We start from the raw sequence: 72,089 nt of genomic DNA on the forward strand, positions 1-72,089 counted from the left end.
GTCCCTGGTTCTGCTAGGCGCGCCAGTCTTCCGAATTGACTGAGACGCCCACAGAGATCTGTGCTCCCTGATCAATAAAAATCCTCTTACATATTGCAGCCTGTGGACTCGGACTGGTCATTGGGCTTGAGGATCTCCCTCATTAGGGAAGATTCTCTCTGAGAGTCTTACAGAGGAAATCTGTAAAAGCAAGAAAGGAGAATTCAAAAGACTTGCACGGGGAAGGCTAGCGACAGGGAATGGCTCGGAAGACCATCCTCGTTTTGAGAGTTTGGATAATCAAGTAGAAAGGGGGGTTATGATGCCTTTGGCTTATGAGGGAGTGATGGCTGAATGTAAACTTGTTATGCAAATAACCCTGTCCTCTGAGAAATGAAAGAGAGAGAGAGAGAGAGAGAGAGAGAGAGAGAAATAATTAGTCACCCAGTTAACACATGTGCATGCACACACATGTGGAAGCCCAAGATACATTCAGGAAATATCCTTAATGTCTTGTCTGTCTTTTTCACTGTGGCAGCAACCCTCACTCACAGGCAAAGCTCCTTTTGGTGTGGGTCACCTTTCCAACAGCGTGCTCTGGGCATCCTGCCTCTGCCTTCCAAGGTGGACTTATACGATGGTCTCCACATCCACGGGGCATCTATGTAAGTTTCTGGGGAGCGAGGGCTTAACTGCTAGACTATCTTCCAAGCCCCTTCCAGAACTTTGTGTCCCAACTCCCTTTTACCTTCTTTTTGAGATTTATCGAGTATGCTTGACAAATGGAGGCTGTATACATTTGAAGTATGAGGTGTAGTATTCTGATCACATTATACATTGAACAGATATTGTAAGATCAAGCTCATTCCCTCTCTCTCCCTCTCTCTCTCTCTCTCTCTCTCTCTCTCTCTCTCTCTCTCTCTCTCTCTCTCTCTCTCAGATCCACTGCCTTAACATACTCCACATAAACAAAACCTCAGTGACAATCAGTTCACTGTTCCCAGGCTCTGATGTGTTGTTCATCCCGTAACCGAGTGATGTTGTACATTCTGTCCAATCTACGTCTCAATAGGAAAAATGAGCTAACCAGTCACCGGTTAAAACCCTCAAATGGCTCCATGTCACTGAGGGTAAGTTGGAAAGCTCCTCTGTTGAAGTCCCTCTGTTGATAGACAGATGCTGTTCCAGAAAGACCAAAAGCTATGACACACCATCCCGAGCCTGGGATATCATAAGTTTAGTTTCTTGTGTTTGTAAACTGAACAGAATATGGGGTTTACAAGACGAGGAGAATGTAAAATTTCGTGTTGCTATAATACTCAGTCACATATGTTATAGAGCAGCTGAACTCAGGGATCAACAGGGGTGTGGTTGGGGGAGTCATGTGTGTGTATGAGTTGAATGCCTGTTCCCAAGTGCGAGGGCACATACATGTGTACATACGTGCAGAGATGAGTAGAATGTGCATTCTCTTCCTCACTACTCTCCGTCTCTCAGTGAACCACAGCCCACCATTTTGACTAGTGTGGCTGGCCAGGATGCTCTTGGCAATCCACCTGCCTCCACCCTACCATTTTGCAGACATGATTAGCCCTGCCTGGAGTTTTACAAAGGTGCAGAGAGAATTTGAACTCTTTGGGCTTGCAGAGCACAGGCTCTTTCCCACTGAGCTTTCTTCCCAGTCACCATCAGGATATGGACTATCACAACCTTCATGCCCTGCCTTCTGCTGTGTGTGTGTCTCGGTGTCCTAAGGGATATTCTCTCACAGAAACAGTTCCATCCCCACATTGCTCTGTGCTTACACCCAGAACAGAGTGTCTCTTTTATCAGGAGAACTAATTCAGAGGTGGACATGTTCTGATTGCAGCCTGTGATGTACAGAAAAGACTGGCTGCATCTTCAAGACTTGGGCTTTCTTACACTGTGAACTGAAATCTGGTGTCCCTCCCTGGAGGATGGAGAAAAGGAGAGAAGGATGTGGGAAAGAGAAGGAGGCAAAGGTGTAGGGGAGAGGTTGAAGTCACATTGAAAGTTCAAAGTTAGCATCAAACCTGAAGAGTAGGCAGGGAGAAATTGACAGTGTCACTGCTGTCACCACACACGCACACACACACACACACACACACACACATACACAGAGACACACACACAGACAGACACACACACACACACACACACGTGTCTGCTGTGCTTCAGGTGCCATTTCCCCACTAAATAAAATGCTCTATTAGGCTTACCTGTCCCTCTCACGAGTAGCCAGTAATTAAATAACCGCCTTTTAAAATCCTGATAGTCTGAAAGAAAGCCATTTGAGCATTTTCCTTAGCTGATGAATTACACGGACCAGTGGTCCTTGATAAGCAGGCCTGTTCTAAAGCGATGCATGAGAAAAAAAAAACATGTCTAAACAATTGATGGGGGATTAGATCCCACGTCTCGGGACTCACTCAGTAGACTCTGTCCCCAGCAGGGAGCAGAGCCCAACTAGGACCAGCTGCAAGACTGGTCTTCCAGAGGGTGTAAGATCCAGGAGGGCCACTTCACGGACTCTGTCAGACCTCGCTTTTCCCAGAACAAATGCTGTTGCTGCCCATGCTGAGCTACTGAAGCCCAAAGAGTGAGGACAAAACAGCTCCCTTTGGGACCATCTCTCCTAAGGAAGTTCCCCATCAGGGCCAGAGGTTTTTCACTGCTGCTTCAAGGCCTGATCATGGCTGTGATGGCTGTCTGTGGTGCTGAATTTTCCTCATAAAATTCTGTCTAAAGAGTAATTTGTCTCCTCTTCCTCCCCATGGAACCCACCATGCCATTTCCATCACAGATGTCAGCGTATCTTTTTAAAGAGAATGCAACTCAATCCAATTCTACCCTCTGGCATCCAAAATGCTTGTCATTTTCATAGCCAAGTACTTCAGAGTGCTGACTCACTCCTGAATCAAAAATCTCATCTAAATCAGTTCCTGGTGAGACTCGGGTATGATTCACCTTGGGGCACATCTCTGCACTGTTTATGAGTCTACAGAATCAAGAAAGCAAGATGCATGCTGCAGCTAGCAGAAACTGGTTAACTATAACCTCAGATCAATTCAGCATCACTTGAAGAGAGAGAAAGACAGACAGACATACAGATAGACATACATGTGTGGGAGAGCTTAACAAATGTCTTATTGTGTTATTGTGTTGGTCTGTGGACAGGCCTATGAGGAATTGCATTGATTGTTGACTGACTTAGGAGGACCAAGCCCACCGTGGGCAGCACCATTCCCTAGGCAGGTCGTCCTGAGATGTATAAGAAAGCTAGTTGAGCTGGAGCAAGCCATCAGGCAGAGTCCCTTGGTGGCATCAGCCTCAAGACGTTGTGGTTCCTACTCTGACTCCCAACCATGACCTGAAACTTGAGTCAGAACATTTTTGTCCCCTATACTACGTTCCATCCAAGCATTTTATCGCAGCCACAGAAAGGAAAGTAGAACAAACTCCATGGGGCAGCAGGGAGGACTGAGGCCTCACAGATGCCCAGGAGCCTGTGCTTGCAGCTTCTGTCTCTTCTATCACTGTAAGCCACAGTGATCTGGGCAGGCTCAAGAGAAGGAAAGACAGTCGGCATTACCGAGGAGATGACACAGTCACTTCTGTCCTTATTCCACGGACAAGAAATAGTGCTAATGACCCAGCGGTTATAACGTTTAGCAGTGGGAACAGAAAGAGAGGAGGAACTTAACGCTTCCCACAGGGCCAACGAGAGGACCAGAGGCAGAGGTGAAGCTGGACTCTGTAGTACATTTCCTGTGTGGGCTCCCTTCCCCCACCTAGTAACCAAACAGAAGGTTCTAAGTCAAGAAGGAAAGAAGAGAGCCTCAAGACGAAAGAAACACAAGTATCTCAATAATGCTCCTGCCTGAGCTGCACAGCCCAGAGGTTTGTGGGTCTGTGGTCATGTCTATTAGGAACTGCTTTGATTGTCCACTGACTTAGGAGGATCAAGCCCATTGTGGGCAGTACCATTGCCTAGGCTGGTGTGTTCTAAGCTGTATAAAATGACCCAGTCCTGGAGCTTGTCTGCTGCTCATGTGGTGTTTTTTTCGGTTTTTTGTTTTTTAACTGACATGATCACTCTGGCATCCACCTCCTACCAGATCAGAAAGACTGAACACGATCCCTTCTGCCGTCAAGGATGAGACCCCGCTGTGGGCTGGAGAGACGGCTCAGCAGCTAAGAGCACTGGCTGCTCCTGCAGGGGACTCAGGTTTGATGTCTTGCACCCACATGGCAGCCCCCACATATCTCTAACTCCGGTTTCAGGGAAGACTTTCTGCTTGCTTCCCTGAGCTCCAGGCATGCCCCAGGTACTTATACATGCGTTCAAATAAAACACCCCTACCTATAAAGTATATATATATATATATATATGTATATGTAAGCCTTATAAGACATGGAGGAAAAGGAAAAGAAGAATAAAGAGAAGAGTAGGAGGCAGCCCTATGAAAGCCACAAAAACACTACATTCAATTTTTTTTATTTACTTTATTTATGAGCACACTGTAGCCATCTTCAGACATACCAGAAGAGGGCATCAGATCCCATTACAGATGGTTGTGAGCCACAATGTGGTTGCTCGGATTTGAACTCAGGACGTCTAGGAAGAGCAGTCAGTGCTCTTAACTGCTGAGCTATCTCTCCAGTCCCTTGATTATTTTAACTTTGTAGTCCATAAATCCGAGCTCTTACTTTGAAGGAAATGCTGGGAGTGTGTGTGCACACTGTATATTATTAATACGGTGCTGATGTGTAGAGACAGCTGGATACTGGAACTTGGGGGGGCAGCTGATATAGCCTAACTTGTGAGATCCAGGACAATGGGAGACCTTGTTTCCGATGATGTGGGTGGTGTTACCGAGACTGACACCAGTCTTTCAGCCTCCACAAACATGTGCACACGACCGTGAGTACACGTGATGCATACATTACAAAAATGAAAAATGAAATGTGGAAATTCAATAAAGAAAGCTCCTTTCCAGGTGGTGGCGTATAGAGAGGATTGCTTCTCCAGTATAGTTATCTCTGAAGAGGAAGTCAATAAATGACTCAGACAAGAGCCTTTGAGGTATCAGCTGCCAACCCAGGGCCCAGACCTCCTCTCTGGCTGCATTTACCTTCTTAACATGACTCCACATTGTCTCCTGGGACCCAGGTTTCCCCTTCCCCATAGCTCTGCCCTACTTTGAGCCTAAGAACCCAAAGAGCTAGCCAAGAAAGGAGGGGAAAAGGACACAAGGGACTGGAGAGGAGGCTGCCAGTAATCCAGTCATATACACAGACCATTCCTTTGGCACTCACTCCATGAATGCCAGGCAATATCACTGAGCTGGATGCCCAGGAGGAAAGGCAGGGATAATAATCAAATAGGTGGCGGTCTTTACCACAGTAAGTTCAGCCATCTGTGAACACAGTCAGAACACAGAAGAAGATGACACCTGTCTGTGAACTGTGAACTCCTGAGTGCGAGTGCATGCTTGTGTAGAAGGACTGTGTGCTTGTGTGTGTGTGAGCGTGTGCATTGTTATTTAAGCTGGGTTTCTTTCTTTTATTTTCATATATTATTAGTCCCGGGACTACTTCATGACTTAATAAATCTTACCAATATTTCTTCTGCTGTGCCTGTTAGCTCTGAAAACCCCTGCTGGTCACCCGAGGATGTGCTTTACCTTGTCAACTATTTCAGGGGACTTGGGGTGAGAACCTTTCCGTGAACCCAAGAGACAAGAAGAGAACAGAAGCCCCACCTGGGAAAAGAAAGCGGGTACTACCTTGTCTGAAATGATTCGGGGTGGGCGAGCACGCGGATAAGAGAACGTGATGTGAGAACTGAGCTCAAGCTGCACACACAAATGGGGACATTGAACCCCACACAACCCCCCGCACCAAACGATTCCTGCGGGTTTAGGATTAACAGTACCTTCCACGGAGGGCCCAAAGGAATCAGTACTGAGTCTGTGGGGACATTGGGGAGAATAGAAAGCCTTTGCCTCCGCTCTCAGTAGAAGAGACGGCAGTAAAATGTGTTATGTAGGGCTATTGGCAGAAGCAGATTTAAAGAAAATAACTTGACTCATCGGCTTTGATTTGAAATATTTATTATGGCAAATGGTGGTTATTAGATAAAGATGCCTCACACATCCTCCGTTCAGTCACAGGCACTTTCAGCCCATTTCAGCTCGTTATGTGTTCATGGATTAAAACCCTTTTAATAATATCTATTAAAAATTTTTTTTTCTCTCTCCCAGGGCAAGGTAGTAGCAAAACTCTCTGTATGGCCATTATCTGAAGCCTGGACTCGAAAGATAATGGCCCAAGGTTTACAAGGCAGGTGGGAACAATCAATTATACCCCCACGACTACTGCACAGCTCTGTTACGTGATCGGCAGGAGTGCTGGAGTTAACCTGGATTTCGGGACCAGCAGATACCCACTCGGCCCACTTGGGCTTCTCCGGGTGCAGGTCTCTCTCTTGTGGCAACAGGCAGGGAGCGTCCTACCAGCAACTCTGAGGAGCAGCAGGAGGACACGTCATGGAAACCAGGGCAGGAGAGAAGAGAGGAAAGGTGTCCTTCTCTGGGTCATAGACAAGAGTCAGAGACCTGAGTACCTGCTTCTAACTGAGTACAGAGCCTCTCCCACCATGTGTGTATGAACTGTGCTGGGGGCTCCAGTCTATGATCGTATTCACTTTTGGTCCATCATTTCCTACCAGAAGGAGACGACACCCAGCTCCATCTAAAGTGACACTGAGAAGCAGGCCGGTTACGGCGTGGAGGTGGAGGACAAGACTAAGTAGCATCAACACAGACATACACTTTCATGCATACAGACATGCATGACACATATATCTGCATGCATATGCACACCAAGAACATGAGCACACATGCATGCACACATAAGCATATATACATGGAACACACTGATAATTTTATAAATAAACATATACATATTAGCATGTGTGCACTTTGTTTCACACATGTGATATCTTTATACTATATATACAATATTCTCTATATATATACAATACGTACACACACACACACATATATATATATATAAAACACACATACATATATACATATATACATATATACATACATATATATATACATATATACATACATATATATATACATATATATATATATATATATATATATATATATATATAAATCCTAGTTTTTTGGTATCTGATTTCTGTATTCACCCTAGAAAGAGTCAGCCATTTGGTGCCCATTCCTAAAGCTTTTTCCTTTAAAATGCATGACTGCAAATAAGCAGGTCACTAGGTCAGTAAAGTGTCTGCGACACATATTAGTCTGCCTCTCTACAGCTGTGATCAAACACTCTACCCAAAAACAACTTGTAGAAGGAAAACATTTCTTTGGCTTGCACCTTGGCTCACCAGCTTTTGTGGGCAGTCAGACAGGAACTCGAGGAGAGAATTACAAAGGAATACTGCTCACGGCCTTACTCACTAGCCCATATTTAGTTCACGTTCTCATGAAGCCCAGACACCCTGGCCTAGGGATGATGACACCCACAGTGGGTGGGCCCAACTTCATCACCTGTCAGTCGAGACAGTCTCTCACACAGTAGGACACAAGCCAATCTGATGGAGGCAGCTCTTCAGTTGAGGTTCTCTCTTCCAAGGAGACTCTATGTCAAGTCTCTTCTAAGTTATGTCAATAAGTCAGTTAAAACTAACCAGGATACCTCATAAGCATGAAGACCTAGGTTTGATTCCCAGAACCCACATCAAAATGTGAGTGGAGAAAGCTTCTAATGCCAGTTGGGGAAACAAGGACAGGATCCGCAGGATCTGCTGACCACCACAGCTGGCATGATGGGTAAGCTCCTGGCCAATTAGAGACCCCGTCTCGAAAACACAGACCAAGCCTGAGGATGAGGCCTGAGGTTGTTCTCTGACTCTATCTGAATGTGGAGACATATGAACACATCTGCACACATATGCATCTACACACACACATGCACACACCTAAGATAAATATGTGATAGAAATTAGATAAACAAATGGTAGATAGATAGTAAATAGATAAATTATAGATAGACAGATAGACAAATGATAGATAATAGACAGACAGAAAGATAGATAGATAGATAGATAGATAGATAGATAGATAGATAGTATGTAGATGGAGGGATGGATGGATAAATAGATGATAGATGATAGACAAGTGATAGCTTATATAGATAAGATGGACAGCCAAGCAGACAGACAGATAAGATAAATAGACAGCATTGTATTTGAATTCAACTACTACAGAGTAGATTGGAGTCCCCTCCTTCCCTTTCAGAACATAACCTGTATCACAGGGGAACTCACAACTTCCCCGCAGGAAACAAGCATCCTATTCCAGCAGAGAGGTGGAAACAGATGTTAATGTTTTTCCTGTGCATTCGTGGGTCAGCACTGTGTTTCATCAAGATGAAAAACATGCCACCGTAATTAAGTGTTAATTTCGTTGTGGCAGAAAATAAAAGAACAGCACCTCAGTTAGCAAGGAAGGCAGCTCCGACGAATGACTACATTTGACCTGAGCTTTGCTGAGCCCTGAAGCAAGAACTGTGGATCCCAGGAGGCCCGAGCTCTCACACACGGCTCCTGGAGAGTGAAAAGGTCCTCTCCCTACACGAGTGATAGTTCTCCTTTAACTTTAAGCAACTTCTGTACTGGCTGTGTCCTCCCTGCAGCCCGTGAGGTCATTGTAGTGCTGTAGGTTCCTGAAGTTTTGGATCTGGGCGTAAACCAGTGTAGATGTGGAATGTAGGATGGCGTCCTGCCTGGTGGTATCTGGACCAGCACAGAGGTGCAGGGATGAGGGGCTAGGATGAGGAACATCCTTCCTCCCCTGGGTCCTCTAGAACCTGTGCCCAATACCCTGCATTAGCTTTGCTCCCTTAGCTACCTAGTTCTGGTTATGTTAACATAGGGTGACTTCTGCTACTTTTTAACCTACATGAATGTCTAGCAGCTTATGTCACGAGACCTGTCCTGGTTAGACCTGAACAATGTGTGTTCCCTTCATGTAGTCCTCCAACTACAAACGATTCCAGCCAGGTCTACCTTATCATGGCTATTCAGGAGCAGACGAGTGGCTCAGACAACTCTATCAGTGGACAACCCACTCCAGCATCGGTGACACTCAAAATAGCTACATCCTGTAGCTTTCAGCGCAACCAACAGGCAGCTCCACCCAAGAAGCCCCCTTCATCATGGTTGCCCCCGACCCCCAGGGCAATTCTTCTCATCTTATTGCTCTTTGGAACAGGACCTGAGCGTCATAACCTTCTATAATCCTAAGCCTTAAAGGTTTTTAAGCTTCCTGAATATTCTGAGCTTCTTTATTCCCTCCAGAAGGGAATACTTCAATTCCAATGGATTCCCAATACAACCCATGAGTAAATAAACCAGAGGTCCCAAAACAACATTCATTCAGTCAATGTAACTAAAGCCAGAGCTAAGACTTGCTAATGCTTTCCTTTGGATAACAAATGTCTCCCAAGGTCCCCTGCTAAGGGAGGGAGTGCTGTAGAGAATGGCTGTTGTTTCCCCGCAGCACATCCTAAGACCTATGGTGTGCAGGGTGAAAAAGCCAGGATACCTGCCCAACTCCCCGGCCTCAAAGAAGAAGATACAAGAAACCCAGAGAGGAAAATAGTTAACTTGCAACAACCTGGCCCGCTGCTTACAAAGTTGTGATTTAGTTGAACAGAAGATGTCCCGCGCGACCTCTCGCCAGCAAGAATACGCGGGAACACAGGAATCCTTCTGGAGCCAAAATGCTTATTCTTTATTAATAATAGAGAGGGCACCTCGGACGCCAGCATGGCGCGGCTTATATACACCCTAGTGCGGCACATCCACACCTGATTGGTTGCTTACCCATGATCTCATTAGGCACGCCCTGGAATGGGCAAAGTCCTGGCAGGAAGGCACTCTTGCACGTGGGCACACAGTTAACTTCCTTAAAGGAAGTCGGGTGGTACAGCGGAGCCAGCACCATCTTGTAATGCCGAAACTATCTCGGCCTTCCACGTGGGGCGCAGTGGAAGCCAGTGCCATCTTGTGGTGGCGAATGTTATTGCGGGCCTCTACAAGAAGAAACTACATCTCCCAGCTCCACCCCTTTCCAGAGGTTACTTTAGCATTAGCTCAAAATTTCAAACCACAAATAAAGGGGCCCAGAGTGATGCTACCAAAAACTGAGTTGAGCAAACAAAACTGTGTAATGAAGATGCACAGGAATCACAAGGGAGCGCAGAGCAGGCTGAGCTCAGGTCTACCCCTCAGGCTGTTGCCCCCTCCCATCTCCACAGAGTGGACCTACCTTTGCAGGCAGAAATCCACAAGTCCTGCCCCTCTAAGCAGCTCTGACAAGCTCCCAGGGGAGTTAAGAAGGACGTCCTACACCATCAGCCGTGTCTCCTCTGTGCTGACATGAATGAGACATGAAGCTGGGGGAAGTGGAGAGAAAAGAGGCTCACCTGGCAGAGAACACGTCTCAAAGCTCTGCACATAAAGACCCATTCTGAATTCTCAGATGGTGATAAAGAGAAGGGGAGGAAGGAGACCCACATTGAGCAGTCCTGGGGCTGAGCGGATTTACCAGGTGTCTAGCACTAAGAGAGGAATAGTCCCACACATTCAGTGCCACTGTCCCAAGAGAAGCTCCAGCAGTGGCTCCAGCAGCGGACATCCCACTAAGAGTCGGCTGTTCATCCTATCAAGAATAGCACTTGCTTAGGAACAGGGTCCTGACTACGAATGGGCCCTGGGATATACAACCACTCAACCCAGAGAGCTCAGAGCTATGACAGGATCTACAGGGGTTATCTCAGGGCAAGCATCTCCCCTTCTGTGTGCCCATTTCATCCCCACTGGGCTTGGGCCAAGCTGAGAGCAGCAAGGGATTCAGTGTGAGTGCCCTAAAGTGGCTACAACACATGCCCATACATGGGGGATATCACAACAGATGCTCCTTCTCTCAGCATTCTGGAAGGTGAGTGTCTAGAGACTAAGTGTCAGTAGGCCTCACGCGCACACACACACTCACACACAGACACATACATACACACACACACATACACACACAAACACACACATGCACACACACACATACACACACAAACACACACATACACACACACACACAGAGAGAGAGCGAGAGCGAGAGCGAGAGAGAGAGAGAGAGAGAGAGAGAGAGAGAGAGAGAGAGAGAGAAAGAGAGAGAGACGGGATTTAGGGTTCCCGGGCTTGGGTCCACGAGCAAGCAGGACAGAGAGGTCCCCACGCCTTAGGGGAGTGTGGAGGAGGGGAGACAGAGGCTGCCATGGAAGGGAAATAACATGCAGAAGGGCAGAGCTGCCGTAAAAAGGGCTAATAGATCATGGCCCAGAGGGCTGCAACTTGGATTCAAGAAGAGCCAAGATTAAGCATAGAAATTAGTAAATAGTAACTTGGAGTTATTGCTGGGAGGTGGATTCTAACAGCATGGAGGGTAGGCAGCTGCCCAGCTATGGGCTGCTTTAGATATAGAGGCTGGGGGTGTTTCTTTCATTCGAGAACAGAAACCATTGAGGTGAGTAACTCCGCGTCGGGATTTATTAAACATTTTTTTTTTTTTTACCTCAGGGGACCGCAGCTGAGGATTTGCCTCCATTGCATTTGCTTGTGGACAGATCTGTGAGGCATCTTTTGGAATAATGATTGGTGTGTGTGAAGAGGTAAATTTCAAAATGTTAGTCTCAAACAAAGTCCAGACATGCCTGAGAGAATTTGAGATAGGGCTCACCAGCCCGACTATCAGCTCCCAAGGACACTGGCCATCTGGAGCCACCCCCTTCCCTTCCTTCACTCCCTGAGGATGGGTCATCCCCCTGCTGCAGTGAGATGAGTTGTCCTGCCCACATTGCTGAGATGCTAGATTACACGTATGCTTTGTTGATGTAACTCCGTGCCAAAAGTAACTGCACCCTTTGTATTAGCCAATTATGTGTATCCACATGAAACCCCTGGTTTTCCCTATGTAAGCTCCTGCCTAGAGAGGCTCGGGGCTTGACTCAATCTCCTGAGTGGGATACGTGTCAGCCCAAGATCTCTTAAATAAAACTGCCTCTTGTTGATTACATCAAGACCGGCTACTTGTGTTTCCTGGGGGTACCCCAACCTGTGACTGGAGCGAGAGTCTCCCCAAGTTAGGGGTCTTTCATGTGGAGGCCCACTGTGGATGGTGCCACATCTGGGTGGGCGGTCCTGGTTACAGAAAAATCACGTTGACCAAGCAATAAGCAACAAGCCAGTAAGTGGTTGTTCCTCCATGGCCTCTGCTTCAGCTGCTGCCTTCAAGTCTCTGCCTCGAGTTCCTGCCCTGACTTTCTTCCTGATGGGCACTGATCAAGCTGAAGTCAACCCTTTCCTCCCTGAGATAGTTCACACAGTATTTCCTCAGAGCAAAGAGAAGGAACTGAGACAGGTCCACCCTGGCTTGCTTTGTTTTCTTCCAACAAAGTCTCACACTTACACCCCAAACATACCAGTCGGGCTGGTGGACCTGAGAACATCTGGGATGCATCTGTCCACATCTCGGGTACCAGGATTCCAGGCCACCATGTCTGACTTTTATTTTTTAACGTGGGTTCTAGGGACCGAACTCAGACCCTCATACTTTCATGGCAAACACTTTACTGGCTCAGCCAGCTCCTTAGCCTGAGAACCCCACCTCAGGACCTTTGAAAGCCCTTCCTCTGTCAGACCACAGTCTCTCTGTAAGGTGCACTTTCCTTCCATGACAATGCCATGTGGGTTAAATTTCCAATCAAGAGACAAGAGGCCATGTGAGCTATGAAGGGTTGTGCATTGTTTCTCAATAGGGCGGCATTTTGCATTTGTAAAATGTGAAGTTTCTGGAAGAAACCTCATCTCCCTTATGCTGCACAAAGAAAGGAAATACCTTTAGTCCATGAAGTATAACTTAACACCCACAGTAATCATGAAGAAGGCAGGGGTGGATATCATCTGTGTTGTGTGGTCCTGAGAAAGGTCAGATATTTAGCAGATAATTATCAAACATTTAACGGGGAGGGGGGGTGATAAAAATGTAACTTTAAAATTATATTGACTTCACTATTCTTTGGGCAGAAACTTTTTACATAATATTCCATTGTCCTTCCTGGTGAGTGTGTTTTAATTGTTGTATCACATCCACCTCCTGGGACATTGGCCTTTATTTGAGTGTGCGGTTGCTAATTGCTAAGGAGGGCCTGGGGAGGGGCTGGCAAAGTGGGGTTCCGATAGGACAGAAGATGAGTTCAAATGGGGCTGGCAGTAATTCTGGCCGTAGAAGGCAAACACAATAAATATATCTGCTGGGAATGTGTCTGGTCACAGAAATATAAAACCAATCAGTGTCCCTTAATCACAAGGGTGTGGTTGACTTGGGAAAAAACACCAAAGCACACACAGCATCAGTTCACCAGCCCAGCCATCCCACAGGACTCTTGGCTTATCCATCTTTCTCATCTTACTGCCCTCAGCAGATTGGCTATAATGTAGTCACAAGATGGCGGCTGCATCCGCAGAGAACACATCACACTCCTCCACAGCAGAACTCCAACCCTGGATAGGAGGAAGAGGAAAAGAGATGAAACTGTCTTGGATAGCTCCCTATTTGTGACGGGCAGAAAAAATTGTTGCTCAGAAGATGTTTGGTGTGTCTCAGTGAGTCTTCTGATGCACCTGAACACCAGTGACATGCACAGTACAAAGCTAGCATGACTGATTCAAGGTAATCAGGATGCCCTCCATGGATTAAAGGATAGAAAGTCAGTTATACTAATATCCAAATGAAACTGGCTATTTGCAGTGAGAATTTTGGTGTATTTAAAAACATAGAGATATTATAAGAGTATGTTTTTGTTTTAATCCAGTCTGTGGGGCATGGGGTTCCTTCCGATTATCAACAGTGGCTGACTATGATTTGCTTCGTGCTCTGGCAGGGGCGTGATTTTGCAAGCAGCAGATAGATTCTGCAAGTGAGTAACATTTGGGATGCTGGAGACTTTTCAGAGAACATATACATGCTAGAGCCCCAGAGGTGGGCTGCTGTTGGTTGCAGTTTATTAAATAGTCACGCCCAAAGAAGAAACTAAACATCCTGACAATGAAGATCAAACTTGCCCCCCAAGGAACTCGATGCCCCTAATCAACAGGAGGTCGTCTAATATTAATAGAACCCCTTTCCCTCTCTCCTCTTTTCTCTCCTATCTAGTGTTACAAGGTTGAATGTGAAAGAAAGGAGAACCTACAATGTAGGTAAAGGACGGCTAGAGCTATTGAATGAAGGTCCATCATTAGCCACAAAGTATAAGGCGTGAGTATCAGGTAACAACAGAGACAATTTTAGGAAACAGGCCAGTTGGATGCCACTGTGATTTAAATGGAATTTAGCAGCTTGGCAAAGAGGTATCTTCCCTTCCCAGTCATTTGGGGACATGTTACAATTCAAGGGGATATCCTTGTTTGTTCCATATGTCTCAGTCTCTCTCTCCTTCCTCACACTCTGGTGTCTGAAGTGGAAATTTCTGGGTGTCCTGTGATGCAGACTCATGTGGGGTTTCGTTAAGGCGAGTCACGTGATATTGGGAGAGATTACGAGAATGACTCAGTAGACACTGATGAGGTGCTTGCATTGTTTGCCCTGCAATCCCTCCTTGGTCTTGATTCTCACTGACCTTCACTTTATTGAGGTGTGGCAAAGAGCTCCTGGTGTTCCAGCTGGTTCTGGTCACTCCTGCTGACTAGTGCCAGTTTGGTGGAGGCCCGACTGTTTCGGTAGATTGTGCTGCCTGTGCTGATTTATGTTTGGTGACATTTTTTTTCAACTGGACTATTGGTATCCGGACACTACTGGACTGGACTGCCCGTGTCCTGACAGCTCAGATGGGATTTGCCCCAAAGAAGTACTTCTAAACAGGTTCACATCCACTTGTCCTATTTATCATCTTTTCTCCCCTACCTTTGAACAGTAGGCTAGAAGGGGGCTCTAAGAATTTGAGAACCATTATTAAAGTAGGTTTGAAAAACAATCTAAGTCTACATGAAACCCCATATAATGAAGGAGTGTCAGACTCGTTTCCATTACAACTTCCTTTCCCTTGCATCTGTTTTTGCAACTATCTCCTCTTTAAAGAAATTGCTCTGGGGGTTTTCTGAGGAAAATTCGTTACATGCATGGATGTTTAATAACATGTTTTTCCACTTGTGTGTATGCATATATGCATATGTGCTATGCGTGTATGTGCTCATGTGTGTGACATCCAGGCCAGAGGACCAATTTACCTTGTTTTAGACCCAGGGTCTACCTGTGGCCTGAATCTCACCAGTATAGATCAGAAGGGCTGGCAGTAAATCCCAGGAATTCTCCAATTCTGGGTACAAGAACTTATACCCATGCTTAGTTTTTACCTTGTGCCAGTCCCTCAGGCTCCACCCCAAGCTGTCTCGCTCATGCCAAGAGGTATGTTTGAAAAGGAAACATTAAGTAACTATTAGGACCAATGGCCTGACCAGAGTGATTCAAGCACCATAAGGGGATTACACACAAAGAGTGGGAATTCAGAGCATTGAGATGAGAATGTTAAAAGGAAACCCAGAGCCTATTAGGAAAAGCTGAAAACTGTGTCTTCACTCACTCAAGACAAGAATCAACAGAAACCCAAGCTTGTGTCAGCTTATTTCCTATTAAACTGCATAAGCTTGTTTCTTATTTAAGAGGCATAACCACTTTCCCTCTGATGCTGTCCCTACTATGCCAAATGAAGTGGGGAACAGCTCCCTACAGCTGTGGGTTTGTGTGTAGACCAGGACCAGATTGTCTCTCATCCCTGTCCCACCCCAATGTCATATTGGCACTTCCAATTGACCAGGTGACAGCAATGTCTGGCTATCACTTCTGAAGATAAGCAGGAACGTGCAAAGTCACAGAGCAGAATGCATTGATTTTCATCCTGAATTTGGGAACCATAACGTTCCCATTTCCTGTTTCCTTAGATGGGAAACCTTGTGCATATCCGGCCCTATTAGAGATGTGTCTCTCTTTGGACAATAGAACAAGAATTGCCCTAAGACGAGTATTATCTTGAAAAACATCTACATGAGACTGGTCTCCAAGAAAGTGGTGTGTGTGTGTGTGTGTGTGTGTGTGTGTGTGTGTGTGTAGACTCGTGACTTGTGTATGTTCATGCATGTAGAGGTCAGAGGACAATTTTGGGTGTCATTCCTCTTTGAAATAGTTTTACTTAGTCGAGGGAGACACATACATGCTACAACACATATGTAGAGACCAAGAGACATGTTGTAGGATTCAGTCCCATCTTCCACCTGGTGAGTCTTGGGGATTGAACTCAGATCCTCAGGCTTGATGGCAAGTGCACTTGCATGCTGAGCTATCTTGCCAGTGCCTCTCTTGGTTTTTGAGGTAGGCATTTCTCACTGGGATCTGGGAACTGATGCCTGTGATGGTTTGGGTGCGTGCTTGCCTGTGTGCCTGTGTGTGTGTGTGTGTGTGTGTGTGTGTGTGTGTGTGTGTGTGTGTGAGAGTTTGTGTGTGTGTGTGTGTGTGTGTGTGTGTGTGTGTGTGTGTATGTTCAGCCCAGGGAGAGGCAGCTTTAGAGGGTATGGCCCTGTTGGAGTAGATGTGGCCTTGTTGGAGTGAGTGTGTTACTGTGGGTGTGGGCTTTAAGACCCTCATCCAGCTACTTGAAAGCCAGTATTCTCCTAGCAGCCTTCAGATGAAGATGTAGAACTCTCAGCCTTCTGCACTGTGCCTGCCTGGATGCTGCCATGTTCCCACCTTGATGGTAATGGACTGAACCTCTGACCCTGTAAGCCAATTCCAATTAAATGTTGTCTTTATAAGAGTTACCTTGGTTATGGTGTCCGTTCATAGCAGTATAACCCTAAGTAAAACATTGACTCTGGGGTGGCCAGTGAACTTCAGAGGTCCCCAGGTCTCTGTCTCCCTGATTCTGGGGTCAGAGTGCATGCTACCACCTTAGACTTGTAAGTTGGCTCTGGGGATCCAAGCTCAGGTCTCCATGCATGTACAGCAAGCAGTTTACCTGCTGACCCATATCCTTTAGCTAACAAATGGGTTTAAAAGGGGATAGAGGTAGATCCCAGGTTCCTGACATCAGGGAAGCAGCGCTCTGGTGCACATGAGGGCAGCTGTTGCAGGGTGAGGGTCATGGTACAGGGGACATTAGGGCCAAGGAGACATAACAGGGATATTCTTGGGACTTACATTGCCTGTGCTGCCTTCACACAGAAGCCTGATGATGCCGGTGTAAGCTGGAGGAGAGGCATCTCCATCGGTAGAGGTTGCTGTGATCTAAATGTCTCCTCTACCTCACCCCTAGGAAGATGTCACCAAATATGACATCATTGGGAAGCAGCACTTTGGAGGGTGTGACCTCAGTCATAAGGATGGACTCCTCCTCTGTGTTATTGGTGCACTTATGTTTAAAAAGAACCCCCAGAGAGCTTGCTGGACCTTCTCAGCCCAGGAAAATATAGGCAGAACGCACCATCTACAAGCCAGGTAGCAGGCTTCAGTAAATTTGCCAGGCTCTGATCTTGGACTTGAAGCCTCATTATCAGCCATCCAGTCTCTGAGACTGGAGTGACAGCAAGCTGGCTCGTTCCTGGGTGAGGCAGGGATCAGCCAGGAGAGGGGTGAACATACAATGTGCTTCTTGATTTCTAGTGAGAACAGAATGCAGATGAATGCTTCAAGGCTAAGCAATATGAGTGGCATGGCTTGGTCAATCTCGGGCCCAAAATATAAAACAAACAAGAAAAATAAATTGTATGAGAGAGTTGGCAGACGTGATCACTAATCTTGGTTGCTGACTTGAGAGGCTCTGAATTCAATTAAAATGCACACATCTGGGCACTCTTGTGAGGGATTTTCTTGATCAGGTTATTTGAATCAGGATATTTGCCCTAAGTGTAGGTGGGGCCTTCTGCTGGCAACCCAGATTTAAGAATGTGAAAGAAGGAGGCTTTGATTTTTGTCTGTCTGCTTTCACTCCCACTGGCAAGTTAATCTCACCTGTGGCTGCTGCATTCCTTTGGTAATATTCGAACCACCTTCTCTGATATCTCATGGTAGATTGAAGACCAACGCCTCCAGGAAACTCACATGCCTTCAGTACCACGTTAAGATGGCTGAGGCATCAAGCATCATAGACTGAGCACACAATGGGGTTCTCAGTACCCTTGCATGAGACAGCCATTGTTGGATTATCCAGACAGTGTCCTGTAAGCCAAATTACCTTTTATGTGTTTGGTGGTTTGAATAGGAGTGGGCCACCATAGACTGGTGTGTTTGAATGCTTGACCCATTAGGAGTGATACTATTAGGAGGTATGGCCTTGTTGGTGAAGGTGTGACCTTCTTGGAGTAGGTGTGGCCTTGTTGGAGTAGGTGTGGCCTTGTTGGAGTGGGTGTGGCCTTGTTTTATTAGGTGTGGCCTTGTTGGTGTTGGTGTGACTTTGTTGGAGGAAGTGTCCCACTGTGGTAGCTGGACTTTCAGATTTGTATATACTCAAACTATGCTCAGTGGTTCACACAGTCCCTTCTGCTGTCTGTGCATCAGGAACTTTGGGCTCCTCCAGCACCAAGTATGCCTGGATGCTCCCATGATTCCTGCCATGATGATAATGGACTGAACCTCTGAAACTGTAAGCCAGCTGCAATGGAATCTTGTCCTTTATAAGAGTTACCTTGGCTGCTGCGTCTGCAGCCATGAGCATGCTCAGGCTACAGAAGAGCCATGCCTCTAGTGTCCTCCACTCTGCTAAATAGAAGGTCAAGTTGGATCCCAATGAGACCAATACAATCGCCAATGACAACTCCTGTCAGCTGATCAGGAAGCTGAATGAAGAAGGCCTGATCATCTGGAAGCCTGTAACTGTCCATCCTCAGGCTCACTGCCGAAAAACACCTTGAAGGGCAGGCATATGGTCATAGGGAAGAGAAAGGGAACTGCCAAAACTTGGGTGCCTGAGAGGGTGACCTGGGTGAGAAGGATGAGGATCCTGAACCGGCTTCTCAGGAGATCCTGGGAATCTAAGAAGTTTGACCATCACGTGTATCACAGCCTGTACCTGAAGGTCAAAAGGAATGTATCCACAAACCAATGGATTCTTATGCAGCAGATTCTCAAACCGAAGGCAGAGGAGGCCTGCAAGGAGCTACTGGCTGACCAGTCTGAGGCTCGCAGGTCTAAGACCAAGGCAGCACAGAAACGCGTGGGAGGAGCGCCTCCAGGCAAGAAGGAGGAGATCATCAAGACTCTGTCCAAGGAGGAAGAGACCAATAAATAAAGCTTCCTTCACGTCTGTGCATAGTGACCTCGCTGTGGCCTCACATGATCAGTCATTAAAATAAAACAAGCCTTAAAATTAAAAAAGAGTTACCTTTGATATGGTGTCTGTTCACAGCAATGGAAATCTAACTAAGACAAAGTGTATTCATTCTGCCTTTTCTGTTCCTTGGAAACCCTAATACAATAGCGCTCTAGAGAGAGGAACAAGTACCCACCAGACAACATGAATTCCAGTTTACATTTCTGGTGAATATGAAGTTGTTGAGGTTTAAAAACAAAAACAAAAACAAAAACAAAGTTGTTGGTTTTTTGTTTGTTTTGGGGTGTTGTTGCTGCTACTGCTATTGTCATTGTCATTGTTGTTGTTGTTGTTGTTGTTATTGTTGTTGTTGTTGTTTTTAAAGAAGAAACACATTAAACCTCTTCATCCCTGACTGGCTGGCAAAGCCCACATCAGCTAAATCGATTAATGGATAAGGAACGTATGTACAACAACAAAAAAAAACAAAAAACAAAAAACATAAAGTTATTCCTGTCAAGTTCAGATGAGAGATAACATCATGTGGGCCTGACTAGAGCCTCAACCATTTAATGCAGACAATTCAGGACACACTGTCAGCAGCATGTCCAGCGAACAGAGATGAAAGCCTGCATGTTGTGTTGTTATTTTCTTTTATGAATTTTTGCAGCTACCCTGTTCATTAATCGTGTTTATAGTGTTAACTTTGGCACTTTTTTCTTGGCTCATCAAATATTTCTTTAATGAACTGTCAGCTCACACCTCCCGCATCTCCATTGTAATGACTTTCAAATTAAGTTCATCTGGACCATGGGGGTTTTTAGAACTCTATGATGACAGAAAACACGGGGAAAAGACCCTCTTTCATTTTATTTGAAGAAAGACATAGTCATTAACCTGCCACCTTCCCCAAGTGCTGACTGTTCCCAAGCTCAGTGCTAATACCTCTGCCTCATGGGCACCATCAGAGCCCTGAGATTAGCACTTCCTAACCAGGAGGCATTATACTGACATGACCATACGGTGCTCCCTCACCTACAGCCACCGGGTTCCAAACTCCTGGTGTCCCTCCTCCCCTTAAAAGAGAGCTGTTGGGATCCAGGCTCAGCATCACCCATGCCCATAATCCAAAGCTCATACCTTTTAAATATCATATGTGTTTACATTATCGAATGTGTGAATGTTCTGGCTACACGGAACTGTGTGCACCACGTGCCTGCCTGATGTCTGAAGAGGCCAAGAGAGGGCATTAGATCTTCTGAAACTGGCCAACAGTTCAACTGTGAGCCATCATATGGATGCTGGGAATAGAACCTGGGTCCCCTGCAAGAGTAACATGTGTTCATCGTGGCTGAGCCGTCTCTCTAAGCCCCAGAATCTGTGCCCTGTCCCTGGAGATGCTTTGCTACTCTACAAAACCACATGGGAGACTTGGTGACCATCCTAGAGAACAGACTTCACCCTATCAATGAAGAGGATGCCATGGCTGGTGGTATTGTAGACACTAGGAGACTCTGAGGGAAAGTGCCTTGTATAGGGGAGTCCTGTGAGAACCAAGACTGCAGGAGCACCCTGGACTGGATAGGGATTGGGTGGGGCCATTGCAGAAGATAAAAGAGTGATGGTGCCAAGGACATTTGAGCAATCCCATGAACTATCCAGTCTGGGGTCTTAGTTAGGTTTCCACTGTTGAGAAGAGACACCATGACCAAGGACAACATGTAATCGGGGCTGGCTTACAGGTTTAGAGGGTCAGTCTATGATCATCAAAGCAGAGGGCTTGGCAGTGTGCAGATGGACATGGTGCTGGAGAAGGAGCTGAGAGTTCTACATCTTCATCTAAAAGAAGCCAGGAGCAGAGTGTCTCCCACGTGGCTGGGTGAAGGATTTCAAGAACTCACCCCCACAGGGAGATACGTCCTCCAAGAAGGCCAACCTCCTAATAGTGCCATTTCCTGGGCAGTGCACATTCAAACCACCACAGGGTCTCTTCACATATATGATAACTGCACCTTTGTTTTAAAGTCTTGCTTAAAGACTCATGATGTTAGAGTGAAGAACATTCGTTGGGTCTGGGTGGCTCCAAAACCCCAAGAACATGAAGTCCTGTATCACCCTGAAGTATGAAATTGGCATGTGTGCACAGCCTCTCCCATCCTCTGCAATATCATAATGTTAAGTGTGTGCAGCTCCAGTGTGCAGCCTCGTAAGTGCCGGGATGTGTGAATTCTTGAGCAGCACTCTCAACAGTATCAGGCATGAGCCTTCTGTTCTTTTGTTTATGGCTCTGAATTCTGGCCTATACGGATGGGCAAGTAGTTCCAGGAAGGAAGATTGCTGGGTGCAGCCAAAGGCATCAAGGTATGTGATTTAATTACAGAGCTGAAGGAATCTGGCTCGTTTCTTCCTGTACCACATGAGAGAGGACGTCACTCTGCTCAGCCAATTGAAAAAAAAAATCACAGAGAAAAATGCACATAGGATGCTTGTTTTACCTAGACTAGATCATGAGCCTCGATCAGATTTAAATATCCATATGTACAGAGGAATCATTGCTTTTTGGTGCAGAGATGCCCGTCCTTTTTAAGCACCCAGGTCAAGATCAGGCAGATCTGGGTGTTTGCTGTGAGAACACCTCTCTTCCTGTGGAGTCCCCCTCATGACCACTAAGGTGGCCACATGATCCCATGTTCACCACCATTCTGCTCAGCCCCATAACAGATGAAGAAGAGCACATGGTTTGGGGAGATGAGATGGGCAGATTTTAGGCCATATCCTATGCACGGCAGAGAGCAGCGTTGAAAGGACGGAGAAGACTTTGGCTGACCCCAGGCCTTTTCACACAGAAACAGCTGACAATCGCCCCACAATGTTCCAGTTATGGGTGTTTCCTTCAATAACAGAGAGTTTAAAGTAGGACCCTTGCCTCCCACTTCTCCCCCAAGATATGGGCCGCGGGTCCACGGGCCACCAGGCTTCCTGTAGGAGAAGTCTCTCTGCTTCTCTCAGAGCAGCCTTCCAGGAAAATAAATAGCATTTGCTCATTATTCAAATGAGGCTTAATTAATGCAGAACTCGCCCCCACACTTTCCAAGACACCCATGATAACGAGCTCCCAGCTCTCTTCACCTCCAGTTTGTGATTTCAAGCTGAAGAGCTGCATGTGACAGAAGCTGGGAAGCTGAGGACCCGACAGCAGTTTGACTGCACAGTCTCACAGCTTGCAGAAGTATCTCGGCCACAAGGCCTGTGTTCAGCCATCGGCTCAGGGGTAAAGGTGGTGTGGCTGGTGACGTGCTCCCCAGAGAGCCTCTAAGGTTATAAAAGAGGCTCAACTCAGGAGACTTTGAGGCTGTCTCTAATTACACACCTGAACCAGCCCGGGCCCTAATTCCAGCCAAAACTTTTCATAAATAGTACAGCAAAAGGCACTGAGTCACGCTGACCTTTATTCATAGCCTCACGTCCTTGCTCAACTGACGAGAACACACCTCCAGAGTCCTGGAGGAAGCAGCATTGTGCCTGTGGTTCGAACAAGAAAGGACAGAGGAACTGGAGAGTTAAGGGTGACGCTAAAATGGAGAGAAGGTATCTTCTGGGGACTAGCCTTTGTCTCCTGATGGCTGAGCATCAGAAACATCAACACAACCGACCCAGCCAAGGATGCCTGCAGAGATAGTGCACGTTTTCCTAAAGATATCTCAGTCGAGGCTGAGAAACACATGGGCCTGAAGAGAGAGCCCATCAGTTAAGAGCATGTTCCAAACTCGCAGGGAACCCAAATTCTGTTCTTAGGATCCACTTAAGCAGCTCACAGCTGCCTGTAAATCAGCTCCTGGAACCTGAGGTCCTCTTCTGGCTTCCAAGGGAATCTGCAAACAATATGCATGCGCGTGCATGCGTGTGTGTGTGTCTGCGTGTGTGTGTGTGTGTGTGTGTGTGTGTGCATGTGCCCACACACAATTGAAACTGTCCTTACTGGGGTCAGGAAGTGTATGGCCTCTGGTTTCATGCTGTTACTAATCCACTCTCATCACTACACCCAAACGATGTAACTCATAAAACCATCTTTGAACTTTATTTACAAAAAGAAAATCACCTAAGAGAAACAAGTCATGGGCTAGAGAGATGGGTCAGTCCTAAAGAGCAATGGCTGCTCTTGCAGAGGACCCAAGTTCCATTCCCACCACCCACGTGGCAGCTCACAACCATCCATAAGTCCAGTTCAAATGGATCAGACACCCTCTTCTGATCTCTAAGGGTACTATATGCATATAGCACACGCACATAAGTGCAGGTACATATAAAATAACAAAATAAATATAAAAAATAATTGTAAATAAATCAAGTATATTCAATCACTATATTTTACCTAATTTTTAAACTTCACTTTATACTTCAACCTTGCTGTAAATTATATCTTTTGAAAATTGGTGCCTGAAAAGCCACAGAATTGTGTATAAACTCTCTCTAAATGCCCATGTTCAAATCAGAAACAGTGACAGTCACCTTCTCTGTGTAATAAACTCACTGATTTCCCCCTGTGCTGTAGTAGGGGATCCAGCTTTACCCGAATGGAGGTCTCTGAGTGGGACAGGAACGCTCAGGCTCTGACTGCAGAATCCAGTGTCCCCACCACTGCTGTCAAAGGACAGAGCCCTCCCCACGGGCCCAAAGACCCCAGATGCTGGTGCAATAATCGAGCCTCTTGACTTCCCTCTCTGTGAGGTAAAGGTATGCATTCACCTGGCATTCATCCAGAACCTTCAAGAGTCAGAAACATCTTGCAGAACAAAGCAGCGTCTCTGGCCCTCTCCAAGGTCCTGAGAACATCCAAGAAGTCCAGTTCAGTGAGAAGATGAGGGCAGCCTGCCATTGCCACAACCTTCCTGGGAGCAGAGAGCGTGGGCAGAGGAGACAAACACTGTCTTTTTCCCATTCCTCATGGTTCCCCTTCCTTACATATTAAACATGCATCTTGCAGATATATCAGACAAAACACCAGGGGCTGGGAGATGGCTCATTACGTTAGGGATTCAAGGATCCTAATTTAAATTCTCAACCCTGGGCACTCTGTCTGGAGCCACAGTCATTCCGATGTGGGCTCTGCCAACAGCAAGACATTCGGCTGCCCTGTACAGGGCAATACTGCAGCTCCACCCCCTTTCAGTCTCACATTCACTCACTAATCAATAATCATGGGGCTCAGTGCAGAGGCCACTGGCTTGAAGAAGAGCATGAGAACATCGAGTGTGTGCTAATTCAGCCTGATCAGTCAATGCTTCCGTGATGTCAGAGCCACGGTCTCCAGGATACCACCTGGACCCATTCTCTCTCTGATTTAACACCTTAATTTGAAAGGGCATAACAGGAGGATACTGGAGAAAGTCAAGGGTAGACCAAGTCCTGCTCAGTCCCCAGTAGGGAAGAGGTCCCACAGCCACAAACTTTTTCACCCCTCCATCCACATAAGCCTGTGATTCATGAATGATATTAATAGAAACCAACCAGGCATGGCCATGACTACGGTGCTATGGCCAGCAACAGATGTTTCCTATAGTGGTTGTATTATAATAACCATAACCCAAGAATGCAGCCCACTCATCATTGCCAGATCACCTTCACTAACAAGGGCGGTGGTGGTGCTAGAATAGGCAGCTGGAATTTAGGCTGTGCCTAAGCTGGTCCTGACTGTAATTGATCTGTGTATTCCAGAGGGGAAACTGAGGAATGTGACTAGTTTCAGATGTGGATCTCTCAGCTCTGATATGGATGCCATTGTTAGTCAGTGTCTGAGATGGCCCAGAGGCCCTGGGGAATCTGGATTGGGACAGGAGAGATGCTTTTCATCCTAATTCAACATGGTTCCCCCAAGTTATGACAGCATGGTTTGCCTGTTCACTTGATGCTGTCCTGGCCAGTCTGCTGGCTAACAGAGGAGCAGCACCTCTTCCTCTGCATCCAGCAAGGTCTATTCAACCCCCTCCCTCCCCCAGACCTGCTTCTCCCGTTTCCTATGAGCACAATGAATCTTTAAAGAATTTCAGGGCCCCCAAAATGAGGGAAACCATGTGGTATTTGTCCATTTTGCTTGGGATGGGCCCTCCCAATGCAAGCCCTTCTCTATTTAATGATCATATACCAAACAGACCCACACAGCCCTATCTCTACCCAGAAGCTCAGGAAAATACTCCAATTTCAGAGAATCTTGAAATCCATGTATCCACCCTGCTTCCTGCTCTCACCCAACACATGAACACACACACACACACACACACACACACACACACACACACACACACACACAGAGAGAGAGAGAGAGAGAGAGAGAGAGAGAGAGAGAGAGAGAGAGAGAGACCTAAAGGACTAAAATATACTCCTAAGTCAAAGATAAATCCCAGACACTTGTCAAATTATAGGAGAAAACTTCCCTAACTTAAAGGTAGAAATGCCTATAATAATAAAAGTATCATACATTTCTCCAAATAGATTGGACAAAAAAGAAATTTCTAGCTTCACATAAGGGTCAAAACACCAAATGCACAAACAAAGAAAGAATATTAAAGTCAGTAAGCGAAAATTCAGGTAACATATATAGGCATATAAGGTAACATATATAGGTATATAAGTATTACACCAGACTTCTCACCAGAGACTATGAAAGTCAGATCCAGAGTGGATTTTATAAAACTCTAAGAGAAAATAAATGCCAGCCCTGGCTACTATACCCTGCAAAACTTTTAATCAGCGCAGCTGGAGAAAACAAGATATTTTATGATAAGCTAAATTTGCACAGTACATTTTCACAAATCATGCCCTATGAAAGATAATAGATGGGAAACTCCAACACAAGGAGGGAAATTACACCCTATAAAAAGCAAGAAAGTAATCCTCTTTCAAGAAACCCAAAAGAAGAGAGTCACACAAACATAATTCCACCTCTACCAAAAAATAATAAAAGAAAACCACAATAACTATTCCTTAATATCTCTTAGCATCAATGCAAAATTCTCCAATAAAAAAGACATAGACTAACAGACCTTATACATAAAGAAAAACTAGAATTTTGTTGCATTAAGGAAAAACAGCTCAGTGACAAAGACAGATAGTATCTCAGAATAAAAGGCTGGAAAACAATTTTCCAAGAAAATGGTCTGTAGAAACATCCTGGAGCATACATTCCAGTATCTAACTCAACCAAAAGTTATCAAAAAAAAAAAAAAGATAAGGAAGGACACTTCATTTTCATCAAAGAAAAAAATTCGACCAGTTTCAATTCTCTATCCTTAATATCTATACGATACATCCAAGGGCACCTAAATGTATAAAGGAAAAGCTCAGGCTAACGAAATAGTCGTGGGAGACTTCAACATCCCACTGTCAGCAATGGCCAGATCATGGAATGGGAAACCAGAGACACAGAGAAATTAACAGATTTTGAACCAGATGGATTTAAGAAATATCTATAAGTATATTTCATCCTTGAACAAAAAAATATACCTTATTCTCAGGAACTCACGGCACATTCTTCAAAACTGATCATACAGTTGGTCATAAAAGAGGCATCAACAGATACAAAAGAATGAAATAATCCCATGCATTTTCTCACACTACCATGACCTAAGGCTGGACTTCAATAACAACAAAAATGTCAGGAAGCCCAAATACTCATGGAGGTTGACCAATATTTTACTCAGTGATAACTTGGTAGAGGAAGAACTAAAGAAAAAATTAAAAAATTAAAAATGTTTTAAAATTTTAGGAATGTAAGGTACAACAAACAAACTTATGGGACACAGTGAAAGGAGAGCTAAGAGGAAGACTCAAAGCTCTGAGAGTGTCCAAAGGGAAACTGGAGAGAGCATATATTAGCAGCTTGACAACAAATAAAAAAGCTCAAAAACAAAAAGAAGCAGATTCACCCGAGAGGAGCAGAAGGCAGGAAATAATCAAACTCTGGTCTGAAATCAACTAAGGAGAAACACAAAGAACTCGACAAAGAATCAATAAAACCAGGAGATGGATCCAAGGGTAAATCAACATGGTAGATAAACCTGAGCTAGAATAACAAAAGGGCACAGAGAACGTATCCAAATAAGAAAATCAGAAATGAGAGGGAAACAAAACAACAGAATCTGCAGAAATTCAAAACATCATCATACCGTATTACTGAAATTTATATTCAAGAAAAGTAGAAAATCTGGATCAAATGATCAATTTTCTATACAGGGAGCAGTTACCAAAGTTAAGTCAGGGTCAGATAAAATATCTAAACTGTACCATAAATCCTAAAAAAATGAGAAAAAATTATTAAAAGGCTCCCAATTGGGAAAAGATCCAGGACTAAATGATTTTAGTGGAAAATTCTATCAACACTTCCTAGAACCAAATACCACTATTGTACAAAATATTCCACAAAATACAAACAGAGGAACACTACCCATTTCCATTGATGAAGCCACAGTTACGCTTATACCTAAAGCACACAAAGACCCAATAAAGAAAGTGAACTTCAGACCAATTACCTTATGAATATTGACAAAAAAATAGTCAATCAAATCATTGGAAACCAAATCCATGAACACATCAAAATGATCATCCATCACTATCAAGGAGACTTCATAACAGGAATGCAAGGATAGTTCAATATGGAATTCCAACAACATAATCCACTAGATAATCAAATGAAAGAAAAAATTACATTTTCATCTCACTAGATGCTGTGAAATCATTTCACAAAATGAAACGCCCCTTCATAGCCAAAGCCTTGCAATGATAGGAATTCAAGTCCCATACTCAACCATAGTAAAGTCATGGACAGCAAACCAGTAGCCAAAAATCAAACTAAATGAAGAGAATCTTGAAGCTCTCCCTCTAAAATCAGGGACTGGACGCGTCTATTCATTCTCTCCCTACTTATTCAATATAGTACTCAATGTGCTAGCCTGAACAATTAGACAACAAAAGGAGGACAAAGGGATACGAATATGAAAGGAAGAGGCCAATATATCACTATTTGCAGGTGATATGATAGTATACCTAAGTGACTCCATAATTTCCACCAGAAAACTAATGCACGTGATAAAGAATTTCAGCAACGTCCTGTATATAGAATTAACTCAAACAGATCAGTAACCTTCCATGAATAAACAGACCAAGAAAGAAATTAGGGAAATGACACTCTTCACAATAATCACAAATAACAAAAAATACCTCCGTGTAACTCAAACAAGGCAAAGGAAATTGCCGTATGAAAAGAACTTAATGTCTCCAAAAGAAGAAAATCTGAGAAGATGGAAAGATCTTTCATGTTTATGGATTGGCAGTATTGATATAGTAAAAATGGCCCTTTGCCAAAAGCAATCTACAGATTCAATGCAATCCCCAAGAAAATCTCAACAAAATTATTCATACAGTTAGAAGGAGAAATATGCAAGTTCATTTAGAATAAGAAAAAACAAGGTAGTGAAAACTATTCTCAAATTAAAAGAAATTCTGGGGAAATCAAAATCCCTAAGCTCAAGCTGAATACCCAGCAATAGTGATAAAAATTACATGGTATTGGTACAGAGACAGGCAAGTAAACACCTGTGTTGGTTCACGTAGATGTCAGCATGTAAATTAATGTAAATCCACCCATTCTTATCACGCTGTACGAAGCTGAAGTCCAAGTGGACTAAGGGCATCGAGAAAAAAGAGATATAAACAAACTAATAGAAGAAAAAGTGGGGGGGGAGTTGGGGATTTGGCTCAGTGGTAGAGCTCTTGCCTAGCGAGCGCAAGGCCCTGGGTTCGGTCCCCAGCTCTGAAAAAAAGAAAAAAAATAAAAGAAGAAAAAGTGGGGAAAAGCTTGAACACGTGATGACTGTGGAAAATTTCTTGAACAGAACCCCAAACCAGTGGCTTATGCTCTACGATGAAGAGTTGACAGATTGGACCTTGTAAAATTGCAAAGTGTCTGTAAGGCAAAGAACGCTGTCATTCTGACAAAATGGCTACTAATACCTTGAAAAAAGATCTTTGCCATCCTATATCTGAAAGAGAATTAATATTCAATATGTACAAAGAACTCAAGAAGTTATACTCCAGAAAGTCAAATAACCCTATTAAAAATGGGGTACAGATCTAATCAAATAATTTTCAGCAGAAGAACTTGGAATGGCTGGGAAATACATAAAGAAATGTTCCACATCATTATTCATCAGGGTAATGCAAATCAAAGGATACACCAGGCAGAACGGCTAAGATTAAACATTCAGTTAACAGCAGATGCTGATCACCATGTGGAGAAAGAGGAAGACTCCTCCATTATTGGTGGGATTGAAATGAGGTACAATATTCCAGAAATTACTCTGGGCTTTCCTCAGAAAAGTGGACATAGTATATGCTATCCCATTCCTGGGCATATTCCCAAATGATGCCCCAACATAGAACCAGGACACACGTTGTACTATGTTTATAGCAGCTGTATTCATGATAGCCAGAAGCTAGGAAGAACCCAGATGATTTGACCACAGGAATGGGTACAGAAAATGTGGTTCATCTACATAATGGAGAGCCCCTCAGTAATCAAATACAATGACATCGTGAAATTCATAACAAATGAATGACACTATGAAATACCATCTGGAATGAGGCAACCAAATCTCTCTCTCTCTCTCTCTCTCTCTCTCTCTCTCTCTCTCTCTCTCTCTCACACACACACACACACACACACTCACACACACACACACACAAAACAAAAATAAAACACACACACACACACACACACTACCCCAAAAGCTTGAATTACCCAACATACAATTCACCTATGCAACCAAATCACACACATACAAAAAAAAAAACAAAAATAAAAGACACACACACACACACACACACACTATCGCAAAAGCTTGAATTATGCAACATACAATTCATGTACCGCAACCAAATCACACACACACACACACAAAATACAAAAATAAAACACACACACAGACACACACACACTACCCCAAAAGCTTGAATTACCCAACATACAATTCACATACCGCAACCAAATCACACACACACAAAAAAATACAAAAATTAATCACACACACACACACACACACACACACACACACACACACACAATACCCCAAAAGCTTGAATTACCCAACATGCAGTTCACATACCGCTTTAAGTTCAAGAAGAAGGATGAACCAAGGGAGGATTTTCTGTCTTAAAAGGGAATCAAAAATATTCATAGGACGTGATATGGAGATTAAGTTTAGAGCAGAGATTGAAGGAATAGCCATTCTGAGCCTGCACCACCTGGGGATGCAGCCCACATGCATGCAGCCCCCAAACCTAAACAACATTGCTGAGGCCAACAAGTGCATGCCCACAGGAGCCTGATAGAGCTGTCCCCTGAGAGGCTCTTCCAGATCACGACAAACACCGAGGCTGATGCTTGCAGCCAACCATTGCACTGAGAACAGGGTCCCCTTTGGAGAAGATAGAGAAAGCATTAAAGGAGCGGAAGTGCCTTGCAACCCAGGAAGGACAACAGTCGTCACAAACCAGATCTCCGCGGGACTAAAGCACATCCTGAAGACTGCACATGGACAGACTGGCGTCTCCAGCTGCATATGTAGCAATGCATGATCGTGCTCTGCACCAATGGGAGGAGCCCTTGGTCGTGCCAAGGCTGGACCTTCCAGTAAATAGAATGTCATGCTTGGAGGCAGCAAGGCGATGTTTTTTGCAGAGGGGGAAACACCTTTGAAGAAGACAGGGCAGCAGAAGAGGATAGGGATAGGGGGCTTATGGATGGAGCCCACACACATACAGCCTTTATATTTTTATGCCTTTAACAGCTCAATGGCAAGGCCACTTCCTCACCTCCGAGTGGCTAAAATATCCCCCACTGATATTCCCACGTTATTATTTGCTAAAATCTATATCCCATCTTTCCTGCCCTGGACACCATTGGGCAGATCTCCTGGGTCTGCTTATTTTCATACTCTTCTATGTCAGCTGCTTCTCTGTCCTGAAAGTCTGTCCTGGAGAATCTCCATGTCTTCTTACTCTCTGGTCCTTTTTCCAAGCATCCTGAAACTCCTGCTCTGCCTGCCCAGCCTAGACACTGGCTATCAGTATCTCTATTTTCCAATCAGAACCAACTGAGGCAGGGTCCCTGATTCATAAGTTCAGGACACTATGAGAAGCATGAGAATAAAAGCAACTACAATAACTATTTGTATGAGATTTTCTGGGAACAATATTCCCCAAACCACAAAGAGATACCTGTTAAAGTACTAGAATCATAGAAAATATCAAGTAGGCACATAATAATAATAGTAATAACAATAAATATTAATATTGATATAATATAATATTATAATAAAAGAAATAATAACAATAAATATAATAATTATAATAGTAAATAATATTAAAAATAAAATAATCATCATCATCATAATCGTCATCATCATCATCAAAGCCTAACTGAACAGAGAAATAGAAATACAAAAATGGTGAAGGAAAAAGAATAAGTGACACATAAAGCTGATCACATGAGACTAACACCTGAATTTTCAATGTGTAGTCTAATATATAAATGGGCTTGGATCACTTTTCAACACGTTTTCAAAGAATACAGATACTAGCCTAAAATTTATTACCGAGCAAATGTATCATTCACATCAACACAAGAGGAGAAACTTTACACAGCATAATCACCAGGAAGCCATGTCTCTTCAGCAATCTTAGTCTAAAAGTAGGAAAACGCATTCTGAAAATAAGGGATATTCTCAAGAGGACAGAAATGGTAAAAAACCCTGTAGTAATTCATCAGAAGAGGGAAAAAGTTTGTGGCAACAACAAAATAAAAAAGACCCATAAATACTCCTCATTAATAACGCTAAGCATAGGGGTTGGGGCTTAAGCTCAGTGGTAGAGCGTATGTCTAGCAAGTACAAGGACCCAAGGTTCGGTCCCCAGCTCCAAAAAAAAAAAAAAAAAAAAAAAAAACGCTAAGTATTAAGTATCCCACACCAATAATATACCGGCTATTAGTTTGTTTAAAAAAACAGGTTTATTTCTCCTGCATCCAAAAAGTACATTTGTTTTAGATACAATTGCATACTCGTGTTTAGAATGCAATTGCCCATATTTCTTTTTTTCTTTTTTTTTTCTTTTTTTCTTTTGCTTTTTCTTTTTTTTTTTTTTTTTTTTTTTTGGTAAGTATATTTAGTGTTCATTAGTTTTTTATAAAAATCTTGAAGATTTTCTGTTTAATTGTAAGTATAGAATTTTCATTTAAATGTATTTCTTTTTTTTTCTTTTTTTGGGGGGTGTGTTCCCCTCCCCACCCTTCCCCCATTACCGCCCTCCCCCTAACAATCACGTTCACTAGGGGTTCAGTCTTAGCAGGACCAAGGGCTTCCCCTTCCACTGGTGCTCTTACTAGGATATTCATTGGTACCTATGAGGTTGGAGCTCAGGGTCAGTTTAGGTAGTGTCTTAGTCCCTGGAAGCTCTGGTTGGTTGGCATTGTTGTTTATATGGGGTCTCGAGTCCCTTCAAGCTCTTGCAGTCCTTTCTCTGATTCCATCAACGGGAGTCCTATTCTCAGTTGAGTGGTTTCTGCTGGCATTTGCCTCTGTATTTCCTGTATTCTGGCTGTGTCTCTCAAGAGATCTACATCCAGTTCCTGTCAGTCTGCATTTCTTTGCTTCACCCGTCTTCTCTAATTGGGTCGCTGTATATGGGGCAACATGTGGGGCAGGCTCTGAATGGGTTTTTCTTCTGCCTCTGTTTTATTCTTGGCCTCCCAATTTCCTGCCAAGGGTATTCTTGTTCCCTTTTTAAAGAATGAGTGAGTCATTCATATTTTGATCATCGGTCTTGAGTTTCATATTTTCTATGCATCTAGGGTAATTTGGGCAAATAGTAAATTATCAATGAGAGCATACCATGTGTGTTTTTCTATGTTTGTGTTACCTCACTCAGGATGATATTTTCCAGTTCCCTCCATTTGTCTATGAATTACATAAAGTCATTGTTTTTGATAGCTGAGTAGTATTCCTTTGTAAAGATTTGCCACATATCATAAGGCAATATTTTAAATGCTAGAAAGTATACTTTTCGGAGAACATTATTTTGTAAATTTAATTCATCAGTGTTCATTAGTTTTATCTGAATGAATATTATTTGCTAATATGTTTATATTTTAGGAAACTGTGTGTGTGTGTGTGCGTGCGCGCGCGCTTGTGTGTGTGTGTGTGTGTGTGTGTGTGTGTGTGTGTGTGTGTTTGATAATTCAACTCTAATATGACCAGGAAATTGCTTTAGTGATAATGATAATTTATGGGCACTGAGAATTTTTTTGATATAATATAATATATATATATATATATTATATAATATATAATGCATGTATACCTATATATATGAAAATATGTTCTGTATATTTTCTTCAAAGCACTGTTTAGATATGTATACTAGATTAAGCCTTCTAATTGCAGTTTTAGATTTTTCCAACACTAATTTTATCTTCTTAGGTGTCTAGAAAGAAATACATGGAATCATGAATCATCTCAACTTCAAATGTAGGTACACTCCATGTTATATCTTCCTTTTAAACATGATTGTTCATCTTTGGACCATAAAATATATATGTATATATTTAATATGCTCTATTTATATTAGAAAAGTGTGCTACATTGTATATATGTATTCGTTGATAACTTCCTTCTGTAACCAAATTTTAAGAATAAATTACTTATGTACATTATTATAAAATCTAAGATCATTGAGTTTTTTACCAAAATCAAATACCATAATGCATAAATATAAGAAGCATTTCTTGACTGTGGCTATTAACAAAAAATATTTGATATACAAACTCTATAAACTTATTTTGATATTAACCATTAAAGTTTCTTCAAGTAGTTGTTCAACTTTTAATAAAGGGAAGTCACCAATTCTGTCAATAATTTTTTCATTCTATATTCCCTTAAATTGTAAAATACATTTTTATTTAAATAAGTCATAACCTAAAGGGAAATATTATATAGACAGCAAAAGAGACCAAAGGAAATTAGTACCAAACTCTAATATTTTTGTCAATATCAGAAATGGCAAATGATAATTACTTTATTATTAATTTAATGAGACAAGATATCTTTTTTAATTAATAATTTTTCCTGAATATTTTATGTATTTACATTTCAAATGTTATTTCCTTCCCTTTTCTTCCATAACATCCCTGACCGTCTTCTGTGAGGATGTTCCAATTCCCACCAATCTACTTCAACCTCAATGCTGTGGCATTACTTTACATCGGGGATACAAGCCTTCACAAGATTAAGGGCTTTTCCTTCCAATGATGTTAGAGCAATCCTCTGCCACCTATGTGGCTGGAGTCATGGGTCCCTCAATCTGTACTCACTAGTGGGTGGTTTAATCCCTCGAATTTCTGGTAGGTCTGGTTGGTTGATATTGTTGTTCTTCCTGGGGTTTTGCAAACCCCTTCAGCTCATTAAGTATACTCTCTAACAACTTCATTGAACCCCCTTGTTCAATCCAATGTTTAGCTACAATCATCCTCACCAGTCAGTAGAGTTCTGCAAGAGTCTCTCAGGAGACATCCATATCTGACTCCTGTCAACAAGGACTTGGTGGCATCAGCAATAGTGACTGGTTTGTGTGACTGCATATGGGATAGATCCACACATGGGGTAGTCTCTGGTTGACCCTTTCTTCAGTCCCTGCTTAACTCTTTATCCTTGAATTTCCTCCCATGAATATTTTTTATCCCTTCTAAGAAGGAATGTAACATCTGCATTTTGTTCTTCTTCCTGTGTGGGCTTAATATGACCAGTGAATTCTTTCTTATGTATTCCACACTTTTGGGCTGATACACACTTCCAATAAAGGTATACCATTTGTGTTCCTTTGTAACTGGGTTACCTCACACAGAATGATAATTTTTGGTCTATCCTAAGAATTTTATGCAAACATTGTTTTTGATAGGTTAGAAGAACACACATGTGTAAGTATTTCATTTATCCATTACTATGTTGAGGGACATCTGGTTTCTTTTCAGCTTCTGGCTATTATAAAAAAGAAAGGTTGCTCTCAACCTGTAGCATCATGTGTCCTTCTTATATGTTGGAGCATCCTTTTGGGTATATATCAAAGAAATGGGATTGTGGTATCCTCAGGTAGTACTATGTACAACTTTGTGAGAAAACCCGAGACTGTTCTCCAGAATGATTAAACGAACTTGCAACCTGACCAACAATGGAGGAGAGTTCCTCTTTCTCCACCTCCTTGCCAGAATCTGTTGTGAATTTCTTAACTTAGCCATTCTGAGTTGCGTGCTGTGTTACCTCAGTATTTGTTGATTTGCATTTACCTGATGGATAAGGATGTTAATATTCCTCAGTAGAGAAATCTTTGTTTAGTGCTAGTCACCATTTTTGAAAGGACTATTTGATATTCTGGAGTCTAACTCCTTGAGTCTTTGTATAGATTGATTTTAGCCCTCTATCAGATGGAAGATTGGTAAAGATCTTTTCTTACCCTATTGATTTTACCTTTTTCCAAATTCCAGTGTCCTATGACTTACAAAAGCTTTATGAAGTCCCATTTGTCAATTCTCGATCTTGGAGCAAAGCCATTGGTGTTCTGTTCAGTAAATTTCCCAACTTTTTCTTCTATTAGTTTAAGATTATATGTTTCTTGTGGAGATACTTGATCCACTTTGACTTTAGCTTTGTACAGGGTGATAAGTATTGATTGATTTCCTTTCTTCTACATGCTAACCTCCAGTCGAATGGGAACCATTTGTGGAAAATGTTATCGTTCCATTGGATGGTTTCGGTTCATTGTCAAATATCAAGTGGCCATAGGTTTGTGCCTTCATTTCTGGGCCTTCGTTTATATTCCATTGATCTCCTGACTGTCTCTGTACCATTCCCATTCAATTTTTATTATTATTGTTCTGTAATACAGCTTGAAGGCATCGATAGTGATTGCCGCAGAAGTTCTTATACTGTTGATGAACGTTTTCTCTCTCATGGGGTTCTTGTTATTCCAACTGAATTTTCAAACTGCTCTTTCTAACTCTGTGAAGAAATGAGTTGGAATTTTGATGGTGATTGCCTTGAATCTGTTGATTGCTTTTGGCAAGATGGCCATATTTACAATATTAACCCTGCACATGATTGAGCATGGGAAATTATTCCATCTTCTGAGGTCTTCTTCAATATTTTTCTTCAGAGACTTGAAGTTCCTGTCATACAGTACTTTCACTTGCTTGTTTAGAGTCAACCTGAGGTATATATTATTTTTTGACTATTTTGAAGGCTGTCATTTCCTTAATTTCTCCTCAAACATTTTATCCTTGAAGTGGAATGCTACTGATTTGTTTGAGTTAAGTTTTCATCCAGGCACTTTGCTGAAGTTGTTTTTCAGCTGAAGGAGTTCTCTGGTGAAATTTTTGAGGTCACTAAAATATAAAAGCACATCATCTAAAATCGTGACATTTTAACTCCTTGCTTTCTAAATTTTTCTGTTTTTCCTCGTGTTTTTGTCTAATTTTTGTGGATAAGAATTCCAGTACTATATTGATGGAGTAAGTAGAAATTAGGCAACCTTTTCTAGTTCGTGATTTTTTTGGTACTGCTTCAAGTTTCTCTCCAGTAAGTTTGATGTTGGGAACTGTTTTTTTTTTGTTGTTGTTGTTTTTTTTGTTTGTTTGTTTGTTTGTTTTTTTTGTTATATTGCTTTTGCTATGTTTAAGTATGGGCGTTGAATTCCTAATATTTTCCAAGACTTCTAACATGAAGAAATATTGATTTTTTTTAAATTTCTTATCAGCATCTAAAAAGATGATCATTTGCCCCCCTCGCGAGTTTATTTACATAATTGATTCTTCTATGTGCTGACATCCAGTTGAACCATAATTTCTTGAAAATTCTGTCTTTTTTCCATTTCATGGTTTTAGAACCTTTGTCAAAGAAAAAGTGACCATAGGAATGTGCACTCATTTCTGCATCTTCAGGCTAGGATATCTGGTGAAATTTTTAATTACCATGGATCGAGAAACCAAGACATTCCATGACAAAGCCAAACGTACACAATATCTTTCCACAAATCCAACCCTACAAATGATAGTACATGGAAACTTACCACACTAGGAGGGAAACTACACCTTAGCAAAAAGTAGGGAATTAATCTTTCAACAACCCAAAAGATGATAGCCACATAATTGTAATTACATTTCTAACAACAAAAATAACAGGAAGCAACAGCCCAGTTCATTTAATATCTCTTATCATCAATGGACACAATTCCCCATTTAAAAAGACATAAACTAAGAGACTGAAAACATAAAGAGGATGCAAGATTTTGCTGCATACAGGAAATACACCATAGAGAAAAAAAACAGAGTATCTCAGGGTAAAAGGATGGAGAAAAATGCTAAGCAAATGTCCCCAAGGAACAAGCTGGAGTAGCCTTTCTAATATTGAACAACATTGACTTTCAACAAAAAGTTATCAAAAATGATAAGGAAGGGAACCATACCTTTCAAAGAAAAATAATACTACGATGAACTTTCAATTCTGAACAACTATGTTTCAAATGCAAGGAAACCTAAATTCATAAAAGAAACATAACTATAGCTCAAAGCAAATATTGCACCACACACAATAAATTGTTGGAGACTTCAATTCTGCACTCTCATCAACGGACAATTTATGGAAACTGTAACTAAACAGATATAGTTAAAATAACAGAAGTTATTTAATAACAAAAAATCCAAATGAATTTAACAGATATTTAGGTAACATTTCTTCCCAAATCAGAAGAATATACCTCTTCCTATGCACCTCATTGTAACTTCTATCAATTTGACCATATACTCATTCACAGAACAGGCCTCAATTGATACCAGAATATTGAAGTAATCCTATGCATCCTATCAGATCACCATGGACTAGGGCTGCTCTTCTATATTTTATTATTTTTTGTATTTGTTTAAATTATCGATGACTTATTTATGTGGTATTTTTGAAACATCATCTTTCTTGATAGTTTGTCACTATGCAATAAAGACTGGATTAAACCTAGTGGTAGTTCTTCCATTTTTGCCTCTACAATAGCAGGAGTGATTTCGCCATTTCAATCGAGGTTTATATACTACATTTTGAGTTAACTCTTTGTGCATACATTGCATTTAATGTTTTCCTATTTGTTTGAATATATATTTGTATTATCTACCTTAACAAATTTGTAATCTTATAATGGAATTTTTAATTTCATAACTTCAAACTGTAACTTTTGATCTTATTTTGCTTATATTTTTCACCATTTTAAATGCATTTTTTCTTTGTGAATACTTTTCCCTCTTTATGTATGTTCGTACCTTAATAGGATTTTGTTATTGTTTATCAATGGAAAAATGCAATTTATTCACAGCAGCAGCCATATATGAGGGAGAATACAAGAGTTAATTAGCTATTCCAATAGTATGGATTGCTTATTAAATATAAGAATCTCTGAAAATAAGAACAAAGATGAATTTCACACTACCCTTCCCAATGATACCATCATGCAATAATGCCAGGTAGTATGCTGTTCTCATGTGGTGGTGGGAAATAATTTATGGAAGAATAAAAGCACATAACACAGAAAATTTAAAGAATCACTTTCCCCCTACACACAGATACATAATGGTATTATAGGGTGGTCAATAAAAATAATTGAAGTGGAAGTAAACAATTATGTTGCTACAAGATATTGAAGTCAAGAAAGAATTTTAAACCATGTTCAACTATATAATTGTGAACATTTGTTCCCAAAATTGTGGGTTGTTCCCCAGGACAATAATAGCTGGACTGATCCCACCTTTCATCTATACAAAATGGGGAACCATGGCCCTAATGGGAATGATGAAGACAAAAAACAAAAACGATAACAAAAGGGTATATTGATAGAAGCAAAGCATTACCGAAAACTACCACAAACAACTTTATATTCTAACAAGAAAAGGCACCAAAACTAAAGTCACATTTGAGCACCCTATGTGAAGACAAAAGTGAGTGGGCCATGGAATTTCCCCCTTTCATGTTTTTCAAGTACTTTACAGAAACAGGAATCTGAGACTGCTTTTCCATGATTTATTTAAGGTTTTTATAGCCCTCATATATTAAAATACCATTTGAAAGTATTGATAGTTGCTGTCTAGGTTTTTTCCAAGTTCACAAACTTCTTGGAGAAAAGTTTCAAATGTAACTAGGCCCAACCCTGAGGTGTAAAACTATAGCAAGGCAATAATAATAGATATTTTCAAAGCACAAGCACTATAGTACTATACTATTGAGTACAGTGATCCAAATTAATTCAAATAGCTCAAGAGAGCAGGAAGATACATCTAAAAAAGCGTTAGAAAAGTGTAGAAGAATCAACTCTTTCCTCGTGTATGTCAGCATTTATGGTTCTGCAGTAAATCCTAAGAGGCGGTATTCAAGTAGGAATGGAAAGAAACAACTCAGGACAAGACAGGGAGATAAACTAGCATCGTGGGTTTATATAAGAGAATTACGTAGAAATGAAAATGTCTTGTAAAATTAAAAAGTTTTTTTTTCATTATTTTCCCCTTCCAATCAAAACAGACAGTCATGAATAATTCTCTTCTAAGGCTTCCATAAAACAGTTTAAACAAAAATTAACATAAACATTTAAAAGTTTGAAAATGAAACAAAAGAAAAAAATTGCGTATGTTTCAGAGCAGAATCACAGGGAAATGAGATGAATCTGGTCAAGATGAAACCTAGAGTGGCAAGCAGGATCTAGAATTAAGAACTGCATAAGAAAGGCAGTGGAGTAGTGACAGGAACATGGCCAGGCTTGACAGATAAGGCTGGGCCCTTTACAGGGACACAGAATGAGGTAAGAAAATATTGCAAATAAAGCAGCACCTTTCCTTTCTGCTCACCTCAAGTATCCCATCCCCGAAAAAAAAAACCCATTTTGATAATAATACAGAAGAGTTATGGTATGTCACTCACTTCCCATTTGCATTTAACCCTCTCTCTGATGTCAGGAAATATGAACATTTCGAATTTCCAAGAAGAAAAATTCATCGCTAGGTATATGTATGTCCTGAGGACCAAGTGACAAACTGAAATATGTGAGGGCTGAGAAGGTGGAGACTGTCTCTTTCCACAGAGCAGAAATGTGACTGCAGAAGTTAAGAAGGGATAAGCCAACCATAACATGTAAACTAGTTCTCATAACATTAAACTTATTCACATTATTCTTAACTGTACTTAGTACAAATCACTTTCCAGCTCAATCTTCATTTTGAAAGATGCTGATCTTTCCTGCAATGTGTCTGTACCATCTTCTCTTCCTAGTATTGGCTTTCATCATGGGGATAATAGATGATTGTGGCTGCATAGGTGATGTTTTTATTTGTATATATCACTCCCTTTATGTACTATATGTGTAGTAACATTTAATGAGTTTCATTTGGAGAAGGTATGAATGATTGATCTAATATATATGGTTTAAACCTCTATTGAGATTATTTAGAACATATCAGGTATCCATTCTCTGTAAATAATTGCTTCTCTCATATGATAAAGAAACAATAAAATTTTATTCTAGTCAAAATAATTCTCTATAATTTTAATATCTAAAGATACAGAAGAACATTAAGATAATGTGGAACAATAGATCAGTTGTACTGTATGTTCATTTATTTAAGAATAACCAGAATCATTGAGATGTTTCTGGAACATAATATAGGAACAAAAAACAAAGCATTGAATAAATAGTGGCAGAACAACAGGGTCATTTTGTTAAATGTAGCTTACCTTCAGATCCACTGTTTTATTTAGTAAAAATTCAATTTAAATACTCTTCAGTGTTTTTCATCCTGTCATTGACTCTATTTTCAAAGCTCTATCCCATAACTAGCATGATTATTAAATTTAAAACCAAGAATTTTGAGTGTGTCACTCACATTCTGCATTTCCTTATTTGTGTTTTATTCTGTTCCCAATGGCCATGTTGTGTTGAAGAGAGGAATAATTTCTGCCTCATTTGATGAAAATTTTCTGAAAGCATATATTATTCATAGTTTTAAAATGCTGTGCACATGTTTCATAGTACTGGATATTATAGTTAAAAATCACCTGGATAAGGAATTTTGCATGAATATCATAACACGCTAAATAACTAAAGAGAAAACGTAGAAGAAGTAGATATTTATTAAAATTTTTACTCTTCTAGAGTTTGTAACTATACAAAATATGAGCAAATCACTTTTTTTCTGTGAAATTCACATTCATGAGCTATTACATTCTTACCAAACTCTTCTGTCAGCTCCCATAAAGTTAAATTAAATGCTAATTACAATCCAAAATGTTTGCAGAAAGTAAATGGGTAAATTATTTGTCTGCATGTACTAAACAAGCATCTAATGTAAGTATAGGATTGCTCTTAATGAAATAAGAACTACCAGATATAATGGGAAAAATACATCTATTAAAGTAAATTTTTTGTTGTATAACACCTATTAATTCATGGTCTGAGTAATGGCTTAAATCACCAAACCTTGAACAGTAAATAGGAATTTTTAGTGAGTTAGAGGATCTCTCAAGCATCTTCAAGCAAATCGATCTAAAATATTTTCCTTTAAAATTCTCCTAAATACACTTATCATGGAATATTCGACGTCACAGAAAATAACTCCAACATAATTTCATTTGCTCAAAACAAGACATTGTCTTTCTTTCTTCCGGCCCTCCCCATAATCAGTCTACTACCAAACAACATAAATTTCAAACATAGCTGTCTGATATGAATCTTTTTCTTTATCACTGACACTACTTCCAGATTGACTTCGAAAACATCATTCAAGTCATTCTGTGTGTCATTTCATAATACGTAAGTAACCAGAGTCCCTTAGTATGTACATAGAGATTTAAACAAACTTATTTCAAACTATTCAATGTTTTCTTAGACATTTTCCATAAATAAAACTTTATATCTTTCATATTGTTTCTGTAAGCCCATATGTGATATCTAAGCTTCAGCATTATTTGGTCCTCTCTTCCATCACTTAATCTATACAAACTCCTTTCAAATTTACTTTTTGTATATGTCAAGCTCTTTTCCTTTTACTGACCTCATATTTGTAGTAATATTGCCCAAAGTATAGTTCAATTATTTTTCATCTAATTTAACTTAGCTGTCACTTCCTTAGGACAACCTCCATGACCTTATTTGTAAGATAGATTCTTCAGTTATTTGCATACAATCAACTCCAACACACTGATTTATGCATTCATTTCTTTCTTTTTTTATATCATACTGCAATTTTTATAAGAGAAAGCTCATAATACTTTTTATTAATCCCTAATCTATACCACTATTATGGAGCCTGGTACATTAATGGAGACTACTATTTTTTACATGATTCAGTAAGTTGTAAAAATAAACTATATACTATTCTTCGTTTTAATGAATATGCATTCCATCCATTGGTTAAACCATCATGAAGTATTTATTTGAGTTCCTCAATATGTTACAATTCAATGACCTAGATGACATGCCTAAACATTTTTATTTGTCAACGATAGTCTATTTCATATTCAACAGCAATGCTTTGTTGACTGAGCAATTATCTCAGCTAGGAATACATTTGACATGAAAGAAAAAGATACCTAATTTTAACTGATAGCACCCATGTAAAAATGCCAGGTGCCAATCATTTGTGGTCCCATCTCTGAAAATAGAAAGAGATGATCATTCCTAGGGGCTTACTGGTCACGCAGTCAAAGTTCATTTGTGAGCTGTTTCAGTGAAAGATTAAAAACCAAGAGGAACCAAAGCTGTGTTTACAGAGGTGAACCTGTACCTCATCTCTCTGTCCCCAGATCCCACCAGGAAATGGCTGAACTTCTAGGAGTGCTGACACACTCAAGATCACAGGAGGGACTACCACTTTTCAGGGGGAACTGCCTGGAGCCCTCAGAACCCAGGAACAGAGGGGCAGTCTGTTACAGGATACTTCTGGTTTTTATCTATTCTATGTCGCTGAACCTGATCCACAGCTCTTGGTACACAAGATCCTTCAGGAGAGAGCTAGTGTCCTTGGAGTCCTGACACATAGACTTACAGGAGGATCAATCCATTGTCAGAGACTGTAAAACCAGCTAACCCCAGAGATAACGAGATGGCAAGAAGGAAGTATAATAGCCTAAGCAATATAAACCAAGGTTACATGACATCATCAGAACCCAGATCTCACACCAACACAAGGCTAGGATACCCTCAACACAACAGAAAAGAAAAAGAAATGTTTGTACTTCAAATCACTTAACATGATGATGTTAAAGGATTTTAAGAATGAAATAAATAATTCCATCAAAGAAATACAGGACAACAGATTTAAAGAGAAAGAAGGCCTTACAGAGGAAAAACAAAAATCCCTTAAACAATTACAGGAGACTTTAAGGAGACCATAGGCAAATGGATGAAACTAGAAAGTATCATCCTGATGGAAGTAACACAAACACAAATAAACACACATAGAATGCACACACTTGTAAGTGGAAATTAGCATAAGAGCTCAGAATATCCCCAAAAATCTCATATACACTCTGCAGCTCAACAAGAAAGGACAAAGAGGGACTGCTTCAATCCCAATTAGAAGGGGGAAGAAAATTATCTTGGGAGGCACATGGAGGAAGGACCCTTTGTGGGAGAGGGGAGTTAAATGGTAAAACAGGAGAGCAGGATAAGATGTGAGAAGAGACAGAAGAGAAGCACAGAGGACCAGGAGAATGAGTATAGAAAGAAGGAACATTGGAGGATGGGCATAACCTCTAGAATGTCCCAGATACTAAGGATGCAACAGGTTCTCTGGACTCAACAGTAATGACATTAGCCAACATCAACAACAACAGTGAAATTGAACCTGAAGACACCACCTGCAGTATATAGACATGGCCACAGTCCAAGGATGGGGTACTCACCCATCTCTTATTAAATCAGAGTTATCCATGTCTATTGTAATGCAGGGGTAAATACAGAGCAGAGGTTGTAAGAAAGGCCATGCATACATCTGCAGACACCAAAATGGAGAGTGTTGCTGATGCTGAAACATGCTTGCAAACAGGAGTCTGGTATGCCAGTCCTCTGAGAGGCTCTGCCAGCACCTGACTGATACAGATGCAGATATTCACAGCACATGATTGAAATGAGCCTACAGATCCCTATGTAAGATGTAGGGGAAGGGATAATGGAGCTGAAGGAGACTGTAATTAACAACAATATCAATTAACCAGAACTCTCAGGGCTGCCATGGACCTAACCACCAACCATAGATTATACATGGTCTGGTATCCTACATATGTAGCAGAAGACTGCCTCAACACACATCAGTGGAAGGGGAAGCACTTCGTCTTTTGGATTCTTTATGTCCCAGAGAAGAGTGATTCTTGAGGGGTGAGGAAAGAATGAATGGGGCGTACGGAGTCAGCCTCTTAGTGACAAAGAGGAGGAATATGTGCAGGTGGGGTTTATGGAAAGGGGGTAATATTAGAAATATAAACAAAATCAATGGTTAATAATACTACTAAAAGAGGAATGGTATTTTCCATACATTACTTTACTGCACAGGTTAGCTTAGAACATTTATTATTTCCTAGATACATATTTCTTCCTTTCAGTACCTGATACCCTGTTTCTCTGAAGAGTGTAGCCTTAGATCTTCCTCCTCATTCAAAGAAGGCATAACACTTAACTCCTTGCTCCAAGCAAGGGTGGTTGTAGATATGTCTGTAAAAGGAAGGAGGCATTTGTACAATCTTATTGGGAGTCACCAAAAGAATTATTTAAAAGCAAAGCTTGTAACACAGTTTGTGTTCAATCAACTTTCCAGTATAGAAAGCATCCCAGGACTTCTGGCCAGGCAACTGCATACAATGTCAAGAGACATTTAGAATTTCAATATATGTGACTAGAGAATATATTTTCCATTGTGTAGCATACTCAATATTTCAAAAATATCATCATGGAAAGAATATTAAGAGCTTTAGGCAAAAAAATAGTGAGACATCAAGGAAGAAGCGTCACAGTAACACCTGAAACTCACATGGAATTCTAATATCAATCCCATGCATTCTATGCTCTATTCAAATCCTATCACATGTTCATTCCCTAACATAGTCAACCAGTGATTTTCTAGTCCCTGCAGTCTCTGAGGAACAAGGGTCTAGATCAGCCTTTCCCATTCGGTTTTGAGGTTCTAAGACATCACTGCACCAAAGCTGGTGTAAGAGGCGTTTGACAACACAGACTCCTAAGCACCCTTTGCCCTTTACATTCATGTTGCTCCTTCAGGAATCACTTGTCACGACGCCTGACACAAAACAGGTATCACTCCGGACTCTAAGGAAGAGAGTCGACATGGTTCCTCCTCATTCAGAAAGCTTGGATTATCGCACCGCTACTACAAGCAGAACTGACAAGTGAGGCATCTCCTGGCTGGGCCTTGCAGACCTCACGACTGCCCCTTGCAGACCTCGTGACTGCCCCATGCAGACCTGGCTACTGCCCCATTCAGACCTCGCAACTGCCCCGTGCACACCTCGAGACTGCCCCATGCAGACCTCGCTACTAACTCGTGCAAACTCGAGGACAGCCCCTCTCGAGTTTTGTTTGTTTCCTGAGATCAATGGTCACTTGAGATTTCCCTGCTTTGACTTACGGACATGTCCACAGTTCTCTGGAGAGAGAGAGAGAGGGAGAAATACTCAAAGGATACAGCTCACGTGATGCTCACCAAGACTCACAACTGCCAAGTACTTTCACTGCCCCTTCATGTGGTAGTGTTTAGAGAGGACAGAGAGCCTCATCCCGGACTTTACCCTCTGACAATGCACCAACAATTTCCCATCCTCCATGGCCTGGGAACCCCTTCAGAGTCCCCCAAGGTGATTATAACACCGGAATGCAACAGGGGAATCAGTTGAAGGATTCCCAGCCTCCACAGACTGGATGCCCATTCAGTGTCCCCCAAGCGGATTATAACACCAGACTCCAATGGGGGAAGAACTTGAAGGGTTCCCAGCCTCTGCAACTTGAGAACGCCTTCAGTGTATCCCAACAGGAGTATAACATCCTACCCCAAAGGGGGAAGAACTTGAACAGCAGAGACCCGAGCGACTTTCCAACTCCGGGACTACTTAGATGGATTCGGCACAAATTCAGATGTTCAAAAACCAATGAAGACCAGAGATTCAAAAAACCTGGTGCTCATGTTGCAGAAATGCTGCAGAAACTCAAAGATCATATAAAGGCTTCAGTCAATAAGAGGGCCCTAGACCCCAGAAGGGAACTGACAGAGAAGAAGAAATGGACAGTTCCATTTCCTCTGAGGGTTCCTGAGGGCATGAGTAATCCACTGACCAAGGATAGTAGATTACTGAATAACCCACTGGCATAATATATATGTCGTATGTATGTAGTATGTGTATCGTATGTATGAGTGTAATATGTGTGTATATATGTAGTATGTATGTATGTATGTATGTATGTATGTATGTATGTACACCCATGTGCAGTGACCCACGGAGATCAGAAGAGGGCATCAGACTCCCTAGAGTTGGGGATCATCTGATATAGTTGCTGGGAACTGAACCTGGGTCTTCTGAGAGGAATGCAAACCTTCTTAACTGACATTATTTCAGTGTCCCATCATTTGTGAAACATCTTACCATAGATTGTGTCTTGTACTACACAGTGTTCATTTTTTGGTGCAATGATGTCCCTTCATTCAGACTGGGTTTTGACGGTCTGTTGAACATGTAAGTCTGGCATGGCAGAAAGAAATTGTGTGTGTGGGGGGGTGCTGCTCTGATGCAAAGAGGGACATTGCACTAACTGCCTCAGTCACTGTCTCTGCTGGCCTGCACTCTGCAGCATGTGCCTTTTGCAAAGCCAACAGCTTTTGGTGTTACCTGAGATGACAGCCCTTGCAGCCTCCTCTAGATCCTCCTCTGTACATCCACAGGGGATCATCTTGAGGTATTCCTGAAAGGAAATCCCTGATAAAAATTCTCCAGTGCTTAGTAGATCCTCAGGCTAAAGCCCAAACTCGTTGTTGGGAAAAAAAAACCAGCTCCCAGTCAACCACAGCCTGACATCGGGTCCCCTTCATCCTGCCTGTCATTTAGCCCACTAACACTTCTATTCTGATAGGGTCGATGATCATATTTGATAAGGGGCCCAGCACATTCCAGTGTGGCCTTCATTGTAACCACTTACATCACCAATGACTCTACTTCCAATGAATATCACAGCCTGAGCAGCCAGGACTTAGGATGAAAAGAGAGGCTGGTGCATAAGCCAGACACTCACGATGTCTGGGATACTGGCTTACTTTATTAAATGATTAAAAAAATGTATACAATATTAGAGAAGTTTGTACCCGAAGAATGGATTAGCACTTTCATGTTTATAATTCCTTCACCTGCTCTCTATAAGCACCTACGACCTCCAGGGACTCACATAAGCCAGAATTAATTAATTCCCTGTTTCCACTCTATATAAGGCACAGATAATCCCTTGAAAACTGCTAAGCTTAGACTTTAGTAAACCTGTTGGAGACATCAGTTCAGGAAGCCAGATGCCCTGTCTAAGACTTTCGAGATGGGACTTCACAGAGATGGCAGATTTGGAAAGATGACAAGGTTGAAGACATGATGCCTTTCTTGCTTAGGAATTGGAGACCTGCCCTTCAGAGAAGATAGCTTAAAAGAATGAAGTCTCCAAGCACCTCTCCTTGGAACAAGTGCTTGTTCCTATGGGGGTTGGGGGGGGGCGGCTGCATTTCAACCTCAGGCACTGGAGAGTGATGGGTCCAGAACTTCACGAGTCCTCTGCAAGAGCAGTAACGCTTGTCAACTACCAAGCCACCTCTCCAGTCACACACAATCATTGTTTATACAACCCCCTAGACAAAGCACCACTTGATGTGTGTAAACACGCATATTAGACTTGTGGTGTGATTTATTTGTGTGTATGTTCATTCAGTGTGATACAAACGCTCTTGTATTCCTAAATTTTGGCATAGCCATTTTCACTTGGAGGTTCTCTTCATTCTCAGCTTTGGTATTTACATACATCTTCAAGAGAGGAACCGCCCTGTCAGCCTACCCCCGCTCCCCGCCATTTGCAGCTATGCCTGCCTTTCTTCACTAAGATAAACACCACCTCAGACTCTACTCTTTCATTTTGTTCAGTGTAGTAGACTCTCCAAAACCATAAAATGGAATCCCAGATGCAGAGGGAAGAAGTTTTGCTGTTTGTTTCTTTATTTGCTTTTAGTTCCTTTTTCCCACTTCCACTGGTTTGAACTTGTGTCCCATTCAGAGGCAGGTACTTAATTCAGCCAGCATTTTGAGAAGGGCTGTGGGTGGAGTGTGATAAAAGGAAAATTAGTGGAGAGAACTCACTGGGATTTTGACGATCAATACAAAGTGTTTATTGACTTGAGTTTTCAGTTACACAGAACCCTGGACGGCACTGAAACTTCACATCTGGCAATTTGCTCCAAGGAACTAAAAAAACTTAAAGACAAAATTGATCCAACAAAATAAGCCCTAAGTTGTAATGACTGACCCTCTATAAAGAGAAACATTAAACTTTTTTTAAAAGACAATTTTGATGTTTTTGTTTAACAATTTCCTATACTTATATAATGAGTTTTAGACCTTTCCTTTCTGTATTCCCCTTCCCAATTCCCCTCCCTGATCCTTCTCCTCATTCTCCCATCCCATCCTTCAGTTTTCCCTTGCTTCCTCCCTCATCCTCCTCCGTCATCCCCTTGGTCAGCCCCTTCTCTCACGCTATTCCCTCTCCAATTGGCACCAATATTCTGAATAAGTCCCCCCTCCTATTTCATGTCTCCTTTCTGCGTGTAATCCCTAAGTTTAATTAATTACATGAGTACAGAGGAATTCGACAGAACAACTTATCTATGAGTACAGGAATGAAGAAGGGAGTGAAGCAGACATTTCTGGTTTCTTTGGAAACTCAACTGTGTCATGGATGTCGTTCTGGAAACTGTCTTAGGAGAGGATGTTTTGCTGAGAACAAACACATGGTGTTTCTGGTCGCTGCCTGGGAAAAGGGCGTGTGATGTTTAGAAAGGGTACGAGTATAACCCTGGACAACAGTGGGCAACACCACGGCATTGGCTTGCCTTGACACTCTTCGCTGATGCTCAATGGACTTTGATGACACTGGACTTCATTGACCATGCTGAGGCATTGGTTCACCTTTCCTTCTTCACTGACTATTGTTTGTCTTGAAGTAGTAGAGAAAAAAGCTCCAGAGAACTTCTTGTGGTGACAATGCGGTGGCTTCTTGCTGCCTTCTCGAACCCAGGCCAATTGGAAGAGCTCACCAATTTCTTCTGGGTTGAACTGTCCTTGGTGATTTGTGAATGGTGTTTGCAAGTAGATCAACCTACCTCGGCTGATTCATGTTAACTGAACTTATATCCTGATGATGACGGTTTAAATCGCCCCAGAGAACTATTTCTAAGCAGGTCCACATCATCCTTTGTTTTCCCTATTATCCTTTCCTTTCCACTACCTCTGGTAGGTGGTGGGCTAGAGGAAGGCTAATGGGTTTAAGAACTCTTACTAAAGTAGGTCTTGAAAAATCTGCAGGATAGAACCCTCCTCCAATAAATGTGGATTGCCAAGGGAGGGGAGGTTCTTCACGGCCTCTCCCATCTGTAATGAAGCGTTGAGGGGACCAGTCTTGTGCCCATGACCATAGCTGCCATCAGTTTAAGAGTTCAATGACTAAGACAAATCTAAAAGATATCCTTTTGCTGTCCCCTTCCCCATCTTCTGGTTCATATATTCCTTCCACCCACTCTTTCATGATGTTCTCTGAGCTGTGTAGGAGAAGACTTAGCTGTCCTATTTCCACCTGAACAGTCCAACACCACTGATTCCCAGCACTTTGTCCAGCCGTACGTCTCTGCCCATGGTAGTCAGAAGTCAGAGGCTTCTTGTCTGATGAGAGCTGAGTGCAATGCTGATCTGTAGATACAAATATGGATGTTTGGAAGGAAGTTCGACGATGTATTTATCATTGGGTTCTTTCATAGGGCCTATATCACCCTAACAATAGGTTCTTGACCAGTTTACAGAACCTGGTGTGTATTCTCTCGTGTGGAATATGCCTTGTATACAATTGGAAAGCCACCGGTCACTCCCATGACTGTGATGCCACTAACACATTAGGGGCACATCTTGCCTGACATTTTACCTTGAATGGTTCACCCCCGAGTAAGGTTGTAGATGATTTTCTCCCCTGGAAGCCTACATAACACTTTCTTGAACCATGAAGGCTTGCCATTATAGAAGATGCACTTCAACTTCAGATTGACCCTTCTGTGACCTGTGACCCAAAGGATTCAGTGTCCTCAGCAATAGGTTCTTACCATCAAGTTCTGGACGGCTACGAAGATCAATGGCAAAAATCTGTAAAGTTGTGAGGGCTTTTGTGATCTCGCTGGTCAGCAACTTTCAGGAACACATCCCACATCTGGCACTGTGATGTTTGCTTAATTTTGGTTTTCTGTTGCTCTGATGAATTCACTCACCAAAGCCAGCTTGGGAAGGGAAATCTTCATTTCATCTTTTCTGTTCCAGCCCATCATCAAGGAAAACCAAGACAGGATTGTGTAACAGAAACTACAGAGACTGCTCACTTGCTTGCTTCTAAGCTCACATTCATCTACCTTTACAGAGTCCAGACACACCTGCATAGGGCGGTGCTGCCCACAGTAGACCAGGCCCTCCCACATCAGTGAACAGTCAAGGAAATGCCACCTGGACATAGTCAAGGTCAATCTGATGGAGGAGGCTCCTCGAGGGAGGTTCTTTCTTCCAAGACTAGCCATCACAAGAAATCAATGAAAATAAAAAAAGAAAAGAAATCAATACCTTCATGGGGAGCATGGCTTATTCATGGAGGGTGCCTCCATTTGAACTCAACAGTTGATCTTGTAGATATATTCTGTAACACAATGTTTTATAACCCCTCTCGCCAAACCCCGTTCTAACCTAATCACCTAAGGGGAGATGGAGTGGTAAGTAAGTTTTAAAAAAAAATAATTGGAGCAGAAAGAATTGCTTCTTGGAAATAAAGCAAAAAAGGAAACCTTTCTGCATCCTAGTGCTTTCCTCGCATCATCTGTGCAAAGATAATGAAAACTGTTACGTTCCAGGTACCATAATTTCCAATGTTACAAATCATATAAATAATACTGCTTATCATTCATAAAACACATTGGCACTATTCGTTTTGATGTGTTTTTCTAACTCACTCCTAATGTAGATCTGATGAACTGGAATTGTTCGCCTGCTCATTTATACATGAGGGAAGTGAGGTTTAAACTTTGAGCCTATTTCCCAATACTCTAAGCTAATAAATGGCAGAGTAAGACAGCTGCTCTTTCTCTGGCTTCATGGCGTGGCCTCATGAGAAACGCAAGTCAGTGTACCTTGGCAGGGAATTCCAAGGATCAGTACATGGCAGCTGAAAGTTGTCTTGGATGCAAGACTGGGAGTGATCCTCAAGTCAGCCAAGCTCCAGATCAAGATTCCTGAAACAGAACACCAGAATATGTTAGAGAGCAAAGAGACTAAACTAAATATCTGGGAGTCCTCAGCAGATTGTACAGATCCAGGGCTGAGGGTTCATAAGTATGTTGGTATTTGTTGGGGTGGAAAGGAACACTTATTTAGATCCCCACCTCCTACTATGTGCTACTACAGTGCAGGCAATGCCTTAAGTTCAAGGATTTTGTTTTGTTCCTGTGTGTGTGTGTGTGTGTGTGTGTGTGTGTGTGTGTGTGTGTGTACATACAAGCACGTGCAGTGTATAATGTAGGGACTAATCCATTTTCTCTTCTACCTTATTCATTGAAGAAGCATTTCTCCGTCAAACCAAGAGTTCACCAATATGACTAGTCTTAACAGCTATCTTGCTCTGGGGATCTGCCCTATCTCTACCTCCCTGGACTGGGATTATTTGTGGGCCACAAAGCCTAACCATCATTTCCCTGAGACGTGTGAGCCATCTCCTCAACTGCTAAGGTTCAAGTCCTGGTGTTGGACCCATCTCCTTTACTTTTGTTTTCTTCTTTTTTTTTTTCATCTTGGTCATAATATCAGAACCAGGTTAAGGTATGACTAGGTCACTCAAACAATCACTCAAATCCCTCCACACAAATGTGTTCCAATAAGGAGGAGGACCCTGCTGACTCTCTGTTCTCTAATGTCTTACCTTAACAGATGAGTTAAAGGATGGGATTATCCTAGTGGGTGATTGTGGATTCTGTTGTTGATGTTGAGGGAGGCTGGCAAATGAGGGGCCACAGCTGAGTCACTTATAATAACAGATACAAAGCTGAGTGTGGTAGTACATACCTATATTCTCAATACTCGCGAAGATCCCAAGTTCAAATCCAGCCTGGGATACATAGTAAGTCCAAAGACAGCCTGGACTACGTCGTAAATCCAAGGCCATCCTGGGCTACATAGTAAGTCCATTGCCAGCCTGGGCTACATAGTAAGTCCAAGGCCAACCTGGGCTACATAGAAAGTCCAAGGTCAGCTTGGCCTACTTACATGACTCTTCTCCAAACAACAACCATTTTTTTTCCTTTTTCCTTTCTGTCTCTCCTATTTCCTCTACACTGATACCAGTGCTGCCTTTGGGGTGTGGGGGAGAAGTTTCATCATGTGTGATGGTCCAGGATCTCCAGAGCAGCATGGAAAACCAAACAGTGCAGCAAACAAGTCTTTTTCGATTTTTGAAGAAAAATATGACACATGGGAAGTGCTGTCTGAGAAAATGGCTCTAAGATGGGACAACGCCTCCGGAGACTGGGCTTGGATCTTGTGCTAGTTTCCTCGTGATAAAAACAATGATGTACTCAACCAGAGTCTGTGTTGGGAATACAATGCTGTGATTCAATTTCAACACTGTATAATCTCCATATGGCAACCCTGGAAATCTTGTCTCATATTAAACAGATTATAGGAGAGGTAAGTTGAGAATAAACACTGTCATTAAAAAGTGTTTAAACGATGAATAATTTTTTTTTAAAATTTTTGTCTGTGGTACCATGTTCAGTGTTCTGCATAAACTCTAAAACACGGCAATTTCTTTTTTTTTTAAAATCGCCAAACAGAATGGACCTTATATTTTTCTATCTAGGTTTAATTGAGACCTAAAACTAAAATTCTTTGCTTTAAAAAGAAAATCTAATTGTGCTTCATTGCCTTTTTTTGTTAATTTCTTAATTTTACTGTTTTGTGTTTTGGGGTTCATTTTAACAATTATTATTTCATTGAATTAATTATTTTCTTATTTTCTAGTGTAGATAAAAATTTAGGTTGCTGGTGTTTGTTTCTAATCTAAGAATTAGTGTTGTAAATAAAGTTTCCACTTAGCACCGTCAGAGTTCTGTCTCATACATTTTGATAGTATGTTTCCTATCTTCTTCTTTTGTTCTTACTGTTACATATTTTCATTATTTCTTGACATCTGTATTACTTGTGAATGTGTGATTTAATGTTTCTGGACTGGGAGACTCCTGTTGTCTCTCATTGAAGACATCTATTTCAGTTTTGTTGTAGAAGCAGAACACATCCCGAGGGGCTGGAGAGGCAGCTCAGTAGACAGAGTGCTCACTTGCCTCTCACACAGCTATGGGCTCCACCTACAGTACCTCATCAGCCTTGTGTGGTGGTCCATCACAATAGTCCCATTACCAGGAGGAGAACCAGGAGTTCAAATCATCCTCGGGTTCATAGTGTGTTTGAGGCCAGCCTGGGCTACATGAAACCTGTATAAACAAATATGTAACACAAGACATCTTTTCTTAGGCATTTACCACACTTTGTTCTGTGGTTTCTGAGTGTCTGGAAACTCCAGGGGTACTTGAAGGAAAAGAACATCCTGGTGCTACTAGGGACTGTCAGTTAGAGACATTGGCTGGTGAAGCCATCTCATCCGAGCTGGTTTTCTGCCTGCTTCTGTTGCTGATGGGCTGATGCGTGTCCACAGCTTTACTCATGATCACCCTGTTTCCTTTTTAGCTGTACCCATTCTTGCTTCCTGCTGAGGCTGTGATGGAGTTAGTGAGACAAAGAATTGGAGTCTCCTTCCAGCCCATTGATTCTCTCAACAATAAGTTCTTTCTCTGTTGCATACATTATCAGAAGTAAATATAACACTCTTTTCTGTTTTATTTTGACACTGGATTTCATTATGTAGGTAGGGCTGGCCTGAAACTCACTGTATAAACCAGGTAGGCATTGATCTCACCGAGATCAGCTTGCTTCTGAGTGCTGGGATTAAAAGGGCATACCTGGCTCCTTCTTTTTTTTTAAATTTTTTTAAAATTTTATCTCTATGGTGTGTGTGTGTGTGTCTGTGTGTGTGTGTGTGTGTGTGTGTGTTTTGACCAAAGAGTCCATCAGATCCTCTGAACCCTGATCCTCTGCAAGAGCAACCAGTGTTCCTAACTACTGTGCCGTCTTCCCAGCCCCTTCTGCCTGCTCTAAACTCCACTTCATTGTTCATCCTGCCCCGACATGCCTTTAATTCCTACTCTTAGCGTTTGTTTTAATTCAGTGAGTTCCTATTCGTTTTTCTCTTGTTTATTCTATTATATCACGAAGATTATGTGCATATTTTTGTGTTGGAAGTTTCTCATTGACGACGCTTGAATCCTGGCTTTAAAATCCTTGCTGACAATTCTGACAATGTTTTTCTCTTGGGGCCACCACCAGGGAACTGTTTTTTCTCCTCTGCTTTTCATTTAGGGGGATGGTCATGGTGTGACGTGATTTCCATTTTGACATCATTTGTCTAAGATGTCAGCAGTCCTGACACTGTGGGTACAGTGGCTGTTTATCCTTCATAACCTTATGGTGGTATTTTGGTTTTTCTGGATTTGCCTGATTGAATACAAGGGATTATAACTCCAGTCCATACCTACAGGCATATTTTAGAGGGGTCGGGAAGAGTGGTTCTCAACCTTCCTAACATAACTTTTTAATACAGCTCCACCAACTGTAAAATTATTTCATTGATACTTCATAACTTTAATTTAGGTATAGTCCTGAATTGTAATGTAAATTTCTGGTATACAGGATATATGATATGTGACTCCTGTGCAAGGGCCATTTGAGCTCCCAAAGGGGTCTCAATCCAAGGGTTAAGGACCACTGATCCGGACTTAGTGGGATGCACTTACCAACATAGATGGTTGCCCAGTGTTGCGGAAGAGAAGTCTCCATCTCTGGAAGGCAAAGGATTCCAAGATCAGGCTTTTTCCTGGGTCCCTCTAGAATAGTGGACACACTCTTGATGGTTACTGATGTATCAACTGACTCTAGGCAGTTTTCTTTACATCCTCGAAGATGAGGATTATAAACAGGGTTCTGCTAGACAAAAGCAGTGGCTGAAGCTATCCCTGGCGATCTTTCCCCTTCCCTAATGGCTCCTTGTCACCACAAGGCCAACAGTAGATTTCTGAGTGCCTCCCAAGCAGCACCTTTCCAACCTACACTCTTCCCCTGTGCTGTTTCCTTCACGAAGAACACACACGCTAACCCTGAACTAACCCTGAACCCATCTTGTCTTCAGTCAGCACTAACACCTAGTCCTCTCTGCCAGCTTCGCTTTCCCATATGACCCGGTTGTTCGCAATTCTGAGGCATGTTCACGCTTGTATGGACAAACAGAATGGCACCGATTGGCTCGTCTATAATGACACAGATTCTGTATGATTCTGATTCAGAAGCCTGTAAATCGGAGATGAAGAGACCATCGGCAGAGGAAGGAGTTCTTGTGGGATGTTTTCACCACAGAAGGGATCCAATGGGCTCGGAAGTCAAGAGAGGGAGCCAAACTCCCTTTCATAATTGAACCTTTTTCCACAATAGCATCATTAATAGATCTTTATTTGTAGGTCACATCCCTCTTGACCTAATCAATTCTTCACAACTACATTCCCACTGTGGATTAATCTTCAGAAAATAACTTTTGGGCGAACACATTCAAAGCAGAGATGAGGGTGTATACTTGGATATCTATAGTGGGGGTGGGCATTATTCTTCACATGTCGTGTACCCTTAAGATCTCTAACTACCTCCTTCCCCATGGTAGCCTCACTGAATGACGTGAATTCCGGGTGACTGATGAGGTACAGACCCCAAAAGGTCATTGCCATATCCTGTCACCAGTATCAAGCTCAAAACAGCAAGAGCCACCTGTGGGAAGGAAAATATCAATAAACTTTATGGTATCTCTATACTATAAACCCCCAGTTTAATCAAAACATTGTTTTAGACTCAGTTCTCTTACACCAATGTGCTTTAAATGTACAAGTCAGTGGGCTTGCTTGTGGCTCCTTGTACAGGTTTATACTGTACATTAGCCATCTTCATCCTCACAACTCACTTCCATTTCCACCTGCACACACACACACACACACACACACACACACACACACACACACACACACACACACACACATCCTGCTTCTACCCTTCCTCTTCCTAAATGCCCCCTTTCACATAATGTCCCTTATTAAAATCTAAATTTCACAATCATCTGTTTGACTCTGGCTTGTTTCACTTAACATATTGTGTTTTACACTCCCATCCGTTTTTCTGAGAACAAAACCCTTTCCTCTTACACATAGATGAGAATCACATCAATGAATATCACATTTTTTAAGCCATTCATCCAGTGATCAACAGCTAAGGTTATTCCAATGGCTTGTCTATTGGACACAGTGTGTTAATCAGAATGGATGTGCAGGGTCCTGGTTAGTTTTTATTGTCGGTTTGTCTCAACCTGGGAAGAAGGAGCCTCAGCTGAAGAATTGCCTTCATCAGATTGACCTTTGGCCACATCTGTAAGGAATTTATTTTTTTTTTTGATGGTTGATGTGGAAGGGTCTAGCAACTATGGGGAGTGTCATCCCTTATGAAGGTGGCCCTGGGTTGTATGAGAAGGAGAGAAAGCTGAGTAGGTCATGGATAGCAATCCAGTACCCAGCATTTCTAAGTTGTCTCTGCTTCCTTTCCTGCCTCTAGGGTCCTGCCTGAGTTCCTGCCCCAACTTCGCTCAGTAACAGACTGGTACCTTGAAGCCTAGAGGGAGACAAACTCTTTCCTCCTCAAGTTGATGGCTATGATGAGATTATTCCTCTTGTTACCTACTTGTTCTTCACTTTTTTGAAATTTGTCTCTGATTATTGTTCTTACAAAGATGATATTACATGTTTTCTCATAGGCTCTCTCTCTGTCTCTGTGTCTCTGTCTCTCTCTGTATTTGTGTGTTGGAGTGTGTATATGTGTATATTTGTGTGTGTTTGTGTGTGCATGTGTGTGTGTTTGTGCGTGTATGTATGTGTGTGTTTGTGTGTTTGTGTGTGTATGAGTGTTTCTGTGTGTATGTGCCTATGTGTGAGTGTGTATGAGTGTGTGTGTGTGTGTGTGTGTGTGTGTGTGTGTGTGTGTGTGTGTGTGTGAGATCTTTCCAGGCTTAAAAGAATTCCCAAGTCTAAATCTCAGCAGGAGCCTAGAAAAGGAAGATGAAGGGGAGAAAAGGGGGAAAAGTCATGTCATTTGAGTTAAACCCACATTGAGGTCAGCCACATAGTGGACCAACAGTCACATAATGGCAGAGGAGTCATGAGAGCAGAGAGAGAGTAAAACTTAAAGTGTGAAGGAAACTGTGCTTAAAACTAAGATAGAAGGGAGAAAAACAAGACTGTGCACTTAAAAAAGTGGAGAGATTTTATAAAGCTGCCATAAGTTGTTAAGCTCTAAGTACATTATAATGTTAAAGTGGAAGGGAATTATTGGGAAGAGGGAAGGGATGGTCAGAGTGTAGTGCAGACAGGGGAGGGTTCTGAAAATAATACTTTTGAAGATCTGAAGAACTATGTGACACAGACAATTAAAGTGCCCTGTAATTTACAGGTAAATTCCATACTTACCTGCATCCACTATTCTGTCGACCCATATTTCAAAAACAAAATTACCTCATCTATTTTATCCAGGTTTACTGCATTTTATCTAATAAATTCTGTAACCAGAAGTGCTGGTAAATTTTAAAGACATTTAGAATATTACAGGTCGATATCGGGATTGTCATAATTTTATCCCGACTTTGAAAGCAGGTCCAGGACCTAATTTTTCCTCGCTCTTTGCAAAGAATCCATAAATCATGATGTCCATTGAGTTCTATATAAGGTATTTAATCCTGACAAATTCCAGCTTTGTTTGGATAAAAATGTCCCTCCTCTAATTGTGGGTTTTGATAAAGCTAATTTTGGTGTGCTATCCAGTGGGCTGCCTCGGAGAGAGAGGCTAGACATATTTCTGATACGGAGAATGGCTTAATGATAACCAAAGGAAAGATAGGAGCTGGGAAAATAACCATCAAGGATGTTGGTGACTCAGAAACCAAAGACTTTTTCAGAAAAAAAAGAATGCATGAAAAGAGCTACTTGGGCAGATTGTGACTGGAGTCATCAGAATATTTGGGTGGGGACTTTATTTTGGGTCTCGAGGAGGCTACATGAGAAGTTAAAACCTAGATGATGGAAGTTTCTAAGCGTATCTAGGGAAGGAACTGGCCTGAGAGGGCTTCTATGACGTAAGCAGAGCCTGGATGATATCACAGAGCACTGGGCAGAGGTTGCGCATCACTTCCACTTGGGGGTGCTAGAATCCGTGAAGGTGGGTTCACTATCCTCGCAGCGGTGTGTGAAAGCCAGTTCAGCTCCTGATCCCTACAATTGTTCAGCAGGCTTTTGGTGCCTGACCGGTTTCCGAAGACAGAATCTGGACGACTAGGACATTTTCTTTCGGTAAATAGGTTTATGAAGATAACTGGGACCCTTGTAGCCCAGAAAGCTAAAAGTTTTCCCTCATACAGCAAGTAATGATATGTTCTAATGTCTTCCACGTTTAAGAGCTAGGCAGATGGTCTAGGCTAGTCAGTCTCCGGAGATAAAAATTCTTTGCTAACAATATTTAATTCATAATTCTACTAAAATGACAAAATTCCTCTCTGTGTCTGTGCATTTTACGAGATAATATTTCTTTTTTGTTGTTGTTGCTTTTTTTTTTCGGAGCTGAGGACTGAACTTGTGCTTGCTAGGCAAGTGCTCTACCACTGGGCTAAATCCCAACCCCAGGAGATATTATTTCTAAATGGCTGTTGTTGCCTAGATAAAAGACTCTTGTTGCGGTTGAAGATGCAACAGTTTCGCGGAATAAACCTGGGTCTGGGTCAGGATGCACAATACAGAAAGCCAGTGGACTGGTGTGCTGTGTCTCTGGGCAGATACTTGTGGATGTTGCCACACAGATTATAGTTAGAGGGTAGACGAGGGGTGTGGCAACCCTTCTGGCTCCTTTGCTATCCTTCCTCTGTTCTGCTTGCTTAAAGTGGGGACAGGGATACTTAATCCCACACTGACCTATCCATTCAAGGAGAGGATGCTCAGCGGAGGCATAGTGACACAGGCTGCAGAAATGTTTCTGAATTTATGTTATTCTGAGCTGAACCATTTCTTCATTTCCCTTTGAACTTTAGATTTTGATTTTTGAGACAGGGTTTTTCTGTGGGTAACTTTGGCTATCCTGGAACTAATTCTGTAGACCAGGCTGGCCTTGATCTCACAGAGGTCTGCCTCCCTCTGCCTCATGAGTGCTGTAATTAAAGGTCTGCTCCACCACTGCCCAGCCCTCCTATGAACTTCTGATTACTACACAATTAGATTCAGATGCTCAAACCTGTTTACCAACGCCTTCCTCACCTGCTCCAAAGTTCTCTTAGACAACAGCCTTGGTACTGCGACCTCCCCCAACCCACTCCCATTGTTCTTCCAGGCACTCATATGACAGAGGCAACAGCATTTTGTCTGGTTTAAGCAGGCAAGCTCTTCCCACCCAGGCCATGACCAAGTATGAAGCCTGAACACAGAACGATAGCCAGAAAACAGTGGACTAGGAGTGCTGTGGCCTACCACACTAGGTTTACAGCCAAGAAGAAGAGGATGTCTCTGAGGAGGATGAGCACATCCTTCCAGAAGCGGCGGAGGAGAAGGCCTTCTTCCCAGGCCCTGGGGAACATTATGAGCTGCAGAATTTCTCACGAATAGAAGGAAGGTGATGAGCCCCTCACCCAAAGGAAGGCCATCGTTATAGAACAACTGCCAACAAATCCCTCTCTTTATCTGGTCAAGTGTGATAAAATTGATTGTGACTACGGACTGGCACTTCACAGCGATGAGAGAATTTTAAAGCTTAAGGTCTTGACTCACAAAGTAGTGGTTCCTCAAGTGAAAGACGCCCATCTCCCAAGTGCTATGGTTGGCTGAGCTGTGGAGCATAAATTTGAGGGCAAACATGGCTCTGAGGGCAACTGGGGGGGTGGTCCTAGCCCACGTGCCGATCATGAAGGATTGGTTTTACATCACCTACGAGAAAGATCCAGTCCTATACATCTACCAGCTCCTGCATGATTACACAGAAGGTAACCTCCATATCATTCCAGAGATTACTCCAGCAGAGGTGAAGTCAGACATTGACAGCGACATCTTAACAGGTCAATGTGTGCAGTTCACTGGAAGCGAAGGGTCCAAAAGTATCGGCAAGGTCATTTACCAAGTACTAGCCAAGCCTTCCGTGTACTTCATCAAGTTTGATGGTGATGTCCACATCTACGTCTATAATCTGATGGAAAAGATCCATTAAGGTGAAATTCACAAACTGTAGGGGACATAGATGGGGAATTTATAGGATTGGGGGGAAAATATTTGTTTTTCTGTGTTTCAGATACCCAAGAGTCTTTGACAACCCCAGTATCTTTACCAGTGGAATTTGTTTTAGCTCTAAAAATTAAAATGTGCGATGTGACGTGTTGTGCGTGAACACTTTGGTGGAGAAGATGGACTTTGGTGGATGGAATATCGAGAGGAAGCCAGAAAATTCAAGGCTGTGAAGAGTAAGTCTGACGTCACATAGGATAAAACAAACAGGACTGAGATGGTCTGGTCTTTAGAGAGAGAAAAGAAGTGGAGATGAGGCTTAGAGGAGCAGGGATCGCACGGGGAAAAAAAAAGATGGATGTTTAGGAAGCAGTGGAGAGGGGCCAGAAAGAGATAGACTCTCTGAGGTGAAGTTTGAGGGAGAAACAGACTTTTGGGGAAAGAGTGGCAGGTAACAGGGAGGTGGTCTTGGAACTAAAGGGAAAACCCAATAAACTGATCCAAGCCGAATCAAAATCAGAGAAGATCAGGTTTTGTTGGCTAACGAAACCTAAATGAAACCATTTTCTCATCTGTAGATGTATTATTTTTAATTATGTGGGAAGGGGCAGGGCATGAATATAGGAGACCACAGAGACAAGAATAGTCAGGTCCCCTGGAGCTTGAATTAAAGTTGGTTGGGGGCCATTGGACATGAGCTCAACGAACCAAATCCAGGTCCTCTTTCAAAGCAGATGAGCTCTTGATCCATTGGTTATCTCTTCAGGCCCCTTAATTCATCTTTTTAAATAAATCCAACCTTCACATGCAGAGAAGAGACCAGGATGAGGGTAAGAAAGATTAAATTGATGTTGATGTGGAACAAAGACTAAAGAACAAATGAGGGAGTAGAGGACACTGAGGGACGAAGGAATTCCAAGATGGAGTTCTCAAAAAGTGAACCAGGAGACCCAGGAAGAATAGAAAGGGTCTAGAATGAGTTGAACTTGGGCTGCATCCATATTGGTCTCTTTGGTTCCTTAAAGAACAGCCAAGCCATCATTACAGAAGGTGGATGTGAGGTGGAGGCTTCCCCGGAGGACATTTTGATGAGGATAACTCAAGCATAGTGGAAAGTATCATAAAGCCGATTATTTTGTATGATCAGTAAAACGTAATTTAAAAGAGAAGATGAGGATGTCGTGAGCTTCTGTCAGATGTTACGTGGATCTGGTGTTTAGCTTCCCTGAGCACTGTTTGTCCCTGTTGCTTCCTGTAATATCTTTTGAGGTCTCTTCTCAATGCCCCTAGATGACCACAAAGAGCTCCTGTACTTGCTTGTCTTGCCTGGCTCTCCTTCGACTGGATGGCTTCCTACACACCTGTTGGCCCTTTTACCATATCTAGCTCCAGGAAGTTCCCGTCTTTTACTCACATGTAAGATTATCCTCAGAAAACTCCTGAGGGTGCCTCCAATGCAGAGGTGCTGAGCTTTTTCCTATCCCATTTGCCGTGACTGTAAATTGCTTTGCGGTTTCTGACCATGTAGCTGTCTCCTCCTGAGAAGCCCCTGTGCACTCCATGGGGTCTCCCTGATCCACATCTACACTCCAAGAGTTTCTTTGGAGACAACCTTTTCTTGGACTCATTCATTGCTGTTTCTTCTCTCAAGAATAAGGTTCTCACTGCAGGACTTGAAAATACTTTCTATCGTTGATTAATTCTGCTATTTGGGAGTTTTAATACTGGCTGGTTGTCTGACGGTTTCATTGCTGCGAAAAGACACCATGACCAAGGCAACTTATAAGGGACAACATTTTTTGTTTTTTTTTTTTTTGTTTTTTTTTTTGTTTTGTTTTTTTTTTTTTTCGGAGCTGGGGACTGAACCCAGGGCCTTGCGCTTCCTAGGCAAGTGCTTTACCACTGACCTAAATTCTCAAACCCAAGGGACAACATTTAATTAGGGCAGGCTTTCAGGTTCAGAAGTTCAGTCTATTTTCATCAAGGCAGGAATCATGGAAGCGTCTAGGCAGAAATGGTGTTGGAGACGAAGCATATCACCCCCACAGTGAAATGCTTCCTCCAACAATGCCACATCTACTTCCACAAGGCCACACCTCCTACTTGTGCCACACTTCCAATGGGACAATCACATTCTAACCACCACCCTGATCTTATGCCAACTGGACACAAGCTAGAGTCATCAGAGAAGAGGGCACCTCTGTTGAGAACATGCCTCCCTAAGATACAAGTGTAGGGCATTTTCTTAGTGATTGGTGGGGGAGGGCCCAGCCCACTGTGAGTGGCACCATTCCTAGGATGGTTGTCCTGAGTTCTATAAGAAAGCAAGCTAACAAGACATGAGGAGCAAGACAATAAGCAGTGCCACTCCACAGCCTCTCCCTAAGTTCCTGCCTCCAGGATACTGTCATGTTTGAATTCCTGTCCCAACTTCCTTTGCTGATGAGCAGCAATGTAGAAGTGTAAGCTGCATAAACCTTTTCCTCCCTAACTTGCTCTTTGTTCACAGGTGTTTCCTTACAACAATAGGAACCCTAAGTAAGATAATTTCTTATAGAAACAGTGTGTCTAGTATAGCCTCAGAGTCTTACCTCATAACCACAAATAGAAAGGTATAGACACTTTGTTTTAATTTAAAGGTAAGACTTGCTCATGTACTGACCTGTGAAGTTCTAGTTTGCTTCCTTCTCTCTGTGATGAATGCCATCATCAAAACTAACTTGTGGAGGAAAGGGTTATTTGCCTTAAAGGTTACAGACCATCACTGAGGGAAACCAGAACGGGAGCTTGAGTGGTAACAAGGAGCACTGCTTGTTGGCTTGCTCCCTGTCTCAGTCATTGTTCTGTGTCTGTGAAGAGACACGATGGACAACACAACTACTGTAAATGAAAGCATGTAATTGGTGGCTACCTTACAGTTTCAGAAGACTGGTCCATCATCATGGGAGGGACCATAACACTGGAGCAATAGAGGGCTACTGCTCTGTAAAGAGAGAGAGAGAGAGAGAGAGAGAGAGAGAGAGAGAGAGAGAGAGAGAGAGAGAAACTCTGCAAAGCATGGGGCTCTTGAAAACTCAAACCCCACCCTTGTCGACACACCAACTTCCTCCAATGATGCCACAACTCTTAATACTTCTAATCCTTGAAAATACAGTCACTCCCTGTTAACTAAATATTCAAATATATGACTGTGGGAGCCTTTCTTATTCAAACCGCCACACTACCCATTACTTGCTCCATTACTATATCTTACAGCTTAAATGCGATTCTTTTTATACATGACTACTGATGAACTTGCCCACAATGGTGGGCCATCCCATAACAATCATTAATCAAGAAAATGTTCCATAGTCTTACCCAAAGACTAATCTAATGGAGGCAGTTCTTGAATTGTTCTCTCTTCTCAGTTGACTCCATATTGTCAAGTTGGGAAAAAGAAAAGGAGCGACAGACTCAGCACCGTAATGTTTCTCTTATTCCATTTTACATACTCACCACCAGCCACTCTCTTCTCTCAGTGTACAGACCCACTTCCCTCTATGGCAGAACTGAAGAGTAACTACTGTCACCAACATGAATACTCAAGGATATGTGAAAAGAAATGAATATATTCTACAGCTCCCAACGCCAAGCAAAAGCATTTTAGTGTGTGTTACACTTACTGGGAGACTGTAAGTCACTGGACATTTAATGGGTCACAGTAAACCAGAGAACCAAAAAGCCACAACCTACATATCATCTCCTCTCAACAGGAGACATAGCCCTCTCTTAAAACCCATGAATCTATCTATACGCTTAGATTTTTTCAAAACCTATATTATTTAGGATTCTTAAACACTTCAACCACCCTTCTAGCCCACCAACCAGAGGTAGCAGAGAGAGAAAGTTGATAGGAAGAGTGAAAGAGTTGTGGATCTATATAGAAGTTATTCTTTTAGGGAAGTCCAATCTTCATTTTGCAGTACTTTCGAATAGCAAATGCAAAACACGAATCAGTAGCAGTGCCTTGATCTGGCAGAGACCACAAGGCTCTAACAAACCAACAAGTAGCAGCAGAAACAGCCAGAAGCATCCCGGATAGCACAGGTTCTTTTGTGCATTTCTCATTATGGAACAAAGACCAGCAAAGACCATCGAAGCCTTGCAAGGTGTAGCAATGTAAAAATGTCCTCTCCCTCTCTGTGGGATTACATTTATGTTCTCCGTAAACATCCTTTCCCCTTCAAGCTTGTGCTCCATCGAAATATCATATGCCTTCTCATGTGTCTGCTTCAGCAAAACATCCTCTCCTAACATAGCTTCCAGAAAAACATCCTGTGACACAAGTGACTTTCCAAAGAAACCAAAATTTTTCCACTTCATCTAGCCTTATCTCACACTCAGCTGTGACATCACAAAACATATAATGGCAGACTTGCAAGGGTCCGAGGCCTCAGCTCCATCAGTTGCTGGAGCTCCTGCAATTGCACTCTGTGAAACTCAGGCCCTTTCATGAGCACAACCTTCAGTTATTCCCGTAAACACTGTGCTCTCTCCATCTTTGCTCTCAGCCAATAGTTGTCCATCTTCCAGCCAACTCAGCTGTGACAAGAAAAACCCTCATCAAGAAAGCCAATGAATTTGACTTGATTTTTTTTCCCTGACGGAATGGAGTGTTCTCCCTGCATGGATACACTGGTGTCTGAGTCATCTGTAATAAAACCACTACTAGTAAGAGCAAAGTCACAGGAACTATGATAAATAGGAAATCACACAACAATCATCACAGTATGCCAAGGCTTTTCTGCAGCTTTATTGAAGTATACTTTACATACTTAAAAAATCCATTTATTTTTAGTGTGTAATTTAATGATTTTAAAGCAAACTTTATAGCTTCCTTCCTTTTTTTAATACTCATTTCCCACTAGTTCATAAGATATCAAAGTCTATTAAAAACACAGAAGTGAAGTCAGGAGAAGGACCAGAGCGGGAAGCAGCAAGGTTCTTGATTTGCTAAGACAGCAGATACATTGGCAGAATCTTCTGGATAAAACCACTTGGGAAACATTGGGTCTTCTCTTAGCTTGCAGCCTCCACTTTTTTTTTGGTTCTTTTTTTTCAGAGCTGGGGACTGAACCCAGGGCCTTGCGCTTCCTAGGCAAGCGCTCTACCACTGAGCTAAATCCCCAACCCAGCTTGCAGCCTCCAGACAAAGAGTTTAAAGGATTAAGTCATGGGTCCTCCTACATCAAATCCAGACCTGACCTAGTATGGTCAGCATCACTTTTGGCCACTTTCATGTTAATCCCATTGATCACTCTTACATGTTGCCTAGCAACTCACATAGTAAACAATCTTCTTTTGGTTCATGGTTTCATACGTTTCATTCCATGGTCACATGACCATGAAAGGGGCACAATAGAGCTCAACTGCTAACCTCACTGGCATCCAAGAAGCACCAACACAGGAAGAGACCAAGGGAAAAAAAAAACAACCTCCTAGACGTGTCCCAAATGAACAAGTCCTATAATTTCCTATCTTCTAGTTTCTGGACACCCTTCATACACATCCATCAACATATCAACTCATTGATTACAGCCCACAGGGTCCAATCGCTTTTCGAGTCCCACCTTTGAACATTTTACTGGGACAATGTGTATCTTAAACCCATAGGGTAAGGCCAGAAGGTTGTGTCAGAGGTCTCAATTTCACCTCACACTAGAAACAGCTGGGTAGGTATCTCAACATCTCCTATTTCTTTCTGGTACTGAGCTACACCATGTCTGCATAGCAGCATTTTGTCTGGAGTGAGATACCGTCAGCAGTCAATTGTAAAGACACCCCCACCATGTGTTGGTTTGAATGTAAAATGGGACATCTATAATATAGACACACAAGCATATACACAGACTCACAGAGAGAGGCAAAAAGGGAAGGATTTGAGTCTTAGGAACCCCCAAGGAAGAGGGAGTGGAAATATAAGATACAGATGTCAGCGGGAACCAGAACAAAGCAGTATCTTCTATACACGACAGGACCACTATCCATCAGCCCTACCTGACAGGAAAGGGAGAGTCAGTTTTCTACAAAAATATAGCTGGTGATAAGCTGGCCAGGCTCCAGTGTCTTGCCCAATGCCCATGAATTTATGGGCAGCATAAATGACTTGAGTGGATTATTACACAGGGCCGAAAGAGAGCTTGAAGTTGGGAGAAGGGATTAGGTGGGGATGGATCTGGGAGGAGTTAGGAAGAGATGTGAGAAGTAAATTCTATCATTATATAATGTACAAAGTTCTCAAGGAACCAATAAAAGTGGTTTTTAAAATACCGTATCTGTACTGAACACATACAAACCATTTTTCTTGTCATCTCCTAAATAACAGCCCTCATGATTTCATTTCATTAAGTACAAAAGTAATTCGGAGATTATTTAAAATATAGGATGATCTGGGGAGACGGGAGAGGGGTAAAGGCAAGTGTGTGACACACATGCAAACACCAGTGCTTGGTATGGGAACAGGAGGATGACCTGGGCTTCCTGACAGTGAGACTCACCTCAGGTTCAGCAAGGGACCCAGTCACAAAGGAGTAAAGTAGGTGGTGAAGGAGCAGAACACGCTCTACCCTCCCCCAGCCTCTGAACTTACATGTCTCTATACACACACACACACACACACACACACACACACATATATATATATATATATATATATATATATAAATATGACTAGAGTATAAAAGTGGCTTGCATAGGTTATATCCAAATGCAGTGTCGTTTTATCCAAGGAAACTGAGGACTTTTAGATCATAGGGAGTCCTGGGGCCAACTCTCAGAGGACAGGATATATCTCCTTATTGTGCAAATGAATCCTTTGTTGAGTGTGTGTCAGTGACTCCACACAATTCTCCTCTTCTAGGTTCCTTTGTATCACAAAGAATGATCTGGAAATACTGAAACAAATATAAACTAAAGGCTTTGTTTGGGTTTCTAGGCTTGTGTTAAAATCATATTTATCACGTTTTATTAAATGGATTGGAAATCTTCAGCTCCCAGCAACAATAGACTCAATCATGTTGGCTTCTCTTTTATCCCATTACGAATACCAATTAATTGCACATCAATAGCTTCCCATGCTTTGAACTAAATCATGAAGAAGGGATATGTTTCCGTAACTCCTATGTGGATAATCAAGAAGAAAGGGGGGAGGTATGATGCCTTTGGCTTATGGGAGACTTATGGCTTGATTGGATACTTGTTATGCAAATAATCCTAACCTATGAGAAATGAAATGTAACGATAAAATATACTACCAAATGGGATGGAAAATCATTACTTGATTACTTTTAAAAGAAAAAAAAAACATACTTTAGGATTTTGAATAAGTGTGACCCTCAGAAGTTCAAAGTATTGGGAAGTTGGGTTTTTGTTAAAAGAGATGTGTCAATGGGTGGTGGGGGCATTGAGATTTCAAAAGCCCACCAGGCTTTTCTCGCTCTCCCTGCCTCCCTCCCTCTCCATCTCTCTCTCTCTCTTTCTCTCTCTCTCTCTCTCTCTCTCTCTCTCTCTCTCTCTCTCTCTCTCTCTCATCTGGGGAGCAGGATGTGAGCTCTCAGGCACTACTCCAGCCATGCCTGCCTGCCTGCCAGCCTGCTGCCATGGTATCTACCACAATGGTCCATGGACTCACCCTCTGAAACTGTAAGACCACAAATATATGTTTCCTTTCATAAATTGATTTGGTCATGGTATCTCTTCACAGCAATAGAACAGTAACTAAGGCACACATCTTCCTGTCTATTTTTCTAATACATCTGTATTTATTTCATTAGTTACCTGTTGTCCATTGAACAGTTTTATGAATAAGTTTCCAGTTTAAAGACAAATAGTGCCAAATAGGAGTGGCACTACTAGGAGGTTTGGGCTTGTTGGAGTGGCTGTGGCCTTGTTGGAGTAGGTGTGTCACGGTGGGTGTGGGCTTTAAGACCCAAAACCTAGCTGCCTGGAAGCCAGTCTTCTAGCAGCCTTTAGAAGAAGATGTAGAACTCTCAGCTCCTCCTGCACCATGCCTGCCTAGATGCTGCCATGCTCCTGCCTTGATGATAATAGACTGAACCTATGAACCTATAAGCCAGCCCCAAATAAATGTCCTTGTAAGACTTGCATTGGTGATGGTTTCTTTTCATAGCAGTAAAACCCTAAGACATACATACACATATACATATACATATACACCTAGGTTTACACACACACACACACACACACACACACACATACACACACACACACACACACACACACACCATTTACAGGGATTTTATATCTAGCCAGGGCCCCTGCAGTTTCATTGGTCCATCTGATACACGTGTTCATGGAACATGTCTCTCTCTGTTTCTTGTTCTAGGAAGTATGTGGACAACATCTGCAGACTCGCTTCATTATACTTTATTCTCCTCTTCAGCCTTAGAAATCTCAACTTACAGAGAGGGGAGGATGGGAACTTGGTTAGATAGCTCTTTTTTTTCTGTGGGCAGCTTACATCTCAAGTCACAAAGGAAAATAAATATAACAAGAAATAATAATACATATCCAAACTGTGATGGGAAGTTCATATCCGTTCCCCTTAATGAATGTCAACTTTGGAAATTGGAATCCACAATGAGAGGAGACTTTTGAAAAATCCTAATTCTCAGGCCGGCTTTGGTATTTCTCTTTCCCTGAAAAGGAACACCACTAGAAAAAGACAGATGGTAGGTTGCTTTGTCCACAAATCGAATCAGAAGCATTTGATAATGAACATAGAGGGGTTCACCCCATGTTTACCAAAGAATAAAGTAATATGGGGGCGGGGGAGACATATAGAGAACAGTTGGTGCCTTACTGGTATTAAAGGAAAAAACAGAAGTCAAGAAATAATATTTGACAAAAGAAAAAACTAGGTTTTCATTAGGCAGAACTGTTTTTAAAATAGCCTTCCTTTTAGTCATGGAAAGAGGGAGGAGGAGCAAGTCAGTCTGTAGATAACTAAAGTCATTCCCATCAAAAAATTAAGAATAATTTGGATTTTTAATGGACTTGAATAAAATTAGAAATTTTAGCTTTCAAAGGGGAAAAATTGTGTTCCAGAGAGAGAGAGACAAAGGAGTGTCCAAACTCATACTTGATTCTTTCAATAAATCTTCTGGTAACTCATGTGTTTGTTGATATTAGGATTAAAACGCAAGTAGGATATCTCGATTTAAGAGTTTAACGTGCGTGAATAGCTGCCAGTGGAAAGACTTGTCCTCGGATTTCTCAAAAGGCATGAAAAAGCTACAGTGGAGTTACTGAATTTTGTTTCAAAGACTTTAGCTCCTTGTCTGCAGGGATGCAGGGCCTCAGAGGAAGGGCCTGAGACCTCCTAAGAGGTAGTGTCCAACACCTGAGGCCATGCGCACAGAGGGAAGTAGCCGTTCTCAGAAAATGGAGCTAGGAGAGCTAAGAAATGAAGGCGACATATCGATCAAATCGTTGTAATAGAACGACGGCAGCCAATTCACAGAGCGAGGCAGCTGTCAGCGACTCGGCCAAGAACTAAGAGGATTTGAAAAGATAATAACACACAGAGTTCACAGAAGCCACTATAGACTCATGGCGTCTGAGAATTTAATCCCATGTTCTTTGGGCAGAGAAAACAATCCAAACCAGAGATCCCTCTTGCCCAGCCCAACGGAACGCTGTGCCGTGCCGCGGATGTCCCATGTAAAGGACTCAACCTAGATTCTGGAAGCCTGTGAAAAACCGGAACTAGGTTATTTAAGTACTGACAACGGAAATGGCTCAAGTCTGCACCTTCATTGGAAGGAGAAAAAATAAGTCACATAGCACCGGAAGTAATCCTTGTCAGAGTCTGTGTGAGGTCGGAAGTGTATGGTGCCACGATCAATCAGTAAGCACTGCCTACATGTGTCGGTTGAGCCCACAAAAATGAGGAAATGATTTTTAAATGTAAACACAATTTCTAATAACTAGTAACTTTTAAGTGTCCAGTTTTAGCACAAGCTTCCAGATTTACAAGCTTCAGTGAACCTGGTGAAACATTTCCTACTCTCCTAGGAGTCATAGAAGTGAGAGGGCACCAAGGCAGCCTGGCCAGCACACTTCAGTCTCCAAATAAAATGCACTTTGCAGGCTAACACCCACATGGCTAGTCTGCAGTTTACCAATGCTGGTCATGAAGGAATTGAAAAACAGTAGATGCCCTACCTGGTAGAGCCACTGTCTCTGGTTCCTGCCTTCTGGAGGCTCCATGGTCATCTCACCTTTAACTCTCCACTATCCTGTTGACAAGTGTCTGGGCTTTATCTTTGACTTAGGAGTATATTTTAGTCCTTTAGATCTCTCTCTCTCTCTCTCTCTCTCTCTCTCTCTCTCTCTTTCTGTGTGTGTGTGTGTGTGTGTGAGTGTTTGTGTGTGTGTGTGTGTGTGTTTGTGTGTGTGTGTGTGTGTGTGTGTGTGTGCAAATGTTATAAAGGTTAATAAAAAGAAAAAGTTTCTGGTTCCAGTAAAAATTTAAAAAAGAATCTTTTTTTAAAGCTTTATTTATTTATTCCATGTATGTGAGAACACTGTCACTGTCTTCAGACACACCAAAAGAGGGCATCAGATCCCATTACAGATGGCTGTGAGCCACCATGTGGTTGCTGGGAATTGAACTCAGGCCCTTTGGAAGAGCAGTCAGTGCTCTTAACCACTGAGCCATCTCTCCAGACCTAAAATAAAGTTTCTT

Source organism: Rattus norvegicus, chromosome 3 (genome assembly GCF_036323735.1).
Source record: "Rattus norvegicus strain BN/NHsdMcwi chromosome 3, GRCr8, whole genome shotgun sequence".
Lineage (NCBI taxonomy): Eukaryota > Metazoa > Chordata > Mammalia > Rodentia > Muridae > Rattus > Rattus norvegicus.